Consider the following 72,089-nt stretch of genomic DNA (forward strand, 5'->3'; position numbering starts at 1 on the left):
GACAAAAGATGAGTGGTCTAAAGTACAACAAATGGAAACAGCAGAATCACCCACCTGCAGCTGAGGCAAACTGATAGACTACTGTGGTGGCAGGTGGCAAAGGCTGTTTGCTTAAGTTTTTCTCACTGTGGCTGGAAGAAGGACCAACCATGGGTCCAGTATGCTTTTCCATGGTCAAGCCAAAAATGGTACCCCTTTCCCAGGGAAGACAAGCAGCAAATGCCAGTTAAACTACCAATCCACCAAATTATTTGACAGTAAAAAGCACTTTCACTATGGTAGCCCCACAACAGAAAAATAAACAATTTCTCCACAGAAAAAAATGTTTTCAGTTAGTTTATTTCAACTAACAAAGAAACAACAACTCCATTTAAAATAACATTACAGTCTCAAGACAGTCTTTTAAATAACAACACTCCCACACTTAAAATACTTTTCCCGAAAAGTAAACAAATAAAATATTAGCAAAACTTAAGAAAATGGAAGATTTTTTCACCACAAAGGTAACTTATCTGCCCAGCAAAGAAAAACACAAGCTGAATGTTGATCCTCAATAGCCTCAGAGGAGTGTTCTCTTTGGTGGCAGTAAAGCTCTGAAGCTCTGAAGGGCTTTGCACCCAAACTCGTCTTTTAGTCAGCTCAGCTCAAGCTACTTGACAGTTTGGGCTCGTGGAAATTGCCCTAAAGCTTTGCAAGCTGGCAGGCTGTTATATCCCTGGTATGAAACAACTCGTATAACTAAGGCTACTGCAGCAGTGATCAATATGAAAATCATCCCATTATCTTCCTTGACAGCAAAAAAGTTCTTATTTAAAACCCTGCAGACATTGGTCAACACTCCAAATGGGCTAACCAGCTGAAACTGTCCAACAGTGCAAATCATTAGGAATACGGCTAGGCCCATGATTTGGACATCTGGAGAACAAAATATCCCACTTCTTAAACCCAAAAGAGAGAAGAGTTCATATAGCATCTCTCTTCCAACCCTTTAAACCAACTTCATATGTCTATCCCACTCTTCTTGGATGCAGGCCAGAGGTACATATAAGATTTGACTACACTTCCCCACAAATTGTGCAACTGCAACAGATGTTTGTTTACATTAGTGTGTATCTGTGTGTCTGTCTCAGGTGGGTGCATATCCCTATAACACTCAAGGCAAAATTGTAGGGTTGTCACCTTTTCAAATGCCCAAAGTGGGACATTTTTTGTAGAAATGTGAGATTTTGTAAGGCAAAACATACCCACGGCCAGTGCAAAGGGCAGACTTTACTTTTTGACCAAAATAAAAGTTTATTTTTGTAGCATTTGAGTTGCTCCTGCTATTTTACATAATATTTATGTGTTCCACATACAAAAAAACTGGTTTTATGCAACTATTAAACAAAACTTATGAAATATACTTTGTTATAAAAACCTCAGGACGTGCCATTTTTTGTTAGTTTTTTTCACAGGACACAATTGCCCAAACAGGGGTAGGTGGTAACCCTACAGAACTGAGGGTATCATTTAAGAGGTGAATCAGTCACAAAATTGAAGTACACAAAGGTGTTACTTCCGATTGCTTCAAGTGACCAACATCTTCTTTTCCCATCATCCCTACTAATCTCCTACCACTTCCAGTTCCTATTCAAATTACCATTGGTCTACACACTCTAAACAGACAGAGAAGGTAAAGAATAATACAAAAATGTTCTGGCAAAAGCCATTTATACACTGCTATTCTTCATGCTGTTTACCTTAGTTTCTAATATCTTCATTGGTAAACTCTTTTGTACATACCCTGTTACTGTCCATTTTCTCTCTCGGTAAAACATAATCTAATCATACAGATAAATTGTAAGCCCACGCTGAACCTGAAAAGCATCTGCATACCTGAGGAGTTCTTTGCCGAATACCACATAAATACGTAGCTGGATGGATGAATTCGCAGAGATAACATCTCTAATGTTAACCAAGCCTATTCCTGTTATTTCTATAGCTTTCTGTATACTCACCCCATTGCTTCCTTCAAAAAGGCATAATTTGACAAACAAACCTGTAAGTAGCTTGTAAAATTATCAAATGAGTAACACCCAGAATTACTTGCAGCAAGTTGTCTGTGTTGTAAATATAACACCGAATAGCCGATATCACTTACGTTCGCCACATGGATTTTTGATCAAATTCCTATCGAAGGGTTTCTTTAAACAAACACGTCTCCAATCAAAACGCACGGGAAAATTACCAATGTTGTTGACAATCCCAGCTCTCAGACACTTCAATTTCCACAACGCCTGGCTATCCACAATCTCTTTCCACCTGTGACATACCAGCCGGCAGTGCCGTAAGAGACTATCCTCAGGGACATAGCTCAGTACTAGGAAATGTAGGTCATCCGGAAGATCAGACAGCTGCATTGCACTTAATTACAATTTTTATGCCACAATTTCTAAAAACCGCCCCTAGAAGGTGAAGGTAAACAGGAAGTGTTAGTACGCAGCACGAACTACAACTTTGGCTTCTAATTATATACGGCTACCCGGGAGATGGTAAAGTTGAGTCTCAAATCGCGGAGTGGGTTTGGGCGTGGCTTCCATATGTATCATCATCATCTTCTTTCGGCTGTTCCCGTTAGGGGTCGCCCCGGCTTCCATGATATGTAACTATGTGATAATGTAACTATTATTTACAGTTTCCAACTTCCGTCTTATACTAACGCAATAACTTCTCCATCCCCCTCAACTGCTCAGATTTTTGCCCATATCTCGTAAAGCAAGAAACCCGGACAAAGCCATAAATAATGGGGGACAAAGGCCCAAAAAGAGGGGCAGTTTTTAAATATTGCTCTTAGAAAGTTGATATAATAACAGGGTTATTTTTAGCATGAATTTTCTGAAGGGTATGAAATCTGAAATTTAATGTCTGTTATTTTCTGACTTCAGTGACTTACCAGACAACCATAATTTTATTTGTGAAGCAGACCAAAATATGAGGCAAACACATGTACATTCTGCGAACATCTGGACAGTTAAGTATATTTTTGGTCTGTTCATCCTAAAATTGGTAATCTACAAGTGTAGTACCTTGCAGGATGCGCAGTGCAAAACCCGCCACAAACACGCCTCCAGCGTAGCTATGTCTTAGCCGGTATTTCTCAACGCCTTAGTTCAAGAAATCTGGACAAAGACTAAAATAATGAGGGGGGAGATGAAAGGCCCAAAAGTTGGGTCAGATTTGTATTGGCGTGCATTTTCTGGAAGCTGTGTAGTCTAAAATTCAACGGTATGTCGTTATTTAGTGACTTCAGTCTCCACCGATTGGCCAGAAAGATCGCAAATGTTATGAGGAACAGACCAAAAATACATAGCTCTCAACCTTCTAACTTCAAATTGAGGAACACTAGCCCTCATAATGTGGAACAAATGGGCAAAATGTGGAACACATACTAATAGCTTACTAACAACTTCAACTAGGAAGGTCATAGGATGGTTAAAATATGCTGGCTTTACTTATAAAGAACATCCTTTAATGAATTAATGATTCATTTCTATTTACCATGGATTTCACTTAAAAATCCTAACACTGAATGTGTGACAGTCTCTCAATGTGGAACACTGAGGGACTTTGAGGAATATGAACTTTTCAAGATCCCAAATAAGGCACGTTCCTCCAACTTCCTCGTAATGAGCTACGCTTGAGAGGTATGCAAAAATCTCTGGACAGTTGAGACTTACGTCACCCAATGAGACTGTGTGATATTCATACTCCCAAATTCAGTACATGCGCGGTGTGTATTTGTGTAGAGAAAACCTACCCCTGCATAAAATTTAACTGAACACGGGCTGTATGGGATGACTATAACAACGCGGAACCCTGTATAAAGAAACACCTACTCAACAGTTGGCTAAAAAGGGAAAAACAATGGTATACTTATCTGGGAATTAATCAGTTTATGTGTGAAGTCTCGAATGACTTTGGATTTTTTTCAAAAGTTGTGGATGAGAGAGGCATTGTACAAGCCTGGTTGCAGGAATGGCCTTACGTACAGGCGAACTATGCAATGACCTAAAGCACAATGATTATAGGGGCGCTTTTTCCTTATTTATTTTTTTATAGCAGTGTGCCTTTGTTCTAAAAGGGAATAAATAAAGGGCACCTTCAAAAAATGCAGCTGAACATTGACATTCAAGTCACTTTACTTTAGCTTAAACGTTGCGAGGTCATAAGAGTGAAGACCTTGCAACTTTGAAATATAGGTGCGAAGTGTGTGTGTATTTTAACCAGAATTGGAAGCAATGCCTATTGCTACCCAGGTCAAAAATCAAGGACATTCTGCAGAATTCTGAAAAGAGGAATGACTTGGTGTCGGTGCGATTACTGTAGTATTATGTTTACGACTCAAATATAATAATGCTGGCAGTTATCAGCCAATTCATACCTCTCAACTTCTTAGTGCAGTAAACCTGGATAAAGCTTGACAAAATACGGGACAAAGGCCCAAAAATAGGGACATATTTTAAATATTGCTCTTATCATACCTCTCAAGTGTACCTCATTACAAAGAACGTACATTTGGGGTCTTAAAAAGTTCAAGTTCGTCAAAGTTCCACATTGAATGACGCTGTCACACATTCAGTGTTAGGAATTTAAGTGAAATCCATGGTAAATAGAAATGAATCATATTAATTCATTAAAATATCTTCTTTATAAGTAAAACCATATTTTAACCATCCCATGGCCTTCCTAGTTGAAATTGTTAGTAAGCCATTAGTATGTGTTCCACATTATGAGGGTTAGTGTTCCTCATTTTGGAGATATAAGGTTGAGAGCTACGGCTCTTATAAACTTAGAAAGTTACAAGAGTAACATGGTTTGTATTAACATACATTCTTCTGAAGGATTTGAAGCCTGAAACTCAAGTGCATGTGTTATTTGATGACTTCAGTCCACAGATCATCCCAGTGATTTGCCAGAAAACTACAAATTTTATGAGAAACGGACCAAAAATATGAGGCGAAAATCTGGACAATTGAGAGGTATGCTACCAGATAGTTTTGGCAGTTTTTCTGGCTTTGTGATTTGTGTGGGGAGTTGGGATAAGGGGAATGGTGTGGAAAGGTAAGCATTGCAACTGTTTTTACATTAATGTTGTCAGTGATCAACTTGATATTTAGGACAATATTTCTGGCTTTGTGATTTGTGTGGGCTGCATGGACGAGGGGGATGGTTTTGTGAGAAGTTTTTTTTACTGTTTTTAAATTAATGCTGGCAGTGATCAATCAGATGTTTTGGGCAACATGTCTGGCTTTGTGATTTATGTGTGTGGTTGGGATGAGGGGGGTGGCGTACTTTGAATGTTATTACTGGTTTTAAAATAATGCTGGCAATGACTAACCAGATATTTTTATAAATATTTTTGACTTTGTGATTTATGTGGAGAATGGGATGATAAGTGTTGTTTCTGTTTTTACAATAATCCTGGCAATTGATCAATCAGATATTTTGGCAATATTAATCTGGCTTTGTGATTTTGTGGAACAACTTGAATTGGAATGCTTTAATGTATGGTAACTTGTTTGTATAGACTGTGGAGCTGAAGTAGCTATAAAATGTTGTGACTGTAGCTGCTGGGTGGGGGTGGGGTTGGCAAGATGAAAAGTTAGTGACCTACTTGTCATTTGGCCAGTTTAAATGGTCACTGTTTGGCATAGCAAGACTAGTGTGCATTCATGAGAAGTAAGATGAACTACTTAACTGGACACCTAATAAATACAACCAGAGAAGGCATAATTGCTGTGGCTGCCTTCTGTGGAAGAAAATTACTAGCAGCCTGCTGCTGTTTGCTTATTATTTTGGCTTTGCAGGGCTAATATGATTATGAGAAGCAATGTGCAATACTTTAATGCATGGCAACTGTTTGTTTGAAATAGTGGTGAAATACATTACACAGTCTTTTATCACAATCATAGGTTTGAATTGTGCATAGAAGTAGCTATAACTGCTTGGTGGGGTTCTCGGGAAGAAAGGTAATTGACCCTGTTATTACTTGATCAGTTTAACAGTCATCTCTCAAAAAATAAGAGATAAATGCATTACAAAATACCCAGACTTTCAGAATGTTTGGGGGACGGGGCCCCCACACACTAGGGCTGTATAATTGTTTTTTTACATGGACTTATTAACCACCTCTGCCAAGAACCTCACCTAGTCCAAAATCTACCATGCTCTTAGGTGTACGCAGAGGGTCTCTCTACTTGTTTTGGGGGGAGGGCTGGGACAATGTCACTATTTCTTTAACATTCCTCACAAACCTCAGAGATCACCATTTCTTGTGTTGGGTTGGGGCCAGTGTGGCCATTATTTGTTTAACTTTCCTCACAAACTTCATAAGGGTGCATAGAGGGTCACTGTATCTTGTATACGAGCATGGTACTGTCTCTAGAAGTAACAATTTGGAAATATTGTAATCATTTTTTTCTCATTTTCCTCACAGTCAAATACCTGATGCATATGCAGGTGGCTTTCATTCAGCAGAAAATAAATACGTGTTGTTTTATATATGTTTGTCAGCAAATATGTTATATTTGTTTTTTTCAGTTTTGCCCCAGTCTGACATCAGAAAGGTACACAGAAGGGGATTGTCTTTTGAGGGTAGGAGAGGTCTATAATTATGATAGTAGCAGCAGCAACTTGAAATATGCCTGTTGGCATTTATGCCTAAATTTTAATTCCCATTTAAAACCAGAGGCGGGATACACAGAAAATAACTACCTTTATTCAGGTGTGGATGGGAGGACAGGTACTATTTCTAAATATGATCTATGTATCCTCAAAGTATTTGCCATTTCAGTTCACTGTGAACTGGTATTTGGTCAGCTTTGAACATTAAAACTTGGATACAACTTATTACTTCCTTCAAATGAAAAAGTAGTACTGAATTTCCTTTCTGTATGCATGAATTTTGTTCAGGGTATCACTGAATCAAAATATTGGGGGAAAAAACTCTAAAATGCTGCTCAGAATATCTATTACCCCAAGGCTTCTAGGTGCCTAGCAATGTCGACCCCAGCTTAATTTTTTATTACAGGGGATTCTTTTGTCATTTAGGATGTATTGAAATGATGCAGTCAAAGCAAAGTTGAAGAGTAAGACTGAATTTCTTTCCAAAATCATGGTTGTTATTCAGGCCATTGTTGGATGAAAAGGTAGTTTAACAAAAACTCTAAAAATGCATCTCAGAGCATCTAGAAATGTCATGGCTTCTGGGAGCCTAGCAGTCCCCAAACCCCTGGCTTAATACAGTTAGTTTCACTGCAGGTATTACATTGTAGTCTTGGTCAGTTAGGATGTACATAAAGTAGGCTGGAAAAATAAAGTCAAAGAGTAAGACTAAATTTCTTTCTTTCTTTGATTATACTTTTTGTTCAGACAATCACTGGATCAAAAAGGTTGTCTAAAAAAAATTTAAAATGCACCTCAGAGCATATAAAACCCCCATGGCATCTGGAAACCTTCCAACCTTCAGCTTAATGCAGTTATTTTCTTCACAGTTTTCAGAGTGCAGTATTGCTTGGGTAGAACACGTTGAATGAACGAATAAACAAATGCAGGAAAAAAAATGAAAAGCAAGACAATCTATGAGAAAAAGGAAAAAAATCCAGTCCGCTGAGGTCGGGCAACACAGTAAATTTGAAACTTTATTCACCAAGTAAACTTATTTGGTGAATAAAGTTTTGAATTTACTGTATTGACCGACTTCAGTGGACTGGCTTTTTTCCTTTTTTATTAGGTTTTTAGTTGTTTTTTTGTGTGTTTATAAGAAAACTAAAGTAATCTGGATAGTGAATAGGCCAGGATGGGTTGGGTATTGTGGGGGATGGGGTGTCGCCATGGAGACTCTTCACCTAGGGTGCCACTTTACCTAAGGCTGGCCCTGCCTGCTTGAACTACTAGCGGGTAGTTGAAGGCAAGCAGCGCTTAGAGCAGCTATTCAGAATGAATTTTAAAAGAGGTTTTTGCATTGATTAGTGGGTTGTCCTTATATGCACATTCTGATTGGTTCTGTGAAAGGGAAAGATAAGAAAGTTGAAAAATAGGGAACTATAACATAAGGGATACAGGGAAGGAAGACAGTTAGAGTTATGCCGGAGGCGATGGGAATGGAGGAGTTCTATATTTGTGGTAGGGAAAGACCCCCTGATTTTTCAGTTTGTTATCATATAAGAGGGAAGTTGAGGAAGGAAGTATGGTAGAAGATGTTGGAGAGACAGTAGTGGAAGAAGGGAGGAATTGCAGCAATGCCCAGCCCAGTTCGAAGGACCCCTCAGATCTTTCAAATGCCTGATGGTCATGCAGTAGTAGACCCCAGTGATGTGAAGGCTGAGGCCTCTGGTGGCTCAATGGTCAGAGACAGATGGGGCAGTGAGTGTTGGCATCTGCTGAAGAAGGTCTTGCATGGGCTAAAGGTGACTCTCCGCTACATCATCGACCACGTCCCAAACCTCATGGACTTCCAGGCTGTGCCACATCAGGGTGTCTGCAGGAATGGATCCACTGCCTTGACGCTGTGAGGACATCCCTGGGCAGGCAGAGAGTGATGTAGCACTTTCCGTGACCTAGGAGGAAAGTGGTTGGGCTGCTCCTGAGATCTCTGGACCTTTGGAAAAGGGAACATAATTACATAGCGGGCTTTAAGCACCAGCGAATCCTGTGGTCACTGGGGGCCCCAAACCACAGTAAGTTATCTTCATATTTTGTAGCATGTCTGTCAAATCACCAAAAGCTAATAGAGCAATCTTGTGTACTTAATAAATCCGGTGGGTAATAACTGTTGTTTATATTTCCTTTAAAATTCCGAGATATCTCTGGTTATAGCAACAGTGTTTTATCAAGAAATAGACTTCACAGTTCCAGTAAATATTTTACCACTAACATAGTGTCCCTGGCTTAGTTGATAAGACATTTTCTCCACTAAAACAGCTTTAGGTACCTGCAATACCCATGGCTGCTGGAGGCCCCCGTAATCATCTTTGACTGTGTGGGGGGCCCACAAAAACTGTTGTTGGTTGGGGAAAAATGAGGAATTTCCTGATTACACTGTAACCTGATCAGGACTGTGATAAGATCCTGTTAGGATAAAGCTGATAATGACCATGCACAATGTATACACTAGAGTGTTCAGCAGACCACAGTGACACATCTCAGTGCAAACCTTGGATTTTAAGAGGAGCTGATGCTTCTGATCTACATGGATGGGTTTCTATAACTGTCAACTTCTTTAATGAAGAATTCAGAGCAGCAACAAAAATAGTAGCAGAATAAAGGCTCAAAATCAGGAAAACTTAAAATGTTACTCTGATTCACTTAAAAAGGTAACAGAATAACATGCATTTCTGGAAAATAAAACTATGATGCCTGGATTTATTGACTGTCTATAATCCTGAAAGATTTACCAGCAAATCAGACTTTTTATGAAACACAGAGCAAAATTATGAGCAAAATCAGGGAAGATCTTTGAAATCAGGGACGGTGACATGTATGCATTCCTCCTCAATCAGGTAAATAAAAGTGACTTACCCTTGCTGCTGTTTGACGACTGCTAAAGAGCAGTCACTGATCTTGTGTGGCAGTACCAGTTTTGCACAATATTTTCCTATTTGCTGAAATAAATACAAAACTTTTATTGCTATGGCTTATGCATGTGTGTGTGGACACATGCATTATTCTTCTGGGTATCGGTAAAAATGCAATTAACAAGTAATTATATTTCAAACGTAAGGTATAAAATATATCACTGAACATTCATACACTTAGATCTTCTAGAAGTCTGGTGGTCCCCCACCCCCCAGACAGTATAAATTAATATTGGGGGGGGGCTCCCTTAATCATCCTTGGCTGTGTGGGGGCCCCACAAAAGCTGTTCCTGGTTGGAGAAAATGAGAAAAAAATGTATCAATTTTCTCTGATTATGCTGTTTAACTTTAACAGGGCTGTGATAAGACCCTGTTAGGATAAAGATGATAATGGCTTCTGCTCTCAACCGTACCCATTCTAAAACCAGCCCTGCTCAGATATGTATTTGTGTGTGTGTTCAGAAAGCTGCTGTAGGTTATGTGTGTGTGTGTGTGTGTGGGGGGGGGTAGGGATTGTGCAGTTGTTACTACTTTAATTTTTATCACAGTCAAACCTTAGTGGTGTGCACAGAAGGTCATCATAGCTTGTGTTTGGGCTGAGGAAAGTGTAGTCAGTGTTTCTTTTACTTTTCTCGTAGACCTCAGAGGTATACAAAGAAGGTTACTATAGCTTGTGTAAGGGCAATGTACTGTCTAGGAACAACAAAGTAGAATACGTCACTGTAATAATTATTTTTTCTTTTTCCTCTCAGTCACACAACAGGCATGTATATGTGTCGCTGCCTTTGGTGGTTAGGGTTGAGGAGTGAGAAGACATGCTATGTATATGCATGTCAGCAGTCACTTGAAATACATGACTATGGCCATTTGAACCTCTGCTTTCATTCCAGTCTAATACCAGAGGGATACACAGGTAGTGACTGTCTTTTTTGGGGATTAGGGAGCCATGCAGTATTCCCAGACAGGATCAGTGTATCTACACAACAGTTGGCTTGTTAGTTTATTGTGAGCACTATTTTGTCACTTTTGAACATTAAGCCTTGGGAAAAACTTATTCTTCACTGAAACAAAAAAAATAAGACTGAAATTCTTTCTTACTCATGATTTTGGTTAGGTCACCATTGGATTAAAAGGTTGGGAAAATGCTCAAAAAATGCACCCCAGAGCATGTATAACCCATATGGCTTCTGGGGAGCACCGGCTTAATTGAGCTATTTCCTAAATGGTTATCACTGTGCTGTCTAGCTCAGAAAAGGTATGTTGAAAGAATGCAAAAAAAACTAAAGCTGAACAGCAACACTGAATTTCTTTCTTTAATCATAATTCCTGTTCAAGCCATTACTGGATGAAAAGGTTGTAAAAAAGATTAGAAAAAAACTTTAAAATGCACTTCAGAGCATATAGAAAGTTATGGCTTCTTGAAAAAGTTGACGAGTAAAGCAATGTGCATGGTATGCGGAGCCAGAGATGGGAGAACAGAGGGGAGGACTGGAGGATGTGGGGGTGGAGTGGGGTCTGAAACAGTAAGCTGTGCCTAGGGCACCATTTCAGCTAAGTGCAGACCTGTAGATAGTAATGTATAGATAGAGTTGTAATGTATCATTGTTACAACTAAATGCTAGTAACTTTAAATGTCCCTTTGTGAGATGGGCCAAAGTAGTGTGGCGCATAGTCCTGTTGTAATGTGCATACTACTCCTAAACGGCTGCAGCATGAGCTAAAAGGTTGCTTAGGAGGGTTGGCAGTTGCACTGTGATAGTTAGACTGGAAGTGCCTAGGGAGCCTTCAACTTGACATTTGCTGGAGCCCCCCAAAATCCTAACACTGGCCCTGCATAATTAGGAGAGAAAGGAAAAGAAGAAATGCAGAATAATATATAATTAAAATAAAAGAGAGGGAGGAGAAAAAGGCACAGAAAATTGAAACAGTAAATTCAGTCATAATCAGGTGTTTCATCATTACATACTTTATTAACTGTGCTTACTAAGTGTCTGATAAACCTTCGTTGAAGGTTGGGAGTCGAGCTGGCACCTCGGCACCGTAAAAATCTACTGCCAATCATTAGCGGACTGGAGTTCCGCTGTGGCAACCCTAAACCAGGAAAAGCCGAAAGAAGAACAACAACTAAGTGTCTGATAAACAGGTGTAAGATACGAAATGGTACTACATTTTACACTGATAAAATGTTATGCAATATGGTACTGATATGGATTGTTTTGTAAAGGTTATTGGTATTGTAGTATCTCTGCAAGTCTGCTTTGATTACTGCTTGGTATCTAAATGATTGCTTTAAAAAATTACAGACTGTTTTCGTTTTATTTGCAACAGAATGCTTTGTTTAATTGTACATACTGATTTTATAAGTGTGAATAATGTTTGCATACTCACTAGCACCCTCGGTTAGCCTATCAAGCCTAAATTGGACTTGATTTCTATTGTAACTGATCTTCTCTTCATCTACAGAAAGAAAAGTAGAGAGCTGTTTGGTTGTTTATCTGTCATATATGTGCATGCATAGGTATTTAAGACACTCTTCTTATTTTAAATCAGATATGATAAATTTAGTAAGCAGTGCAGTAAACCTTCATATGCTGCATACACATTGCCAACAAGGATGAGTGATTTATTTGCATTCAGTGACCATTTATACTTCGTATTACTATTTCTTCTTAGCTTTGTTTATTGAAAGTAAAAATGCTGTATGCCATGACTTCCTCTGCTTTGGTAGAAATCAGATTTTGTATTGTGTCCAGTTTGTCAACCTGTCTGGCTGGAGATGGGGTACAGCTTAAACTGCTGCATTGCTTTGTATTTTATTTTTACTGTTCTTTGCTGTATACCTTGCATAGAGTTACTGTGTTTTCCTGACTTAATATCAACAAACTAGTTGTAAGAAAGAGAGTTCATACTTTGTGTAGAAGCAATTTGAACAACTTTGCTTGTAATTTGTATGCAGTCATTCAATTGCTAATTTGATCCCCACCCCTACTTTATATAGTGTGTGGTGGCTAACTCTAGTCAGCCATCTTTTTTGTGCATATAAGTATTCTGGAAATAATGACTGTCTTACAAAAACTAGCACAGTAAGAAATGATTTGTGGCCTATACTGAACACTGCATTTTTAAAATCTTTATGCCTGTCATAGAAATAATCCTTTTAATAATAACTACTGCATATTTATAAGTATATGGATCTATATGCATATATACATAAGTGTGTGTATGCATGTTTGTAGGTATATTTCTCATATATATATATATATATATAGAGAGATAGCACGTTCATGTATGTAAACATATAAACTTGTATATCTGTTTGCGCAGATATACCCCAGGGATTACTTCAGTGTCACTGCTTGACAGAGGCACAGCAAAATAATAGGCATAGTTTTATTCAAACTAAAGGGGTGGTGAAAGCCAAATAACTATGGGCTAGGCTTATAAATGCCCTTGGGCAGATAGCCTAGTATGAACCTATGAACCTATGAACATACATACTTATGTATTTTGTATACATGCATTTCTAGTTTTAGATGCCTGCATTTATGTAACATACTTTCACTTTGTTGTCCTATAATTATTTACAGACCTATGTAAATGAAGAGGAGAAAGAAAAGTAAAAATACTTATTGTAAAGCTCTGGCCTTCTCTTCTGAACTTGAAGTATCTACTGTACCTAATAGGCCAGCTGGACATCCCTTCTCCTCTGAAGGTCTTCATTCCTGCAGCCCAGAGCAGGGTATCCCTTGCTATTTTTCCATTCAGTGAAGGCCACTGCATCTTTAAGCTTCTGTGGGTATGACTCCTGCAAGAGGTAGACCATGAACTTAGTCTCCTTGCCTTAACAACTTTGAGCTTGACCCTGTGCCTTTATGCGTGCTGTCATTTTTAGAAGTGTAAGAACAAAAGTGTGGACTGTCAGTGCATGACAAAGGATCCAAGAGTATGATCCACTCTCTCTGAGATGTGACATCACCATACCTAAGCCATGCAACTATATAAGGGTATTACTCATGGAAGTGAAAACTGTGTCAGGTGTGGTTCACATTTTGTATTGAAGCAGTTAAACAGAGTTCTATTTTTTTAATACATCTATATACCTTATTTTGGTATGAAAAGGTAAGTCAGTGATCAGAACATTAGTTCACCATGTGTTTATGTCTGTATTTTTTAAACAGAAGAATGTTCTGACCTGAATTCCACAATGTCATTGTGATGATCCATTGCTAAGTTATTGCAACATGACTTTAAAAGTAGTGCTTGTGCTATTGCTTTTATCATTACTGTTTTGTAATTGCATTGCAATTAATAACATGTTTAAATTATGTTTATGGCTTTAGTCAAAGTGAGTGTTGGGAAGTGGTAAGATGTAGCATGGTGTGATAGGTGCATTTGGATTAGGCTTCAGTGCAGTCCAACCTAAATGTTTACTCAATGCAGATATATATCTAAATGCTCTCACATAATTATATTACATGAAGGCATTCTATGTACTGCTGCTCATTGCTATGGTCAACCCAACTCACCCACAACCACCTGAAGTTATTCAATGCCTCTGAGACCAGCTACACCAACATGTAAGATGGTGATGCATAGACATCAGCTTGGCTGAGCTTTATTTGCATAAGAAGTGTGTAAATGGGTCAGAATTACAGCCACCATATTTAAATGTGCGCACACAAACTCAGCAGCAATTTCTGTGGGAAAGCAGAACATTTTTAAAGTAAGCTAACAAATACTTAACTACTGGAAAACTATGCAAATGCAGTTCAGTGGACAATTTACTCTGAAGATGGGCTTAGGCGCAACCTGTGCAAATTGCCTTGATGCCTAAAGGTAATGACTGTGAATACCAACCTAAGTAATAAAGAATGGAAACCAGAGGAGTCAAAGCCTATCATGCCCCACAGTGATTTGAGTAGGTCTGTAACGAGTATATTAAGTAGGGGGTGTCTACGAACATAATCTGGCACCAGTCCTGAGTAATTCCTAGTATAGGATCATGGGGAGTACAAGCTTGCTCTGACAATATAATTGCCAAATGGGGTCAACTAGTGGCAAAACGAGTGACTGTACTTTCAAAAGTTTCCAGAGATTTGTTCTGAATTCCACCTACAGGAATAGTTTACTTATGTGCAAATTCACCAGATTTGAACTGCACATGTAGCTTCTGTTTAAAAAATTGAAAGAATGATACACTGGGCTTAGTGGTGAAAATTAAAAAAAAAAGGACAGGTGAGCATGATCTATAAAGATATGTAGGAAACAAGAGCCAAGGCAGTTAAACACCTAGAAGGGAGATTCAGATGCAAGAAAAAAATTTCCTGACTGAAAAGAAGTGGACCATAGCCTGGAATGCTCTTCTGAGATTAGAGAGAGGGTTGTGATATAAAGACTAACAAATGCATGTACTACATAGATGGTATCTTAATCTTACCCTGTGTAAGCAGTTTAGATGAGAGTCTAAGCAGAATGATAGTTGCTGGAAATGCAATGCTCATGGGGCAGACAATCTCGTCATGTTTTGAAGCTGTCCTTTTGTTAGGACATACTGTAAATACTTCTACAATTAGACAGACATTTAAATTATACTGCCTTTCTTATGGAAAAATCAGTCTTTGGGAATCTAAATGATTCCTATAGAAATAGTGTCTTCACAATTCAAGCATGCCATTACAGTCCCTCTTCCAAAGATTCCCTCACCTACATGTCCCCAACACTACAGATCCATCTCCATTCTTTACCTAGTCACTAAAATTTTCAAAAAAGGTCAGCCATAAATAATGGAGTATATTACTATGTGTGAATTACTTACCCTCAGCACAGATTCAGTGATGTTAATAATACATTTACTGCTCTTTATTCTATAACTAATTACATCTGCACAATAATGGAGGAAGGACAGCTGTGTGCTGGCATATTCATTAAGATTAAAAGGGGCATTTGAATGAGTTAATACTACCACCTCTTAAACTTCAAAACATACATTTTAGACAAGTGTTATTAACTAACTTTCAAACTCTCAAACCACACCTTCACTATACATAACAGTGATAAACCTTCCACTACTGAACCATTCTTCTCAGGCTTCTTTACTGCGTTCAGTATGGTTCTCACTGTTTACCAACATCACCTACTCCGTTTCCCCCAACTTTCTTTATACTAATGATAGTTTTCTGTATCACATATTCCCTACCCTGAAAGAAACTGAAGTGAATCTACAAACAGACTTTAATCTGCAACTATTTCATTGCTAGCAAACCAAAACTGAACTCTAACAAAACATCAGTAAGGCTTTTCTGAATTACTTGAGGAATGAAGGACATTTTAGTCAATTATGTTAATAGTGTAAATGTCCTTTATTACTTGAGGAATGGAGGGTATTTACGCTATTAACATAACTGACTAATATGTCATTACCTTAATTTCCACCTTCATTCCTTACTTCTCTCCACACACTGACTACTTGCAAGCAACAAAAAGCATGTTACTCAGTTTCTAACCCTGTCACCCCAGGTGCTAGGTTGGCCGTAGCTAAAGGAGTATTAATCCCAAGGTCAGAGTATGGTCTTTCCCAATTGCCTTGAACTCAGCATACAACACAAACCTGTTACATACTCTGTAAGTAAAATAGGTTGCTTAATTAAAGTGATTTATCACTGTTCTTAACTTTGTGGTTGTTTTGTTGTTGTAAAACCTCCTCCTGTGTTTTTTTCAATAATCATTTAAATTGTAAATCTATGTGGAATGCCTTCTGACCTTTGATGTCATGTCAGGCATCAGTTCCGTGCATGAAAGCAGTTTTGAGGACTGCAGTGTCTTTTTTTTTCCCTATTGAAAGTATCAAGGTCCAAGTTATTGATTTAATTCTTGATATTGGAATTCTAAATTCTTACAAAGATTATCCTTATTTGAGTTCAACAAGAATTCCAGATGACAACATTGTTTATGTTGATGAGGTTCTGTACCATTGTGAAATCCTGCTCTAAAATGACTATTTGGACAATAATATTGTATCTTATCCTGTACTATTATGTCTGCTTGGCCACATAAACTATACCATACTTTTCTGAACTTTACATTGTTACAACCAGTGTACTGCTATAAAATACTATGGGTCTTTAACTTTTAGTATAAACACACATTCTGATCTACCTTTGAATGACTTTTCATATCATCGCATTGCATGTATTATGATTCGACTACGTCTGTATGCGGACTATATGTATGTATCTTGTCAGTGTTTTTTTTTCTCACTATTGTATGTTCAAGCTGTCATTGTTTTCTTTTCTCCATTATTGTACATTTAACAATTCACTCTAAATATGTATTTATTACTTTCTCTCTGTATCTAATGGAACTTTTTTCCCCAGTCCTCTGCTGAGAAGGGGGTTTCCATCCAGATACACATTCCCAGTCAACAAAAGTAATGTATTAAAATAAAATAAATGTGGGGAATCACAAGTAGTATGGATTTTGCTAGAATATAACGAATTTCTTTTGCTGCTGATTACTAAATTAAATATATGTGGGTCTAGGTCATAAGATCGACAGCTCATATGACTGAAACTCATTTGGTCGACAGCTCATTTGGCTGACAAAAAGTATTCAAGGCAAAAACCTGGGATTTGCCCCCCTTTCCACTGTTGTGCGACTGTGGAGTTGTTATATATAGTTGGGGGGGTGTGGGGGGCGAAGCCCCCCACCTATACTTTTTGTCAGCCAAATGAGCTGTCGATGAAATGAGTTTCAGTCATATGAGCTATCGATCTTATGACCTAGATCCATATATATATATATATAGTTTTCCTAAACTGTAACTTTACTTTCATTTTGTGATCGCACTTCAGTGGTGCGTTTTTCTTAATGTTTTTAGTAGCCGTATGTGTATGGATATAATGTTTTTGTTTTGAATGAAGGGAGAAAGTTAGTGAAGGATATGTATCTGAAAATTAGCTATAAATATGAAATTAGGAATGAGGACTGTAAAGATCCTCACAGATGCTATTTTATACTTTAACACACACACAGACTTTCAGTTGCTCTTGGAAAAAGGGTGACTCAGTGCATTTTTTCAGTTCTGTATATAAAGCAAATAGTTTTATTTATGTTTATTTATTTATGAAAAAAATAGTACAGAACTACAGTATAGGTTATGTAGTGCAGATTGAGTGAACAAAGGCTTATTTTTGAAACTGAAGGGTGATCTAGGATGAAATGATAGTGCTGGGAGTAGGTCACGGAGATAAACTGTGATGTGTACATTGGAGTCATGAACTGTAGTAAGCAGGAGGCTGCCAGCAGTGTAGCATACAGATACAACCTATTTCACCATTACACAAACTTTACGGTAACTCATTGAAAAGTAGTGCCATGTAAAATAGTAAAACACCTAGGGCAATATTGATTAGATTACAAAACTGTATGTGAATTCATTTACAGTGTTTTATATTTTAACAGTTGAAGCCCAGAAAAAAAAATAAGAGCAAGTCTCTGGAAAAAGGCCTGCACTTCTGCTGAAAACCATTTATTTACATTAAGAGGGTTCTGCACTCTGGTGGGAGCAAAGGACTGATTCAACCCATCCGAGTTGGGAACTGCTGGTGGAAGGCTTATTGTGTATTTGTCTAACTGACTGAGGTCTTAACTATGTAAAAGTCTTTCATCTTGCTGGTGTCTCTGTATTTGGGAAAATTTCTCAGGGTTTGTGAACTTAACTTCTGCAGTATCAGTAATACTTGGAATTATGCCTTTTGTTGTAAAGCATTTGTTACTGCACTTGAGATCAAAACCAGTTCAACATTAAGACTGTTTTTCTACATTCTGGTGGAAGCAGAGGGATGCTTCAACTCATCTGAGCTGGGAACTGCTGGTGGAAGGCTTATTATGTGTTTATATGCTGGACTGAGGGCTTAACTGTGTAAATGTCTTTCAGCCTGCTGGTATAAAAGCCCTACATTTTTGTGTGACTCTGCTAATTTTTCAGAGCTTCCCTGTGCCTGGCTTGGACACCTAGGACTACAAGACTTTGGGTTGCATGTAAAACCACCTGTGGACCTACAAAGCTGTTTTTTTTGCACTTGCTCTGCCTCAGTGCTATTTAACAGTTCTGTGCAGCATTTATTGATTTGGTTGAATTTGTCACATTTTCAGTCTGCAGTTGTTAAAAAAAACATATGTTCATTATCATTCTGCTGTTAGGTCATTTCAAAAGTATTCTGATATTCTTAACCTCCTTGGATACTGCAAACTCTGTTCTGAGTTTGCCAAAGTTCTTATGAGTTTGCCAACATATTTCTCTAAGTTTTGCAAAGTTTTTGTATGTTTGTAGAAGGTCTCCTATGTTTTTTATATTTTCTGTATTTGGGAGCTTTTCTCAGGGTTTGTTAATTTATTTTCAAGGATTCCTGATGTTGCAGGAGTTCTGCCTTTTGTTATAAAGCATTTGTTACTGAACTTGAGCCCAAAACCGGTATGTTTTACCTTTTAAATGAGTTTTATTCTGCCTCTGGTGGGAGCTGAGGGCTGATTCAATCCATCTGAGTTGGGAACTGCTCATAGAAGGCTCATTGTGAGTTTATCTGATTGGCCTAAGGGCTTAACTGTGTAAAGTCTTTCATCCTACTGGTATAAAAGCCTTGTGTTTGTGCATCATTCAAACACGGTTACCAGTGCCTTCTATGTAAGCAAACTTCCATGGCCAACTAACCATAAGTGCAACTCCCTATTATATCCTTGCTAGCTACAAATCCCCTAATGTGAGTCTGGAAAACCACACGTACTACCTAAACTTACTAGAATCTCTTAACATTCAGCCTAATACCACATTTGTGAGTAATTTCAACTACCCCTCCATAATCTGGGAGACATACAGTCCATAATTCACTTGTTCAGTGCAAACACTCTGGAGCAAATAGTTAACTTCCCAGTTAGAGGTACGAGTATCATAGACCTAGTAGTCACGAACATGGGGAGATGCTGCTTCCTCCTATACATTAATTCCTCCCTGGTAAGATCTGACCACAAAATGATCTAATTTAATATTAAAACTAGTGTAGCACCCCTCACCCATCAGAATCCAAACCTGTTAAGAACGTTGCTGAGGCCAATTACCTCAAACTAAAGAACAGCTTACTAAACTTCCAAGCCCATCCTAACCCAGATGACACTGAGGCCTACTCTGAGCTGTACACAAAACCACCGTAAAGCCATATTCATAGCCTGATAGAAGACGCTGTACCTGTCCGAGTCAAACCTATGACTACTTGCAAAAGTAAACTACCCTGGTGGACCCCTAGCTTAAATTGGCTATTCAACAAAAGGAAAAAAAAATCCTCTCCAAAGCCAAGAAGGAGCAGACAAAACAGTGCAAAAAAGACACTCGCCAGTCTAAACAAACAAACTTTAGAGTTGGTTAAATCTGCCAAAGCAAACTATGAGGCAAATATAGCCTCCTAGGTGACAGATTACCATAAAGCTGTTTGTAACCTCGGGGAAACAACTATGAGGCAAAGATCGCCTCCCAGGTGAAGGATAACCATAAGGCTTTTTTTAGTTTTGTGTGTAACCTCAGAGGAAATGCTCAGCAATGTGCCAAGTTAATAATATCAAACCTTATGGCAGACAAGTTCAGTTCAAACATCTCCTCCTCTCCCATCACCTCCTACCACTCCTAAAAATACCTGCAACCTTTCCAATACTGGTCATTATGAGGGATCAGGTCCTTACTGTGCTCACTAAAGCCAAAAACATGTGGGTCCTGACATTTCAGAATGCTTCTTAAATAGCTTAAAGCAGAATCTTTCAGTGCCACTAGAAACCCTGTTTATCCACAGCCTCCAGACAGGCTTTGTCCCAGAGAAATGGAGGACTGCAACAGTCTTCCCTCTGCAGAAGGGGGGGCCCATCAACTGACCCAGGGAACTACAGACCCATAAGCTTGACCGTCTTATCTGCAAAGCTATGGAGAGAATTATCATAAACCTGATAAATAACAACATAGAAAAGCTTCAAACACTGGACCAGTCCCAATTTCGCTTTGTCAAAGGGAGGTCTTGCCTTCTCAATCTGGTGGACTTCTTCAAGAAAGTTACCAGGGCCATGGATGAGGGGAAAATGATACACACCACTTATCTAGTATTTGCCAAAGTTTTTAACACCCCCACCCCCACTCGGCAGTCATAGATAAACTTGGCACAAACCCCTCCATTGTCAGATAGCAAACTGGCTCACTGACAGGGTACATTGTCCAGATAGGTGAATCCACTTCTGATAAACCTGTTATTAGCGATGTCCCACAGTGCTCAGTGTTGGGACCCCTCCTGTTTGGTATATACATCTCTGAGGTGAAGGCCAATGTTGGGGGCCTCAGGCTCACCGAGTTTTCTGCAGACTTTAAGCTGGGAGCAATCATTGAATCCCCAAATGATGCTGACATCCTACAAACAGGCCTAAAAATGTCAAAAGACTGGTGCCAGAACAATGTTCTGAGACTAAATGCTGAAAATGCATAATTTTTTTTTAATTTATTTATTTATTTATCATTTGTTGACCGGGAAAGTCCGACTAGGTTCCACAGAGCCTGTTTTCAGCGGAGGCCCGGGGAGAAATGCTCCAGATGCATGTCTTTGATGTCATAGACGGTCATACCCTTCGGCAAATCTGATATCACTGCAAATTATAATATTGATAGCACACTCCTAAAAGTAGACCCAGTGGTGAAACACAGATAGATGGTAACCTAAACTTTGACTACCATGCAGTTATGGTAATGAGTTAAGGAAAAAACGAAGAGTTAAAGTTGTCCCAAATTTATCGATGGAAGAAAATAATTTGTTAGAAGAATTAAGAGGCAATAAACTTATGAAAGTCATGAAACCTGACAAGGGGGGTGGGAATTTGTTAATGGGCAACATTTTATACGTAGCTATGATGATGGAAGTGTTAAATGATGATAGGAAATATATGGGAGTCTCTAAGAATTAAATTATCAGCTATCTTAGGGTTTATTTTTGCATTAAAGGACTTACATAAAGATGGAATGATAGATTTAAATTCACTTAATTAGTTATAGAAAAATCAATAATACTATCCTTTTTTGGAATTCCCAAAGTGCATAAAAATATGATGGACCCCCCCCCCCTTTAAACCAATAGTTGCAGCGAATGATTCAAATACTTTCCCTTGGCTAAGTATTTAGATATGAAGTTAAGAAAGATATGGGTTCAACAGAATTATATTTTAAAAGACTCATGGGATTTTTTAAGGAGTATTAATAAGGACCTTTATAAGGAAGATTTGATATTTGTGACTATAGACATTTAGGCTTTATTTAGTGTGATTCCTCATGAGATTGGTCTTGAATGGTTTGAGGAGGCACTAATAAGGAAGGGACAATTACCAAATGATGAATTCAAGATATGTTTAGAATTTATGGAATTGGTTTAGAATAATAATTTTCTGTTCTTTGAATGAGAATTTTATAAGCAGATAAGTGGGGTGGCGATGGGCGCTTGTTGTACCCCCACTTATGCTAATATAGTACTATCAACATGGGAGGAAAAATACATTTTTAACTCTAGGTATGTGGAAAAGTAGAACTTTTAAGATACCTGTATTTTTGGACAGGAACACAAGAGGAGCTTGATGACTTTTTAGGTTATAGTAATAATACTACTGAATTCCTAAGGTTTACCCACCATATGTCCACTGATAAGATGAACTATTTAGATGTTGCTATCTATTTAGAGCTTTTAAATCAACGGTTTATAGAAAAGACACCTTTTCGAATTCTTATTTATACTTTACTAGCACCCATCCCTTTAAACAAAAAAAAGAACATTGTTAGAGGACAATTCATTTGCGGCTCCAGGATGACTTCTCTGGATGAGGACTTCCTGGAGGAATGTGAGAAGATCGGGAACATGTTCTTGGAAAGGAACTATCCAAGAAACCTAATAAGGGAGATTATGGAAGAGATAAAAAAAAAAAAGAAAGGGTAATTAGGATTAGGGGTGGTGAATCCCACTAGGAATGAATCAAAGGAAGTGAATGAGGATGAAGAAGGGGGAGTTTGATACTTATAAAGGGGCATTTGTGATCAATTTTACTAGTGATACTTAACTTAGCAAGAATTGGGAAAAGTTTTCATATTTTTCTGGGTTAGAAAAAATTTTTAGGAACCCCCTAAAATTTGTGTTTAGAAAAGGGTATAATGTCAAGGAAATACTATAAATTGATAGACTCCAGGATAAGGAGAATAGTAAATGAATGGACACTTATAAATGTGGAGCTTGTTCACTGTGTCCATATATAAATAATAGGGAAACTGTATTTTTGAAAGCAAGAGATAAGAGTCTTGGAATCTAGATGCTTTGCTAATAGTGAAAGTATGGGGAGGTGATACATTTGGCTTCATGTAAAAAAAATGCGATGCTTTCTATTTGGGGAAGACGACATGGAAACTGAAAAGAGTTTATGAACATTTACATGATGCCCAGAGCAAGGATGTAAGGAATGCCCTGTATAAACATACTGTGGTTTGTGCACAGGCCTCTTTTTCAAAATTTGTACTAGAAAAGATTTGAACAAGATGCTAGGGGAGAATCATGGGAAACTAGGACTGAGTTCAGGGAAGTATACTGGCAGCTTATTTTGGAGGCCAATATGTACCCTGGACTGAATGAGGCAGTTTCACTAGCCCCAGTCTTAAGTTAAAATTTTTTTGAAAAAGAAAGAATTAATACATGGAGTTAATGTAGTTAGGTATTAGATCAGTTGGGTAGGCATAAGGGTTTGCTGACATAGTTTCCTTTGCACACTTGAATATTTGTTAGTTTAGTATGTTAAGTGGATCACTTTAATATTTTAGAGGTTAGTATTATATATTTGAGTATTTTTATTGTAGTGTACTTTTATGAGAAGCCACAAGATGGCAGTATAGGATTCTATTGGGTGTTAAGGAAGGAGGGGTATGTATTCATTTAAATATGAAGTTTTAAACATATTTTAGTTTTTATATGTTAAATGAGTTTTAATGATTTGATGGTATTTCACTTGTTCTACAATGGTTAGGATGTTTTAAAAGAATAAGGATTATGTACAAAGAATTATGTATTTTTTTATGACTTTTTGATTAATGAATGTATCTAATTGAATATTTTTTATGGGTATTTAAGGATTCAGAAGGGATGGATGGGATATCTGATGAAGTTGTGGTGTACGAGGAAAATGCTGTGTTTGTTTTAAATGCATTAATAAAGTGTCTATTTTACAGTTTTCGGCTCTCCAGTATAATTTATGCTTTAATAGTAAAGTCTCTGGGCTGGTCCTTATTGCTTCCAAGTGCTGTTTGTGTTTTTTATGGTAATGAGGAAATCCTTCTGTGTGGCATAACTTATAAGTAAAGGCATGGTGTCAAGATCAAAGGAAGTCATAGTGCCATTGTACTCGGTCATCATCTGCCCATAATCAAGTACATTGCTCCCTTCTGCATGTACCTAACCAGGCACTTGCATTAGTTGGAGCGGCTCCAGAGCTTTCTCACTAAAAAAAAAGGCACATATCTTATGCAGACAGACTAAATGACCTACAGTAGACTCCCTTTTATCCGGTCTCGCTGGGACCGGACCTTAGGATGGATAAACAAATGGCTGATTAATCAGAAAAAAAGCATACAAAATAGCATTTATAGGTTATAAATCAGCTAGAATAACAGGATTTGTGTTCGTATGCATTTTTATAAAGTATATGAAGTCTAAAACTCAAATGTTTGTCATTATTTAGCCTAAAGGAGGCAGAAGTGCTGTTCTTCTCTGTTGTCTTTTGCTAGGGCTATGGCAGAAATTTGATGGGTAGTTGGAGAGGCTGGATAAGAGGGAGTCTACTGTATTCCTTTACTACATCTTATATTTATTGAGAGGTGACTTATGCCTGGCCTACAAAGCATTCTGTGATCCAGCTGTGATGAAAATGTTACATATTCACAGGAAAAATTATATGATGGTTGCACGTTCCATGGACCTGAACCTTATTTATGACTCTAATAGAACTTGCTGGAGGGATAGATTCGTATCACAAAGGATATCTTGTTTATGGAATAAACTTCCCATCTTCATAAAACAAAGCCTGTCCCTCACCCTCATCAAAAAGAATTTGGATAAATAGATGAGAAACCACAAATTCACTCCCAGAGTACTGCCCATGTCCCTTATGGACAGAAGCAGTCTGTAAAATGACTCAGGGCTCCAAAACCCAAAGACCCACTACTCTGATAATTCCCCAGATATGGGATAGGATAAGTAACATGTAATATTATCATATGCTAGGTATTATTGGCTAGACTTGTAAAGGCTCTTATGCCATTAGCCTAATAATTACCTATAAACCTATGTTTCAATATTTCCAGCTCCACTCAACCACTGTTAACAAGACATCATGCTGGATGGTGGAGTTTCAGAAAACTCAAGTTTCAGAATTCCAAAGTTGTGTCTTGACAGCTTCAGCTAGAAAATAAATTATTCCACCAAAGAAAAAACGCACAACAGTTTTATGCACTGGTATCATGCTAAAGTGTGTCTGTGTTTGTGAAAACCCAGTTGGGGACATTGTGCACTATTCTGGACATTTGGGAGGTATGCACAGCACAACTAACATATCTTGGCTTAGATGCACAGTCACCACTATGATAAGTGGCACTGCTACTGCAACACCTGCAAAACAAAAGCAGAGCTCTCAAATACACTTTAACAAATCACTTTTAACATATTTCCACCATATCCCTCAACTGTCCAGATTTTTGCAAAATAAACATATTTTGCCTCATATTTTTGATCTGTTCCTTAGAAAATGTTGCTTTTCTGGCAAATCATTAAGGATTGAAGTCTGAAACTAATGACAGGGAGTCGAGTTTCAGATTTCATACCCTGCAGAAAATTCATGGAAATACAAGACCTGTTACTCTATTAACATTCTAAGTTTGTAAGAGCAATATTTAAAAATGTTCCCTATTTTTGGGCATTTGTCCCCCCAATATGTATGGCTTTTTCCAAATTTCTTGCTTTAAAACGTTGAAAGGTATGATTTCCACACTGAGAACAACAGTGTGTACTTCTGAAAAGGCAGGTTGGCTCCCACTGACTGCTAAAGCCACACCTCTACTACCTGTCTTTACATTCAACCTGATCAGTTGTGTTTATTGCCTTTCCTGTCTGTCTGTCTTTAATAGAATGACATTCATTTATATGCTGTAGGTACTTAAGCAATTTCGTGAACCTTGTGTAATCCATTTTTCCCTTAAGTTCCTTAGGTATATTGTTCCAGTTTGCTAGAACTAGATAATAAAAACTCTCTTCACCAAATGATTTTTTAAGATATGACTCTATGTAATGGTTCTCTGTCAGAGTTGTAAATAATGTCATAAGTGGAAGTGGCCACTAATTTAGAGGGCAAAGATGACTATGTGAGGATGCTGTTCATAGACTTCAGCTATGCATTTAATACTTTGGGACCATTGCAGCTGATAAAAAAAAAAAATGGCATATTTAGGAATCAGTAAACATCTCTGTAACTGGATTCTGCACTTCCTATTGAGAGGCCACAGAGGATGTGTTCAGGTAAGAACACATCAAAGTGCATCACGATTAACACCGGGGTTCCACAGGGATGTGTTCTCAGCCCACTGTTATTCACCATCCTGACCCATGACTACTATGCTAAGCACAAGTCCAACCATATCATTAAGGTTGCTGATGAAAGGGCGTACAGACAGGAGGTGGCATTTCTGATCAGTTGGTGTGAGGGGAACACCTTGACCTGAATGTAAGCAAGACCAAAGAGATTATCATCAACTTCAGGAAAAGAACAAACCACCCAGTGCTCAGGATCAATGGTGAGAGGGTTAAGAGTGTGAAATTCCTGGGTGTATACATATCAAAGGATCTCTCATGGTAAGGAAACACCAGCCAACTGGTCAAGACAGTGCATCAATGCCTCCACTTTTTAAGAAGGCTGAAAAAAAGCTAAGCTTCCTCTTCATATTCTCTCCACCTTCTATATAGGTGCACAAGAGAGCATCCTCACCTGCAACGTCACAGTGTGGTTTGGAAGCTGCACAGTAACAGAAAAGAAGGTGCTACAAAGAGCGGAGGGTTGCATAGAAGGTAACAGGTTCCAGTCTTCCATCTATACAACATCTTTATTCTGCAAGAAGCATCCGAAAGGCCACCAAAATAATAAAGGACAGCACACATCATGTGCATGGACTGTTTAACCAGCTGGCATTGGCAGGAGATATCGCAGCATCCACTGCAGGACTACAAGATTCAGTAACAGTTTCTACCCTAAAGTGATAAGACTTCTGAACGCGGGCACTAGTCCTAGGGGTCTGGACTCAAGTCATTTTTTATTTGTGCAGTATATACTTACATATATTCCAAGTAAGTGCAATATTTATTTATTATATCCATGGTCAGTATTATTTAACTCACTCAGGTGCAATATTAGACAAATAACTTAAGCATTTCAATGTGCAGTGTATTTTGTATTACTTTAAATAGGGTAGTTAATTTAACTCCGGGGAGGGTATTCTTTTCATTTATGAGTCTTGGTAAATGTCTCTGCTCTTTTTTGGATGTATTGGGGTAGTAATGTATTTGTTAGTTATGTTTGTTTCTCTACTTGTATGTGTTGTTTCACTTTCCTTTGTAATCTCAAGAATTGAGCTGATGCACAAAATGTCGTTTAGGCTACGTGTGTAGTTCTAAATGACAATAAAGTTTACTTTGACTTTGACTAAAACTACATCCAAAAACAAACATAGGAGGTCAACAAAGGCTAAGTCATATTCACTCCACTTTTAACAAAAAGCTCCTCGCCATTTCAGTGCCCTGTAGATTGGATATAACTGTAAATAATGATTAGACATCCATGGTAACTAATAATACCCCCTCTAGATCTGCAGATGGTTTCACATATTCAAAAAAATCCGACAGAAATTGTTTAGTGTCCTCCCTGAGAACATACACGTACTTATCTAGAATTGGCCTAAGAAATTTCTCTATACCACTTGTAACACCTGTAATTTCTGTTGCTTTATAGAATGTGGAGGGGTGTTCAGACACCCAGATACAGGTAGAGTTCAAGTTCAAAGTGGAGGTTGATTGTAACAGCAAAAATGTGGTCTATTTAGCCTGCTTTGTGGCATGCCCACATTTTTATGTTGGACAAGACCAACAGGAGGTTATGTGAGAGGATACGTGGCCATAGTTATTGTACAAAGAGGAAATTAGAATGTAGTGCCTTAACCAAACATACTTTGTATGCAGGTGATTCTTATACCTTTCGGTTTCAGGTAATAGATGTGGTTCATGACCACCTGCAGGGAGGTGATTTGATCAGTCATACAGAGACTTTGGAGTCCTGATGGATTGTTAGACTTATGGCACATAAAGGGTTTGGGTTGAATGAATTTGTGCCATTTAAACCAGTCCTGCAATGTAGGAGACTAAGGAGGTGAGCATAGTATGGTGATGATAGTGTTACATCTTAAGTGGGTTAAGTAGGTCTAGCTTTAGCTAATTAGGGCATTAGATAGTTAAATCTGAACATATTGATGGTTGTTCATTTGTGTATGTTAGATGATAATTTTCTTTGTAGTAACATCTGCCAGTCTTAAGGTCGAGTTTATATTCTTTGATTTTAGTAGTTTAAGTGAGATATTGTGAAGTCAACAGTAGATGGCAATGTGGATAGTTTATTTAAGGCCAGGCATAAGAGAGCAGCAGTGTTTGTTAGTTTGGCCTGCAACTGATGACAGTGTTGTGTTGTTCTTGTGGAGTCTGCTCTTGTAGTGAAGCTAGGGGTGTAGGATCAAATCATCCTTCACATGAAATGTATCCTGAATGTAAGTTCCGTGGACAGTTAATAGATTTAAACTGCTGTTATACAATTTATTACTATTAGCAGCCATAGGGTATGGGTTAGTTTGATGCATTATTGTGTCATTTTTTATGTGACTTTTACTGTTAGGTAGTAGACCTTAGCTGTTTAACATTTTTGAGTTATCTTTGCAGCTCAGGTCATGCTTCAGCTTAGGGATGAACTAGCATTATATAGTGGAATGCCTCACTATGTTCACACAGTACATCTTATAATCTATGTTTTACAGGGAGTCCTTTGAGTTGAAGGGAACTCCATTGGAATGCTGTAAAACTTAATGATGTTTATAATGTTCAGAATGATGACTTATGTTTTGATGGGGTAAGTTTATTTTCACTTATTTTTAGACTGAAGGGATTCATTCTACCATTTTAACATTCGATATAATGTACAGTGTTACAATTGCCTATGAATTAACAGATGTAAGGATTTCTGTATAGAAAGGACATGACATAGTTGTTTGCGAAGGTTTTTAAATATGCATTTGTGACTAAGTTATTGACCCTTGCATCCAATTTGAGACTTTATTTCAACATTTATTTGAGTTATTTTTGTCGGTTGCTGCTACTGTCTCTTTAAATACTTAGTTACATTGTCAATTGGAAGTATCCTATTGGCTGGTCAATTTTTGAATTTTTATTTAAGTACTGTTTTGGATGGGGAATAGTTTTTAAGTCTGAAGAAGCGAATGGGATTTGTGAATGCGCTTACTCAAATGAAGTATATTAAGTTTTATTGGCCATGCTTTGGTGCAGTTTTCTTTTTTGGTATTGGCACATTTATTTGGCACCTTATGTCCATTAGGGCTGGTGAGTTTGTTTGTATGATCAACAATAAAACATGAACAAATGCGAATAAAACTTAGGAATATTTCAGAAGACCAAAATTAATACTAAAAACAGAGCTGATATCCAGGAACAAAGTTCAAGCTATAAACCAATTTGCTCTTCCTGTCCTAGCTTACAGTTTTGGAGTGACTGACTGACCCCAAAAGGTGTTGGATCTGTTGGACAGGAAAACAAAAAGGATGCTTCATGCTTATCAAAGGATTTATAAAAATCAGGTTGTATAACAAGATTAAATATTCCCAGTTCTGAAGGAGGTATGGGCCTCCTCAAAATTGATTACATGTATAGATTGGCAGTCATAGGACTGAGATTAATGAGATTAACTTAGCATACCATAAGATTGATTTGGTTTTACAGGACATGCTGAATGACAATTTTATAAACCAGGACACTTTTAAGTATCTCAGTGTGGACAGACCCCGTATCCCTGCTATTTTCGGGATACCCAAGGTACATAAAAGTGTAGAGGATCCACCCCTGAGACCCATTGTGGCAGCCAATGGCTCTAAAACCCATCCGTTGGCCAAATTTTCGGATATAAAATTAAAAGATATTTGGGTTAGGGCCAATGGTATACTTAAGGACTCCTGGAAATTTTTGAGAAGCATTAATAGTAACATGTATTCAGATTCCTTAATATTTGTAACCCTTGATATTCAGGATTTATTTAATGTGATTCCACATTCTACAGGGTCAGAATGGTTCCAGAATGCCATTCACCAACATGGAAAACTTGACCACAATACTTTTCTGGTTTATACAGAGTTGATGGATTTGGTATTGAAACACAACTTTATATTTTTTGAGGGTGAGTTGTTTAAACAGATCCAGGGAGTGGCCATGGGGGCAAGTTGTGCCCCTACTTATGCCAACATTGTGCTCATGGTTTGGGAAGAGAATTTTGTGTTCCAGTCTGAATATGCACAATATTGGGTATATTACAAACGTTACCCGGATGATATTTGCATTTTTTGGAAAGGTAGTATGGAAAAGTTAACAGAATTCATAGACTATCTAAACCATACCACTAATTTTTTGAAATTTACTTCCCATATTACACATGACTATATGAACTTTCTGGACGTCACTATTAAAAAAGACGTCCTAGGGCAGCAGTTTACCTCTAATGTATATAGAAAGGAAACCTTTTCTAACTCGTATCTATATTTCACTAGTTCTCATCCATTTAAACAGAAGAGAAGTATTATCAAGGGACAATTTGTCCATAGTTGTAGGATGACCTCTTTGGACTTGGACTTCGAAGACGAAAGTCAGAGAGTCAAAGAAATGTTTATATCTAGGAAGTATCCTAACTATTTAATTGATGAGGTTTTGGAGGAAGTAAAGAATGTGAGAAAGGATAGGTTTGCCCCTATTTTGGGAACAGGAGATACCAGTGTGATAGTACCAATAAATGTGCAGAATACCACACAACAACCAGGGGTGACGTTACCAGGGATGAAATCAAGAAACCTTGGGGGTAACTATGTGATGTTTTATAATCAGAATACCTCTAGGGTTAAAAACATTATTATACTCAACACTGGAGCAGGTTTAAGTGTTATTCAGAGTTGGATGTTTTGTTGACCAACACCCTAGGATTTACATATAAAAAAGGCAGGAACCTCAAGGATTTGCTGGAGTATAATGGTTCTATTGTTTCATGTAAGAAATTGGGAACCTACAAATGTGGGGCATGTGCCCAATGCCCATATATACTTAGACAGGATTCTGTATACATCCTGTCAAGAGACCATCAGATTCAGAGTAGTAGTTTTTCCAATTGTAATAGTGAAGGCTTGATTTATTTGGCCCTATATAAAACCTGTGGTGCATTTTACATTGGAAAAACTACTCGTAAACTCAAAAGGAGGATTTATGAGCATTTATATGCTATTAGAGTAGAAGATATTAAAAATGCCTTGTTTAAACATACACTGACATGTTCCCAAGCAAAATTGGGCTTCTTTGTTGTAGAGAAGGTGCAATGTGATGTGAGGGGGGGGGGCGTGGGAAAATAGGATAGAGGTGAGAGAAATATTTTGGCAGTTGTTACTGGAAGCCAATAAATTCCCAGGGCTGAATGAATACATATCCATTGCTCCTATTTTAAAAATGAGAGCTGCAAAACTATAAATAATGTTTTGCAAGTTCTTTTTGTTGGTTTTTGATTCAAGTTTATTTATCTGTCCAACACATTGTGATGGTTTTAGTATTTATATATTTATTTTAAAGTTCTTTAAAAAAAAAAAAATGTGCATGTTTTTATCTACTTTCATCTGTATTTGTGGAAAGTTGGTAGGTTGTCATGAATATTTTAGTTACAGGTTTTAATTGGTGTCAATTAAACAATTGTTTTAACTACTAATTAGATTCTTTCATTTTACATCTGAGGAAGTCTGGTGGACTAAAACGCTTTGTATTGTGTGGCGTTTATGTGATTAAACCTGCTGCTGCTTACACCTACAGGCTCGTGTTTTATTATTACCTTCTGCCTCTTTGGGTGCCTGTTGTGGTTTTATCAGTCATAGGACTGCATACATATCTGCTGACCACACAAGACCCAAATGTAGTGAAAGTTTCAAAACATGAGAAGAATAAGTCCAAGATGACTTCCCTGCTTTGTTTAGCAGAAGCATATTGTTGTCAAGCGTGAATAGAAATCAAACCAGAAGTAGATAAAAATCAGGCAGCAACTGAATGTGCCATAAAAGAAAAGAAAGAATATAAGGTGAAGAATCAGTTCAGATGGCAAGAAATGTGGAAAATGCATAAATATACTTGCAAGTACAGAAAACTCTTGGAACAACCTCACGTTGATCAGGACTGAACGCAGGAATGGTTAAGGGGAGAGGTGAATTTAAACCAAAAGATGAAAGATTAATATCTTTTGGCCCAAGAAACAGTTGCACATCTTGTTCCTGGTTGTGATATACTAATGACAGAAGGACTGTATACTGAAAGGCATAAAAATTGTGGCAAGACTGTTGCATTCAGGATTATGTAAACATTATAATATTGAAGTAGCTGAAAAAATTGGAAACATAAGCCACAAAACATAGAAAATGATGAAGATTATATCAGATGGGATCACCCATTACCAACAGTTCAAAAATAGATGTGAGAAAACCAGATATGCTAGTCCACGAAAAGAAGGCAAATGTAGCATTGATCACTGAAACTGCTACAACCAGTGACTACAGTGTCTTAGATGCAGAAAGACACAAAGTCATAAAATATCAGGATTTGCAGGCAGAAATGAGGGCAATGTGGAAGAAGGACAGAGCAGTTCCTATAGTAGTAGGAGCAATGGATCTTATAAAAAATAATTTACAATTGTACTTAGATATGTTGCCAATACACATAACTCCATATGAATTGCAGAAGGAGTCAACTACTGGGCATATTGTGGGTGTTTCGAAGAGCACTTCTGGCTAACATCAAAGACTGAAATAAGAAGTTATGTACCTACCATAACGTTCCATGTTAGTTGTCTTCTCTCGCCTTCTTTCTTGCTTGATGGGTTCGGAGCCGATCCCTCGGCTCCGACTCGGCACTTGCTAAGCTCGAGAGTCACTTTTACCAGCTCGAGGCAGCCCCATATCCCATGATGCAAGGCGGTAAGTACCCAGATCTCGTTTGATGACAAAGGGCAATAGCACCAAGCAAAAAAAAAAAAAAAAAAAAAAAATACTTCCCAAGGGAAGAAAGAAAACTTACAGATGGAAGAAGGACCAGGTCTGAATGGTCTTCAGCATAATAATTTCTTATAACAAGGTCTGTCCAGGCCAGGGGGAAGGAGGGAGGGTCAAGAAAGAAGGCGAGAAGACAACTAACATGGAACGTTATGGTAGGTACATAACTTCTTAATGTTAAGTTGTCAATCTCGCCTTCATTCTTGCTTGATGGGACCGTCCTAGCACCTCTATCCTGGGTGGCTCAATGGAACAGACTCTTGAGGACTGTAGAGCCAAAACTGGCTCTGTCCCTGGAGGCCAAGTCCAATTTGTAATGGGAAACAAAAGTGTGAGGCGTGCCCCAAGTGGCGCTGCACAAATAGTGTCTAAAGGAAGTCTAGCTTGAAAGGCTGTAGAAGTAGCTAAGCTCCTAGTTGAATGTGCTTTAGGTTTTGAGCACAGCTGTTTTCCCCTGAGCAGATAAATTTCAGAGATGACCGAAGAAAGCCATCTGGACAAAGTCACTTTAGAAACAGGAAGGCCTTTTTTATTATCCGCATAGGAAACAAAAAGTTGATCAGATTTTCTAAATTTTTTTGTTCTGTCCAAATAATATCTAAGTTGACGGTGGACATCAAGATAATGTAGCTTTTGTTCAGCTCTGTCTGAATAGTTTGGGAAAAATACAGGGAGATCAATGGATTGATTCAAATTGTTCTTTGAAGCTACCTTAGGCAAAAAGGTTGGGTTAGTTCTCAAAGATACTCTGTCTTTGTGAAAAACCAAATAGGGGGGTCGAACCGATAGAGCATGAAGTTCAGACACCCTCCCGGCCGATGTAATAGCCACTAGGAATAAAGTTTTCCAAGAAAGAAATTTCAGGGAACAAGAAACAGCTGGCTCGAAGGGGGGAAGAATCAAGGATGTCAGCACTAAATTTAGATCCCACTGAGGAGGAGGATTCCTGATTGGAGGCTTTAGTAGGAAAATTCCTTTCAAGAAGGCCCGGCAGAGGCTCTCAAAACGGTAGCTTTCTGGATAACCTGAGGGATCAGAGGAAATGGAGGGAAGGCATAAAGAAGTCCCTGGGGCCAATCCTGGGTCAGAGCGTCTCTGGGGGGGATGGCCTGATAGAGGGAAGAGGCAGAAGAAGTCTGGACATTTGCTGTTTTGGGGAGTAGCAAAAAGATCGCAACATGGACGACCCCATTCCAGAAAAATCTCTTCCGCTACAGATTGCTTGAGAGACCACTCGTGAGGCATGAGAATAGCTCTGCTCAATCTGTCCGCTACAATGTTGGTTTTCCCAGGGATATGCGTTGCTACCAGAAACCGATGAGAGGAGATCGCCCATTGCCATAGTCTGAGCGCTTCTCGACACAAGGGGTAGGACTTGGTTCCGCCCTGTTTGTTGATATACCAAACTACAGACATGTTGTCTGTGTGGACTGCAATTGTCCCTACGGGAAGAAAGTCGTTGAGGGCTTGCAACGCGTTAAAAGCACTGCTCTCATCTCCAGGACATTTATGTGCAGATGGTACTCGAACGGCTGCCACGTCCCATGAACCATCCTGCCCTGATAATGACCCCCCCACCCGATCAGGGAGGCATCCGTGGTGACAGTGGCTATCGGGGATGGGGGTACAAAGTACCTGCCTTGGTGAACCTGAGGAGATGTGATCCACCAAGCAAGATGATCTTTGCAAGTCTGTGTCACCAGAATCTGGTGACGCATTGGAAGTTGTTGGTATGACCACTGTGTGAACAGCATCCACTGAAGAAGGCGCATGTAAAATCGAGCCAGGGGAAGAAGAGTAATGGCGCAGCCATGAGGCCTAATACCTTTAGAACCATTCTGGCCTGTACTTTCTTGTTGGCCAGAATGATCCTGACATGACTCTGAATGTCTGAAACTCTTTGATCTGTAAGGGTAGCTGACATCCGAACAGTGTTTAAGTTTGCCTATGAAGGTAATAGACTGGCAGGCGATAAGGATGACTTTTGAAGTTGATCGAGATGCCCAAATGAGAACAAAGATTTATTGTGTAATCCCTGGCTTGTATAAGCTGATGCCTGGTGGTGGCTGACAGGAGCCAGTCGTCGAGATACGGAAACACCTGGAATCCTTGGCGTCTCAGGTGAGCCGTGACCACTGCCATGCATTTGGTGAACACTCTGGGGCTGTAGTGAGACCAAAGGGCAGGGCTCTGAACTGGAAATGACTGAACCCCAGCCGAAAGCGGAGAAATCTCCTGGAGCGACTGTGAATTTTGATGTGATAGTACGCATCCTGAAGATCTATTGAGCACATCCAGTTGTCCTTCTGTAAGAAGGGCAGAATTGACTGAAGAGTGACCATTGAATCTTGTCTTCCTCACAGACTTGTTGAGTCTGCTGAGATCCAATATTGGTCTCCAGTCTCCCGTCTTTTTGGGGACCAAAAAGAACCTTGAGTAGATTCCGGGCTCTGAATGGTCTGTTGTAACTGGCTGAATGGCTCTTTTTTGCAGTAGTTTTGAGACTTCTAACTCTGCAATTTCCCTTAGACCGGTGGTACATCTGGAAGGGAATTTGAGGGAAAGGACTTTCCTCGAAAGGAATTATGTAACCCTTGGATATGATCGACTGTACCCATCTGTCTTGAGTGAGGGAATGCCAGGCTTCTGCGTACAGTGATAATCTTCCCCGACTGCCTCCAAGGAGGGACAGCCGGGCAACATCTCAGGGATGCTGAAAGGGCTTGTCAGAGAGAGGCTCTCTGTTTCCCTGGTTTTTTGGACCCCCTCTGCCTCTAGAGCGGCGTCTGTTGTTGTTACCCCCTCTGCCTCTAGGGTTAAACTGACCACGTGAATCGCGTGACTCCTTGGGATTTATGAACCACATTTTTCCACCTTCCTGTCCTTTGGGGTAAGGACTAGAAGGGGTGGAAAAGCGGACTCCTACAGCAGAAAGAGTCTTGCCGTCCTGCTCGCACCTGGTCAAAGTTTCCTTCACCTGAGGGCCAAACAAAGCTGACCCATCAAAGGGAGAATTTGTGAAGGACGCCTTGAAGGGATCTGCAAAGTCACATAGCCGCATCCAGGCTTGGCGTCTAAGAGCCACACCTGTACCTGTGGCTCTACTGCTCCATCAGCAGCATATGATATTAGCCGCATGGAGGAGTTTGCAATGGAATTAAGGGTTCCTAGCTGCGAAGCAATTTTTCTTGAGCTCCTGCAGCTGTAGGATCCTGTACTACTTCACCCAGCTCCTTAAGGATATCCCTCTGGAGTCTGGTGAAGTGACATAGGTAATTCAGCGAGCATAGCAAAGGTTGCTGAGGAAAACATCCGCTTACATACCTATCCATGGTCCTAGAGTCCTTATTAGGAGGATGGACGGCACGGAAGGATCTGCAAGTTCCTTCTTGGTGGCAGCAGCCACCACCATGGCATCAGCGGGACACCCTTAGTGAGGAATTGCTTGTCACACGGCGCAGTGATAAATTTTGAAGGCCTCCTAGGGACTGGCTCTACAGAGTCAGGAGCTGCCCACGCCTTTCGGGCAATAACCTGCATAAGGGGGTCGAAAGGCGGAGACACCCAGGAGGTGGAGGGCCGAGATCCAAACGCCTCTAGGTATACTGACTCATCCTCAGAGGGATTGTTGGTGGGCCAGTTTCCCCTCTCTTTAAGGAGTTCTAGGATGTCTGAGAAGGAGACATCCTCAGAGGGGGATCTAGGGGATCCCTCTGACTCATCAAAGTCAGTATCTGAAGTGATAGACTCGGGGGAGTCTACATGTTTCCTCTTACAAGTCCTCTTTCTAGGAGGATCTCCCGAAACATCAGGAGAATCCTCGGAAGAGGGGGAAATTCCCAATGGGGAAACCTGAGGCGGAGGATCTCTGGGTCCTGTAGCAAGAGAAGTGGCAGAGATGTCAACAGGCACTATAGAGGGAGGAGCTAAGGGAACAGACTGCTGACTGATACCAGTGGCCAGCACACTCTTCATCACCTCGAATGCTCCCCTCCCAGGCAGGTCCGAGAGAACCCGTTCCGAAGAACTAGGAACTCCAGGGACCACCGACAGGGAAGTCTCGAGGCAGATGTCGGAGCCGAGCTCACCAAGGCCGAGGCTCCAAGGGGAAGAGCGGGTTCGGACAAGGGTCCGATGCCACTCACCCCCTCGGAGGAGACCATGGAAGCCCGACCACCAAATCCCTCTAAGGAAGGTCTCGAAGAGGAGATAAGAGTAGAGGCTGAAGGAACAGAAGGGGGTATCTGTCCTCCAGCCGTAGCAGTAACCATTCCCGAAGACTCCAACTCCAAGCTCTGGGGTAGAGTTGAAGGAGGAACTGTAACGGGGTGTGGACCAATAGTCGTCTGTTGAGACGGACTATGTAACATTTGGGCCAGTGCCTGTGACTTAAGTAATCTACTGACCACTCTCTCTAAGTCATGGTCAGAAAGCCTGGATGACTTTGAAGATCGGCTCTGATGGCTCCGTTCCGAAAGGAGAGGTGAAGCCGGAGCCGAAAGTATCGGCTCCAAGGAAGGAGACCTCGACCTCTTCCTGGAAGGAGCCATCGGAACCGATGAAACTATAGACCCTGTCGGAGCCGACAACTTATCGGAGCCGACAGGACGCCTCGATGCATCGGCTCCAGCCGGAGCCGATACAGCCACAAAAGTAACGGTGTCTGAGCCGATCGGAGCCGACACCGATGCCTGTGCCACATGGTGGTCGGAACTGATCGGAGCCGACACCGAAGTGGTCGATGCAGAATCGGCACCGATAGCCATCGGTGCCGAAGGCTTAGTTAAGCCAGAATCGGCTCCAGCCGGAGCCGATCTCGACTCAGAACGAGTCGGAGCCGAGGCCGCAGGCTTTGACACAGAAGCCTGGGCCTTGGAAGATTTGGCAGATTTAGATGGAGCCGACTTAGCCGGAGAGCCCTCCGGCTTAAGAAGGCCCCTAAGTATCAGCTTGTTTCTTCTTTCCTGCAGGACTCTCTGGCTGAAGGAATGACAAATAGCACAGGAGTCCTGCAGGTGAAGAGGCCCCAGGCAATACAGGCAAGAAGTGTGACCGTCTGTCAGAGACATCTTCTGACAGCACGAGTCACACTTCTTAAAGCCTGAGACCCTCTCTTTTGACATGGTGAAGAACAACACACACACACACCAGTCAAAGAGTTAAATTAAATTAAATATACCAAAAAGGTATAAATAGACAAAAACACACACACACCCTAACGGGGGGGGGGATGGGATGGGTAAAGTTTGACTAAAAAATAACAAGAGACAGGGAACTTTCTGTCAGAAAATCTTTTAGAATTAACTTAAAACTAAAATTAAAGGGTTTTTAGAAAAAAAGGGGCTAAAATATCAAGTATTTAAATCACTTACCAGGAGCTGGTAAAAGGAGGACCTCCTAAGCGAAGCGGCAAACGAGATCTGGATACTTACCGCCTTGCATCATGGGATATGGGGCTGCCTCGAGCTGGTAAAAGTGACTCTCGAGCTTAGCAAGTGCCGAGTCGGAGCCGAGGGATCGGCTCCGAACCCATCAAGCAAGAATGAAGGCGAGATTGACAACTTAACATCTACTAATTTTATGAATTTTATCATACTTTGTCTTAGGAATGGGGTCCATTCCCGTCATGGTATTAGAAACCCAAAGGACTTGGAAAAATTTAAAAGCCTGAAACTCTTGCTAGTGGTTAACTCTTATGGTATTTCATGTCTTGCAGAAATGAACATAAGAACACTTATTATTGTATCATTGTTTGACTTGGATCTGTTAGTTGTTTAACATCAAGAATTTAGAATTATAGTCAACACACAGAAAAAAATGCAGAATTTTCAGCTGAAAGAAATGTACACCAACCTATGACAAAGACAAAAAGTCCCTTCTCCTGTTTTTTTTTTCCTGTATAGTTACGAGACTTCACTATTTCTGACCAGTTCTGTCTGCTCTTTTTTTTTTGCATTTGTTCATCCCAGACATGATTCATGAATTATACTAAGCATATCTTCACTTAGCTGTGAATTAATTATTACTCTGTCTCATAGTTTCATGGGTTATTGGTTAGGTAGTTCAGTTGTAACCTAGTCACTGCAATTCCTGCCATTTACTATGCCTTTCCTCAAGGATTTGTGAGGATGACCAGGGATATAGTTGTGCTTACCGATTCCATCACCCAGGTTTTGTTTGAAGAGGGTGATGAAAGTGCTTTGTTTATGAAGGAAGTGGCTATCCAGAAGGAAATGAATTCTTTGAGTGAGGTATCTATCACGCCAGCAGGTTTAGTTTATGCTATGTAAAAGGTTAAAGGTCTTTAGTATGGTGTTTATGGAGTTGCTGGTTTTGCAAATAGGAAAGAAAGGAGGTCACTCAAGACAGAGTCATTTGAGGCCTTGTAGGCCAGGTAAATGTCACTTTTAAGGAGATTGTATGAGACAGAAATGAGCTGTAAGGTATTCTATGTAGGTAATAGGATCCTTGATTTTCTTTTTGAAAAACTGTTTGGATCTTTTGCCTGGATAGGTAAATGCCAAAGGGAGCATTATACTCAATTATGGTCTAATAAGAGAGAGGTATGATAACATTTTTGGACGTAGAGGAAATACCCTTAGTAATCTCCTGGTCCTAACAGAAAGTTTTCCTAACAGCTGTGTCTACATGGTGGTCTAAACAGACTTTTAACAGATTTGCTTAGGTTTATGACAACTGTGACTGTTGGGGGGGGGGGGTCTACTAACTGGAGCAAAGGTATTCCTATTTGCCAATGGGTATGATACTACACTTTTTTGGCATTTAGTTTGAGACCATGGTTGCAGCACTATTTATTTGTGCATGTTAGTCCATCTTGTAGAATCTCAGACCCCTCAGGGGAGCTGATGATGGCTCAAAACTTACAGTCATCAGCAAACCTAGTCAGCCAAATGCCTCTGACATCATCATGGATGTCAGATAAGTATCAAACAGGAGCATCCCTAGTATTGAACATTTGTGAACACCACTGGTAAACAGCATTTTCAAGAAGAGCATGTCCTCAGTCTTGATTTACTGATTTTTGTCTGTGAAACAGTTTCCTACATACATCAGGTAATGTAAGGGTTTACATTTAATTTGAAAAGTTTACACATGATGTCTCAGTGGGGAATGGTGTCAAAAGCTTTAGCTAGATCAAAGTAAGCTGACAGGTTCTGCACACAAACCCACACTCATTTGGGTCAAGGGACTTTAGGCTTCCAAGATCCATGTTTATGAGTTACACAATGAGGTGTTTCATTATGTTACAGAAAATTGAGGCTTATGGGTATATAGTTAGCAGAATCAGTAATGAGTCCTCCCTACTATATCAGAATGACCAACATGGTTTCCCAAGCCTGAGGCACAAAATCAGAGGCTAAAGTTTTACCATAATTATAGTTATGATATTTCTGACAGTCAAACACTAGCAAACACTTTATTTTCTACTTGAGAGCAGTGATGTTGAGAATCTACCAGAAGACCTTGACTGAGGGATCACATGCAACTGGTCTACCTTTGTACAATAAGAGTACACCACGTTCCTTCTGGACTGCATCAACATAGGCTCAGTATATTAAAGTAGGGTCCCCCCTCCACGTAGTTTCCAGTTGCTTAAATTATTAGTCTGTCATGGAAAAAGCTCAACAAGAACTCTTCTCAGAGCAGGAATAAGAAATCATTATAAAATATTCACCGTGGAAACACACAAGTACTTCAGATAAATCATGCAGAAACTTGGCAGAAATCTTTGTAAGACATTCACCTTGCAAATAACAGAAACCTTCAGATAAATCAAATTATTTTTGAAAAATGTCATCAGTACTCTGCAATGCAAGTCATTCTCATTGCAAATACATTCTTGTATTCTGTACCTGCAGTTAAGTACTAATCGGTGCTTTTGAGTTATTATTACTATTATTATTATTATGTGTTTTAGCATTTAAATTGTGAATTTGGTATCAGATTGATTCTGTGCTGCATATATTGAATTACTACTCAAATGAACATGATGGATATCTCTGCAAACAGTCTTGATGACTAAATGACTTGCATGCTTTCTTGATGCTAGCAAATTTGAAGCTCTGACTTGTCACAATGCTACTAGTACTCTTTTTTTTTTTCTTCATAAAACTGTTATTTTACGACTGTACAGTATGAGCTGTTTCATTTATACCAATAACTTCACAGGCATTACTTCCTAAAATATTAAGTTGCTTTTAAATATTAACATGCACTTCTTGGTACATACACCCAGTCTAGCCAAATTGATCTATAAGCTTTTATCTACTCTCAGAATAATATAAAACTAAGCATGGAGAGTTGAACAATTTGCAGATATGGTTCAGCGATATCTTTGCATATTCAGACACAAAACTGCACTGTTACAGACATGTCTCTATTCATCAGTTTTTATGCCTAGTAATTAACTATGCCATGGCTTGCAACTTGAGTCATCTCTCTCATTTGTACATCATTATGAGAATCGTTCCTTATTTTGAGTCAAGTTCTGTGTCCCATGCTTTTCTGCATTGAAAGAGCCTGACATACATTCATTGAGACAAACTGTTCAACAAGTATCCGTGGTAAATAATACTGATTCATATTAATTCATCAAAATAACTTTTTTGAGTACAAAGAAAATCTTATTAACTATCCTGGGAACTTCCTAGTTGAGGTTATTAGTAAGTGCTCCACATTTCCCATTTGTTCCCCACACAGAGAGGTAGCATTTAACATTTTGAAGGTGGAAGGTTAATAGCTATAACTGAACTACAATCACATTATCACTTTAGTAGTTTCCATAGCAGTCTTTCATGTATTAACAGGATTCACAGCATTTCTGTTCATTAATTTGTCCACAATATCTTACTGTAACACATTGTTACTTTTTACACACTTATGCGAAATTGCCACAAATTCCATAATGCCTTCAAACCCTATTTAAAGTTTTGCTGCCTGCTTTCTCATTTCTGAACACACAGTACTTAACACTACTAGAATGTGACTTTTGACTGCTTGTTGGTTACAGGGTATCATCTTAACTGTGGCAGGCAGTAACATTTTCAGACTTAATTTTATTATTTTAGAAGACTTGTACTTTGTCTTGCTCCGTTTCTCACTCACAGCATGTATGTTATATATTTCTAACTTTTCAGTCATACCTTTGAACTGAATGTTATTTCACTTGGTCAATGTATGTTTTCACTTTTCCCACTGCTTTCCTTAACAGTCTGCCACTGGGTGATTATTTCTGATCCCAGACACAATTATTTGTCTGATTATAAAATAATAAATTACAAAATCCTCAGCATTTTGCACTGCATTTAAGATAACTCACATATTCATGTATGGATTCTTGGATATCTTGATTTCTGAAGAATATAGCCCTAATAAGTGATTAATATATAGATCACAGTAAGCTTTACGTTTATCTTTCAAGTACAAAAAACATTTAACTGTCTTTCTCTGAAATTAAAAGTACTTTCTAACTTGCAACATGATAGAATATTATACATTAAATGTTTTCTGGTTTGTCAGCAAGGTCAGGATAAACTAAAGATCAAAACACTGAATCCAACTGGGTTAGGCTAGACAGAATTTACATTTCATAGGAACATGTGCATTTACATGAAGGTCTTGATACTCACCCAATAACTATTTCAGAACATGCACCAATAATAGCTAAAATAAACTCACAGGATAATGAAATAAAAATGAGACATTGGCACTTTCCCATCTATCTGTTGAAAAGACAGGAATTTAAGGAATGGGTAGTGGAGATTATTCAGGAGCTGTTGGAGAGGAAAGAAATTTCTTGTGAAATTATAGCTAGGGAATGGGATAAAATTAAGGTGGGGTTTAAAGATTGGGTGGAAATAAATGAAAGGGAGCTATGGTTAAGAAGTAACAAGAATTATTTAAATGGACAAATGTCAAATGTTAAAGTATTGCAGAAAAGGGGGAATCTCACAGAACAAGAAGAGGATCAAATGCAGAATGCTATACAGAAAATAAGGGGTGACCTCGATAATATGAACAAGCTTAGAAAGATTGCTGTTAAGCAACAGGTTTTTTTGATAACACTAGCACAAAAACTTTTAGCACAACTCAGGCAACAGAAAGTAGAAAGGGCTGTTGCTAGACTTAGGGAGCCTATAACAAGGAAGGTATCGAGATCTTGTAGCTGTATTAGAAATATTATTACAAGGCAGAGAAATATGAAAATGAAGAAAAGATACAAATAGAAATCTTTATGGAAGAATTAAATGCACCAAGGTTAGATGTAGATAAGGCTTAATTACGAGGAGGAGATGAGATAAAAATTGCGATGTATAACCAATCTACAGGAAAATCCCCAGGAATAGATGGTATTCCTGTGGAAGTTTGGAAGCTAGGAGGAAAAAATTTATAAAAATCTGGAAGGTTTTGATTAACAGTATCTTAAGAGGAGGAGAAATACCACTGTCCTGGAAGAAAGCAGTGGTAGCTGTAATACCTAAAGAGGATAAAGATCCATCAGATCCAGCTTCATACAGGCCCATTTCAATACTAAACTACGATTATAAAGTGTTCATGTCTATAATGGCTAAAAGAACAACAAATGTAATGTCAAAACTGATAGATATGGATCAGTGTGGATGGGAGGTAAATGTTTCACAACATTAACAGAACACTGATGATCCAGAGGGAGGCAGAATGTAAGAAAATACTATTGTTGTTGATGGGTCTTGATACAGAGAAAGTGTTTGACAGAGAAAACTGGGGCTTTAAGAGAAAAACAATGGAAGCATTTGTATTTCCTGAAAAATTATAAGGTTGATTAGGAGGATATATGAGGGATCCGAGGCAAAAATTAAAGTCAGTGGCTTCCTCTCTGATAATTTCTGCTTGAGCAGAGGAACTAGGCAGGGGTCTCCTCTTTCCCCTTTATTATTTGCATTATATTTAGAGCCACTCACAAAGAAAATAAGGAACTCAGAAATTCAAGAATATAATTGGTATGACAGTCAAGAAAAGCTGGCTTTATTTGCAGATTATATTATTTTATACTTGACAAAACTAGAAAAAGACATTACAGTGTTGTGGAACATTTTAATGTGGTTCATACTTTAATTAAGCTAAAACAAGGGCAGTAGCGGTAGATTATGTACCCACAAATGAACTGGTTTAGGAATAACTATATTTAAGGAGACATGATAAAATGAAGTATTTAGGAGTATGGGTTAAAAATGATTCTAGTGTAGCAGCTAAGGTTTTGTAGGGAGAGACTAAACAAAAGCTAATACAAAAACTGAGAAAATAGAAGCTTTGTTATATGGATATAGATAGTAAGATAGAAGCAGTTAAATATTTTTGGTCCCTTTAGTCTTATACACAGGTCAGGCATATTTTTATGAACCAGAGGATAAGTTGTGGGTAGCAATTTATAAAGAGCTGAAAGACTTTAACTGGGAGGTGAAGACAGCAAGAGTCAAGTGGGAATAAGCTGATTCTTCCAGTAGAATAGGACATATTGGGATTACAGCAAAAAGAGTGTGAAACTTGAATTTTAATATAGTGGCAGCACCAATATATATACACACACACACACAAACACCCCTAACTAATTAATACTCAATTATTGTACAATTACCATATTCCAAGTTACAAGTGGTTGTTTTTGGTGCTGGCCTCTCCTTTTTGAATTTGAGTTGTGTTTTTTGGCTGTTTGCATCAGCCGTACTTGTGAGATTCTCTCTGTAGGCAGATTGTATCCAATTTGAATGGGTATTTCAGGGCTACAGTGTTAAGACTCCTATACATAACACGAGCAGAAAACTATAATTCAAAATGGAAAGGGATGATGATGAAATGGGAAGCTCAAGAAACAAGGAGAGAATGGGATTTTGGATGCAGGCCTTTAAGGAGAATAACAATAATCGTACAGAATATTATATCCATAAAGTAGTAGAAAATAATCTAAGAACTAAACCAACACAGGAATGAAAAAGGAGATTCTGCCAATAGGGATGACTGCACTTAGGGATACAGACAACAGGCACAAGGGGGCTGAAATTTATTGAAGTAAACTGGCAAAGGAACCAAGGTATTGGGAGCAAATAACTAGAGAAGGAAAGATGCTAAGAATTTATTTGGACTGCAGGTTAGAGATTGCCTTCCCTATCAGGGATTGATATCAGAGTATAGGCAAAGCGAAAGAAATAGGGGAGTTCTAAAAGAAAGACCAGTACTGGTAGAGTTTTTAATAGCATCTAGAACAGAAGCTGACATTAAAAAAGGAATAATTAGTACAGCATATAAAATATTGCATGATAACTTTAAGAGTCAAATAGAGGAGGTTAGAAAGGACTGGAAAGATAGATTATATAAGGAATTCACAAAGAAACAATGGGAGGATATATGTATGCCTCTCAAATATGCAACAAAATCTAGAAGATTTAGGATTTTTGCATGGAAATGTTTACATAAATATTTTTATACTCCAAGTAGACTCCAGAGAATTTTTCCTCAGGCAGACAGCACATGTTGGAGGTGTAAAGGGGAAGAAAGAGGTAACTGGGAACACATTTTCTGTGAGTGAGGTGAGTTGGCAGACTTTAAGGATTCCTTGTGGGATGCACTGTCAGAGTTGCTGGGTGGGCAGATTGGTGTGATGAGGGGGATGATTTTTCTGAGCTGTGGTACTGAATCGGAATTGCCTAGACATGGTAAGGCCTTGCTGCATCTAATAATCATGGCTGCCAAAAAAGCAATTACTAGAAAATGGAAATCAAAATCTGAATCAGCTACAGTGGAAGTAGTGAATATACAGTGGATATAAAGTTTACACACCCCAAAAAATGAGACCACAATTAATAATTTCAAAACTTTTCCCACCTTTAATGTGACCTATAACCTGTACAATTCAATTGAAAAACAAACAAATCTGTTAGGGGGAAAAATAAAAAAATGTACAATAAGCTGGTTGCATAAGTGTGCACACCCTTAAACTAATACTTTGTTAAAGCAACTTTTGATTTAATTACAACATTCAGTCTTCTTGGGTACACACCTTCCATCAATTAAATAGAGTATGATTAACCCCAAATAAAGTTAAGCTATCTAGTAGGATTTTCCTGATACTTACTCAGTTGCCTGCTACAGCAAAAGCCATGGTTCCCAGAGAGCATCAAAGGGATCTCGTTGAATGGTATCAGTGAGGAGAAGGGTACAAAAAAATTTCCACACCATTGGATATACCATGGAACATAGTGAAGACAGTCATCAAAAAGTGAAGAAAATATGGGACAACAGTGACATTGCAAAGAACTGGACGTCCTTCCAAAATTGATGAAAAGACAAGATGAAAACTCGTCAGGGAGGCTGCCAAGAGACCTACAACAACACTAAAGGAGCTGCAGGAATTTCTGGCAAGTACTCATTGTGCACTATTTGTGACAACAATCCCTGGGCTATGGGGGAGGGTTGCAAGACGGAAGCTTTTTCTTACACAGAAAAATATCCAGGCCCAGCTTAAATTTGCAAAACAATACATTGTCTCCCAAAAGTATGTTGGAAAATGTGTTATGGTCTGATGAGACAAAGGTTGAACTTTTTTTCCATAATTCCAAAAGATACGTTTGGTGCAAAAACAACAATTCACATCACCAAAAGAACATCATCCCCATGGTGAAGCATGATGGTGGCAGTATCATGCTTTGGGGTTGCTTTTCTTCAGCTGGAACTGGGGCTTTAGTCAAGGTGGAGGGAATTATGAAGAGTTCCAAATACCAGTCACTTTTGGCCCAAAACCTTCAGGTGTCTGCTAGAAAGATGAAGAGGAAGTCTGAAGTAGTTTACTTCGTTTGATCTTCAACCTGTGGGTCTCCAGATCCGCATCGGGTCTGACATGGCCACATTTTCCAGCTATGGCTCAGAGCTCCATGCTCCTCCCCTTACCCATAATGCCCCCTGTCTTCCTTCTCCCCTCACATCTCATTTGCCGCCTGAGAGTGAACAAGCATGGTCGAAGCTCCAGCATGTTTTTTCAGTATTTGTAAGCTTGTATTTTGTCTATTTCAGCTTCCTCTTGACTTTTCCTTTCTCTTGAACTTTTCTGTACCTCCCCGGGGTTCTTCGTTTAGTTAGAAAGAAAAAAAAAATAGTAGGCTTTCTTTTCCTTTCCTTTCCCGTTCTCATTCTCTTTCTCACGTGAGACTGTGTGTGTGTGTGTGTGTGTGTGTGTGTGTGTGTGTGTGTGTGTGTCTGGGCCGGCTGAAGGGATGGCAAATGCACTGAAGCCCGGTTTCAGAAAGTGCACAGGGTGTGGCCAGAAGCTTTCCCCAGCAGATGGCCACACTGCATGGTCTGCTTGGGGGCTGAACACCTCCAGTCCCCCTGTTCTATTTGCGCTGGGTTTAACCCCAGGGCGCTTAAGGACAGGTGGGACAAATTGATCCTTAAGGGCCTGTTGCCCTCTTCTGATGGGACTGTGATCCCCTCTCTTCCCCTGCAGGGAAAGCAGCGGCTGCTGCTCCGTCTTCTTCTTCCCTGGCGTCTGGGACTCACACTCCCGCCACGAGGTCCGGGGAAGGGGATCAGGTTAAAAAGGACCGGCCTCGCAAACAATCCCCTGACTGCTTGTTGCAGGCCAGCCTGCTGCCGAAAGTGAAGCCTGTATCCAGGCCTGTGACTCCTAGGCTCAGGTCCCCTAGGTTTTCACCTGAGCCCAAGAAACAACAGAGCTGGTCTCCCCCCACTGGCACTCTCGTCCGATTTCAGTGGGGTCCTCCTGCTCCACTTGGAGCCTGTCAGAAGTGGAGATGGGCAAGATGATGCAAAGGTTTATCCAGACTCAGATACAGATGGGGGTCTTGCTGGGGCCTTCTCTGTCCAGAGTTGGTCCCTTCCAACCTTTGTTCCATCCTATTACTCCTTCTCTGATCCAACCAGCGGTTTCGGAGTCATTGGATCTGAGGATGATCGGAGTCAAGGGGTCGGCGTAGATAGTACCCTGTACGTCGCCACTGGCTGGTTCCTTGAGTTTGTCGGATTCGATGGGATCAGATCCGAGCTCTCGGATCTGCAGCCTCGGGGTCAGATCCAAGGGGGTGTTGTCTGCTTTGAGCCTGTTGGAGAGGAGCATCCCTTTCGACTTCTTGGCTCCAGCAGGTTCGGCTCCAACTCCCTTGTCGGGGCAAGGGGGAGCGGCTTCCTTTTCTGCCCAGGAGGCATGTTCCCCCTCTGCTTTTGATGTGATGGAGAGGGGTCTCACAAGGTCGAGACCTCAGACCATCTCTTCCTCTGAATCCGTCCAGACCCCCCTGTCTCTGAGTGTGGTTCTGGCCATCTTGCCCTCTCAGGGACAGCCCATGCCCATAATGTCCCAGATAGTTCCGCCTTCGGAGCAGACCATTTGCGAGGCCTCCCCAGACAGTACCCCTGAGGAAGCTCCCCGCAAACATAGGTGTAAAAGGAGGCACTTGAACTCTCTACCAGAGTCGCTCATGGAAGACACAGACTTGGATGAAGGGGAAGGCTCCCCAAGGTCACCCCTCGAGGATGTCTCCTTTAGGCACATCATGGAGCTTTTTCACCAGGGGGGGTGGTCTGCCCCAAAGCCAACCTCGAATGAGTCAGTGTTTCTGGAGACATTTGGCACAGGCCCATCTACCTGTTGGGTGTTACCTCCTGCCGATCCACTTGTGGAACTAATAACATCTAGGGCTTAGAAGGAGCTGGACACCATAGAGCCAACCCCTAAGCATCTGGATAAGGTTCGAAGTCCCCCCTCGGACAAGCTTCATTGGCACAAGGGGTCCCCTGTAGATGCTATGATGGTGGCGGCGGCCACCAAAAAGGAGCTCACTCAGGAGAGCTCCACGGTCCACCCTCCTGACCTAGAGTTGAGAGCGTTGGATCACTTTGGGAAGTGAGTTTATGCTTCAGTGAACTTCTCTGTAAGGGCGCTGAACTATATGGCATACGTTATCTGACTCCAGAGAGATCTTGGTTAAGGAAATCATGGAGTTGACCCCAGGGTCCATGGCGGCAGAGAACAGGAAGATGTTTGTACGAATGGAAACCCTAAAAGCAGTAGCCAACATGTCCATGCGTTTGCTCTCCCATGCCATGAAAGGAGCCGCATGGACTGCGAGGACAGGCATTGCCATCAGGCGTCATGCCTGGCTCTGCTTATGTCAATTCATGGAGCCCTTCAAGGCATCTTTTACCAATGCCCCTTACGACGGTTCCTCCCTATTCAGGAAGACTGTCAGAGAGACTTTGTTCCAGCGCAAGAAGTACGCTTCTCCCCACCTCAAAGGTCCTTTTCCAGGAACCAGTGAAGCCCAAGGAAGATGTGGTTCTGCAAGTCTCAGGCATTTTCCCAGGATGCTCAGGACTCTCCTTTCCCCAGAGGCAGAGGGGGCTTTGACAGACACCACCCTAAAGGCAGAGGGGGTCCTAAGAATTTCGGGTCCCGAGAACCCTACTCAGATCAACCCAGGCTGCAGCCCTGAGGGGTTGCCCGACTGTCATCTCTGGAGGCAGTTGGGGGTCGTTTGTCACTACACCCTTTAGCATGGGCATCCATAACAACAGATCAATGGGTGTTGCGCATCATATCCATAGGATATTCCATTCCAGAAGCCTCCTCCATCCAACAAAGCCCTCCTGGGCATCCCACCCGCACAGCAGGAGGAGGCAGCAGTACAAATAGATTCACTGCTAAGGAAAAGAGTCATCCAACTGGTCCCCCTAGACCAGTCCAGCTCTGGAGTTTATTCCAGATTCTTTTTAGTGCCCAAAAAGGTGGGGGACCTCAGACCAATCTTGAATCTGTCCAAATTGAATCTGCCTTTAACCAAGACAAAATTCTGGATGGTCACAATTCAGTCTATCCTGCCCTATCTGCAGGCCAGAGCCTGGATGTGCTGGATCAATCTCCAGGACGCGTATTATCACATCAAGATGGACAGGCACTCCCATAGGTTCCTTCACTTCTGGCTGGGAGCCAATCATTATCAATTTCAAGCCCTTCCCTTTGGTCTCACCACAGCCCCCCCGGGTGTTCACCAAGGTAATGGTGGTAGTAGCGGCTCACCTGAGGCTTCAGGGTATTCAGGTCTTTCCGTACCTGGACGATTGACTCTTTACTGCCCCTTCAGAGCATCTACTTTGTCAGGCCAGGGATTCCTTCCTTCGGCTAGCCAACAAGTTGGGCATCACAATCAACATGAACAAATCTGCTCTACTCCCGGTTCAGGTTTTGGATTTCATCGGGCACGGCTGGACACATTATAAACAAGGGTGCTCTTTATGTTAGACAGGATACACAGTCTGAGGTTACATGTCTTGCACCTTCTTCAGACCCATTTAATGACAGCCGAGGCAGTGTTAAGAACACTGGGGTCTATGGCAGCCATGATCAATAATTTTCCAATGGCGAGCCTTCATATGAGAGTGTTGCAGTGGACGCCTGTGGTTCAGTGGTCCCTGTTAGATTTAACCTTGTCCATTCTGGTGAGAATCTCAAGAGTGTGCAGGGACTCCCTTTGGTGGTAGATTCAGTCCCCAGATCCCCTCAAGGGATGCCTGTTCCAACCTGCCTTTCCCAAGACCACGTTGACCACGGACGCCTCCCTACTCGGGTGGGGGGTGCATTTCCCAGGATGGACAGTCCAAGGTACGTGGTCCCCTTCCGAGACCTATCTGCACATCAGTGTTCTAGAGATAAGAGCAGTTCTCCTTGCACTGCAGGCCCTTCATGCTCATCTTCCTCTAGGAACAATTGCACTTCAGACGGACAATATGTCAGTGGTGTGGTATATCAACAGACAAGGGGGAACCAGATCTTATCCCTTGTGTTAAGAAACCATGAGAGTGTGGGAATGGGCGATCTCCACCAGCCATTTTCTGGTGGTAACACACATTCCGGGATGGTCCAACATTCTAGTGGACAGGCTCAGCAGATGTATCCTGATGACTTATGAGTGGTCTCTGAATCCTTCAGTAGCAGAACAGATTTTTCTAGAGTGGGGTCATCCTTGCCGTGATCTCTTAGCATCTCCTTCCAACACGAAATGCAGTGAGTTTTTCGCTCTGAACTCCCTGCGAGGGGAAACTCCCCAGACACATTCTCATTCATGCTTGGCTTCTCGGTCTTCTTTATGCATATCCTCCTCTTCCCCTGATGTCGAAGTTTCTGCGAAAAGCCCAAAGGCTGGGAAGCACTGTGATCCTCATCACCCCATTCTGGCCTCGACAGGTTTGGTTTCCCTTACTCAGGTCTCATCTAGTTCCACCATGGACTTTGGACCCAGTTCCGGATCTTCTCTGTCATCCCTCGGGGATCGCACACCCAGACCTGGACAGTCTGAAGCTCACTACTTGGCTGCTCTAGTTCCCATGATTATTAGGACTCCCAGTTTGTCATCCCCTGTTAAGTCTATTCTGGTAGTGGCTCACAAGTCTTCTACCAGAAAAGTGTATCGTAGTAAATGGAAACATTTCTCAATATGGGCCACTTAGCAGTCCCTGGACCCTATTACCACACCTCTTTCTCCATTGCGTACATTGGCTTCCTCTAAACTTTGTAAGACCCTTCTTAAAGGTGCTTTTCTTCTTAGACCTCCGGTAATGGATCCTATCCCACCTTGGGACCTTACCTTACTGTTGCAAGCATTGTTTTTTTCCCCCACTTGAGCCTGCGGCTTCAGTGGATTTGCAATTTCTGACCTGGAAAACTGCCTTCTTGGTCGCCATCACTTCCGCCAGAAGGGTGTCAGAGCTTCAGGCTCTTTCAGTTAAAATGCCCTACATGGTTTTTCATAAAGATAGGGTGTCGCTACGCACTAACCTGTCTTTCCTCCCTAAGGTAGCTTCGGAAGCCAATATTAATCAGACCATTAACTTGCCAGTCTTTTTTCCTAACTACCAGAACAAACCAGAACAAAGGGGAATGTAGGTTACATTTATTGGATGTGCATAGACAGTTGAGATTTTACTTACACATGACTAAACCCTTCCGCAAATCTGATCAGCTTTTTGTGTCTTATGCCAAACCTTTCTTCAGTAAACCAGTTTTGAAAAAGTGACAGTTGCACGCTGGATTTCACAATGCATTGGCCGAGCCTATTTGGAGAGAGGTCTGTTTCTGCCAGGGAAAGTGAAAGCTCATTCAACCTGATATATGGCTATGTCAGTGGCCTTTTGGTCCAGGGTATCTTTGGATGATATTTATTCAGCTGCCACTTGGGCCTCATTTCATACCTTTATTTTGCATTATAAATTAGACATTGTCTCTAGGAGTAGAGCATCCTTTGGCTCTGTGGTGCTCCGGAACATCCTTCCATGAGGGCCACCCAAGAGTTTGGTAGCTGGGGACTCTGTCCCACAGGTTGAAAATCAAATGAAGTAAACTACTTCAGATAAAGAAGTTATGTTCTCACCATAACATTCCATCTTAGTAGTTATACTTCATTTGTCTTCAACCACCCCCCCTTCCCCCTAACCTTATCATTCAGATTATGATATGTTTTCTTATCAGATGGTTATTGTTGAGATCCTTGGTTCTGTCCAGGCTAAGGGTGTTTCCTATTACTTATCCTGGTGATAAGGTGTCATTGGGTCAGATGTGTGATACATGTTAGGCAGCAAACTCAATCTGAGGGGAGAAGGGAGACAGGGGGCATTATGGGTAAGGGGTGGAGCATGGACCTCGGAGGCATAGCTGGAAAATGCGGCCATGTCAGATCCGATGCAGATCCAAAGACCCACAGGTTGAAGACAAATGAAGTATAACTACTCAGATGGAATGTTATGGTGAGTACATAACTTCTTTTTTTACTTTTCAACGCGACAGTGACCCCAAGCATACATCCAAATCAATGAAAGAATGGCTTCACCAGAAGAAAATTAAAGTTTTGGAATGGCCCAGCCAGAGCCCAGACCTAAATACAATAGAAAATCTGTGGGGTGACCTGAAGAGGCTGTGCCCAAGAGATACCCTTGCAATCTGACAGATTTGGAGCGCTTTTGCAAGGAAGAGTAGGTAAATATTGCCAAGTCAAGATGTGCCATGCTGATAGACTCCTACCCAAGAAGACTGAATGCTGTAATTAAATCAAAAGGTGCTTCAAGAAAGTATTAGTTTAAGGGTGTGCACACTTATGCAACCAGCTTATTGTACGTTTTTTATTTTTTATATTTTATCCCCAAACAGATTTGTTTGTTTTTCAATTGAATTATACAGGTTATAGGGTACATTAAAGGCGGGAAAGGTTTTGAAATGATTTATTGTGGTCATTTTTTTATATTACAAAAACCTGGCATTTTAACAGGTGTGTGTAAACTTTTTTATATCCACTGTAGTAACAGAGATAAAACAACTGGAATTGAGATCTTTAGAAAAGGGTAGGAGCTAACTACATTGGTAAAATGGGAATTGTGGGAACAGTACATACAAGGGAGACGTTCAAAAGGTGGCAGGACTTAAATGAGCTATGTAATGTTTGAGTGAGAAATATTGGGTAGATTATAAGTGATGTATAATGTCTGCAATTGGGAGTGTGTTAGCATGGTTTGTGATGCAAAATGTTTGCAACTAGGATTGTGTTGGTGTGGTTTGTTTTCATTTATATAAATGGATGATTGCCTATGTAGTATATGATGGTTTAATAAAGATGTTTCTTGTTTTAAAAAAAGGCATTAATTGAATAATTTATGTAATATCGCTTAGGATATATAGCAATATATATGAAGTATAAAAAGAAGTTATGTACTCACCATAACGTTCCATGTGAGTTCTTCATCTCGCCTTCATTCTGTACTGATGGGTTCAGAGCCGATCCTCAGCTCCGACTCGGCCAACTGCAAAAGCTCAAGGTCTTCAACCAGCTCGAGGTCAGCTCCCTATCCCATGATGCACCCCGATCTTCCCTCAGATCTTGTTTGCTGTCTGACTACTGTAGTATAAATATGCCACTCAGAGAGTTGGATAAGAGACAAAGCACCCTATACGGACCTCAAGTAGACTGGATGGGGGCTGGAGGGTGAGACGTAAAAATGAAGGTGAGATGAACAACTCACATGGAACGTTATGGTGAGTACATAACTTCTTTATGTGAAGTTGTTCTATCTCGCTGTTCATTCTTTACTGATGGGTAGCGTCCCAAGCACCATATTCTTGGGTGATTCACGGGAGAATATTCCTCAGAACTGTGGAACCAAAGGAGGTCTTGTTCCTGGAGGCCTTGTCTACTTTGTAATGAGTGATAAAGGTGTGAGATGTTGACCAGGTAGCTGCTGCACAAATAGAGTCTAATGGTAACCTTGCAGAAAAGGCTAATGAGGTTGAAATAGCTCTAGTAGTGTGGGCCCTTACTTTTTGTTGCAAGGGGGCATTTTGTGAATTATAAATGAAGGAAATGCAATCTGACAGCCATCTTGACAAGGTTACTTTTGTCAGTGGGGCACCCTTTGACTCTGAAAAGGAAACAAAGAGTCGATCCGTTGACTTGAATTGTTTTGTTCTGTCTAGGCAAAATCAGAGTTGTCTATGAACATCAAGTTTGTGCAGCATGTATTCCATCCTATTTGTGTATTGGGGAAAGAAAACTGGCAACTCAATAGATTGGTTAAGATTTATCTCTGAACAAACTTTTGGTAAGAAGGATGGATTAGTTCTGAGCGAAACTATATCATTATGGAAAATCAGATAAGGAGGTTTGATGGTTAAGGCTTGCAGCTCAGAAATCCTCCGAGCAGAAGTAATGCCTATCAGAAAAATAGTCTTCCATGAAAGGAATTTCAAAGAACAGGGCAAGGCTGGTTTGAAAGGAGGTAGTATGATTCTGGACAGAACAAAATTTAAATTCCATGGCATGACTGGAGCTCTGACTGGTGGCCTCAAATGAATGGCACCTTTAGGAAAGGCTTTAGGAAGTTGATGCGACATGACATTGGACTCTTGGAAACCAAGATGAAAGTTTGAAATCACTGCTAATTGAACTCTAATGGTAGCTGCAGCCGTTCCTTCATTGAAAAGTTTAGTTAGAAATTCCAATATAGATGGGTCGGAGCTAGATAAGGATCAACATAATTCTGAGAGGCCCATAAAGAAAATCTCTTCCATTTGCTAAGATATAACTTTCTGGTAGATGATTTATGAGATAATGTTATAATATGTTGGGCCTCAGTTGAGGGGTTGTAAATCCTGGCTATTGTGGGAATTGGAGCAGCCAACCTGTCAGTTTGAGGGAATGAAGGGAAGGATGAAGAGCCCCCGATGAATGGGTCAACAGATCTGGAACTGGGTCCAGGATCCAGGGTTCTTCCAAAAGATGAGGCTGGAAGAAGGGAAACCAGATTTGCCGACGCCAGTAAGGGGTTATTAGTATCATGGTCCTTCTCAGTAGTTTTGCATTCTGTAATACCTTGGGAATCAGAGGGAAGGGGAAAATGCATAAAGGAGACCCGGGGCCAAGTGTGCACCAGTGCATCCCTTGGGGCTTCCCCCAGCTGGGGAATTAGGGTAAAGTAGCTCCTGCATTTCGTGTTTGTTGGGGTTGCAAAAAGATCGCAGCAAGGCTGGCCCCACCTGCGGAAAATCCTTTCTGCTACCTGTTGCTTTAGGGACCACTCGTGAGGCAGTAAGATTGCCCTGCTCAGCTTGTCTGCTATCACATTGGATTTCCCTGGGATGTGCATTGCTAACAGCACTGGGAGGAGATTGCTCACTGCCATACTCTCATGGCCTCTCGACACAGGGGGTAAGATTTGGTTCCTCCTTGTTTGTTGATGTACCAGACCACTGACATGTTGTCTGTCTGAATTGCAATTGTTTCCAGACGTAGACAGTCTTGAAAGGACTGCACCGCTAGAAGTACCTCTCCCATCTCCAGGACATTTATATGCAGATGAGCCTCGTGTTTCTTCCACATGCCTTGGGCTGTTCTTCCCTGAAAATGCCCCACCCAATCAAGGAAGCGTCCGTGGTCACTGTGGCTATGGGATTGGGTAGAACAAATGGACGTCCCTGAGATACATGTTGAGATGTCAGCCACCATTGAAGGTCCTTCTTGCACGCATTCATTATGACAATTTGATGTGACATTGAAAGTTCCTGAAAAGACATTCGAGCAAGGGGAATGACAATGATTGTTGCCGCCATCGATCCTAGTAATTTGAGTACCATTGAGACTGGGGGCTTTTTTTCTCAGAAGCAGGTCTGATACTTGTTCTCGTAAGAGAGAAATTCTTTCTGGAGGCAGACTTAATGTCATTGAAACTGTGTCTAGTTTTGCTCCTATGAAGATGGTCTGTTGCTATGACGATAAGGCAGATTTTTCTGAGTTGATGGTAATCCCCAATTGATTGCATAGGTGTAAGGTTGTGTCCCCCACATGAAGAAGGTGATGCTTGGTGGTGGCTATGAGGAGCCAGTAGTCTAGATATGCAAACACCTGGAATCCCAACCATCTCAGATGAGCGGAGACTACTGCCATACATTTGGTGAACACTCTGGGGTCTGTAGTGAGACCAAACGGCAGAGCACGAAATTGATAATGGCTGGCTCCCAGCCAGAAGTGTAGATGATCCCTGGATGGTGTGTCCATCTTTATGTGGTAGTACGCATCCTGAAGATCTATAGAGCACATCCGATTGTCTTTCCCCAGAAATGGAAGTATCGACTGAAGCGTGACCATCCAGAACTTCATCTTTTTAACTAACTTGTTTAGTCTGCTTAGGTCTAGAATAGATCTCCAGTCCCCTGTTTCCTTGAGAACTAAAAAGAACCTTTAGTAAGTTCTGGATCCTCTCTGGTCTGCTGGGACTGGCTGGATGACACTTTTTGTCCAGCAACTTTTGGACCTCTAAGGCTGCTTGGTCCCTGTGACTGGGTGAAACGTCTGGGATTTTCTTTATTAGAGGGGGTGGAGTGTCAAAGGGAATAGTGTATTCTCTGGATATTTTGCTTTGTACTCAGCTGTCTTTTGTTATTTTTAGCCAGGCGTCTACGTACCAAGATAGGCATCCCCGACTGCCTCCAGAGATGAACAGTCGGGCCTCCTCTCAGGAGCGCTGATAGGGCTTGCCAAAGAACTGCTCGATGTCGCCCTGGTTCTGCAGACCCCCCCCCCCCTGACGCGTGGGCGATGTCTTCCATTATTACCCCTTCCTCTGCCTCTAGAGGGGGTGTCATCATGAGTGTTTTGGAAAGATCCTCGAGACTTACGGAACCATATCTTTCCACCTCCCCCCTTTGGGGTAAGGTCTGTTCAGGGTAGAAAAACATACTCCAATGGCAGACAAGGTCTTTCCATCTTTTTAACTCCTAGTAAGAGTTTCCTTTACCTTAGGTCCGAAAAGTGATGAAACATCAAAGGGGGTGTTTATGAATGAAGACTTAAAGGGTTCCACAAAGGAACATAAGCACATCCAGGAATGTCTCCTGAGAGTGATTCCTGTATCCACTGCCCTGCTCATACCATCAGCTGCATAAGACAACAGGCGCATGGAAGAGTTCCCCATCGAATTAAGAGTGGAGAGCTGGGAAGTTACCTTGTCTGAAACTCCCACAGCTACTGAACCCTGTAGGGTGTCTCCTAGCTCATTCAGGAGATCTCTTTGTAACCTAGTAAAATGTGTGAGGTAGTTCAGCGATTGAAGAACGAAGGCCGCTGAACTGAACATATGCTTCCAGTATCTGTCCATAATCCTAGATTCCCTTGTAGGAGGATGAACAGATGAAGATGTTTCTGATAATTCCTTCTTGGTGGCTGCTGCCACCACCATAGCATCAACAGGTACTCCTTTAGTAAGGTAAAGTCTGTCTTGGGGGCTAGTAATAAATTTGTTAGGCCTCATGGGGACAGGCTCCATGGTGTCTGGGGACTCCCACGCCCTTCTAGTGAGTAATTACAGTAACTCATCGAAGGGTGGAGACACCCAAGAGGTGGAAGGTTGAGACCCAAAAGCCTTCAGGAGAACTGACTCATCATCAGAATGGTTAAGGGATTTCCAGCCACTCCTCTGTTTAAGAATCTATAAGATATCTGCAAAGGAGATATCTTCTGAGGGGGGACCGTGGGAACGCTTCTGACTCATCCAAGTCAGTATCCAAAGTGACTGACTCCTGTGGGGAGTCCAAATGCTTCCTCTTGCAGAGTCTCTTCCTAAGCACTTCTTCAGTGGGGGCTTCTGGAGAGGTCTCGGAAGAACATGGCTCACCCAATGGACCTTCCTGAGGATCAGGATCTCTATGCTTCAATGGAGCATGTGATGAAGAGGCAGACATCGGTGCTTTCAGGGAGGGAGCTGCTCAAACTGATGTTGTGGTAGTCTGGGTGGACAAAGCCCTCCTCATAGCTTTGAAGGTCCCTCGGTCCCGATGAGAAGAACCGATGCAAATAGTCTGCGCCAGTACAGAGGGCTCCAAGCCAGAGGTCGGGGCCAAACTCACTCAAGCCAAAGCCCCAAGAGGTAAAGTCGGCACCAAGTCTGTCCTACTGTCCTCCCCAGACCCGACCGGTGAGTGTCAGCCCCGAGATTCCTCAGTCGGCGCTGAAGGAATCAGGGCAGTTCGGGCTGGAAAACCTATAGAATGTGTTGGACCCGAAGGGTCCATAATCATAATTTCTGCATTCTCCAGCTCCGAAACATCCAGTGGAGGAGGAACAGAAGGTGTAGGAGGAACTAAGTTTAGCTCCAAATGGGTTGGTGTGATAAAATTTTTGCTAGCATCAGTATCTGTAGGAGCTTCTTCACCACACGGTCCACATCCAAATCAGACAGTCTACTAGAGGCCCATGAGGAATGTGACGAAGCCACAGACTGCAGTGTAGGGGACTTTAAGGTAGGAGATACCAGCTCCAAGGTCGGGGACTGTCTCCTAACCGTAAAGACAGTCGGTTCTGAAGGCTGTGAAACCGATGACGCTTTACTAGAAGCTGACTTTGATGTAGATAGAGATTTTGTCGGTTCCATCTTCTTGAGTGTCTGACTTATCAAACGATTCTTGAAAGGAGGATTTAAGCAGACCTTTGTCCATTAACTTTCTCTTTCTTTCATGCAACACTCTTGAGCTGAAGGAGTGGCATATAGAACAGCTTTCTTGCAGGTGAACCTCACCTAAGCAGTAAACACATTCAGTATGTCCATCAGTTATGGACATCTTTTGCCCACATCTAGGGCATTTTTTGAAGCCAGACTTGGCTTCTTCTTTCTCCTGCTGAGACATCTTCAACAACCCAATAACAGCAATGAAGATTCACACAACAAACTGTTCAAGCCTTGTAAAAAGAAAGGCTTTAAAAGGTAAGTTCACACTGAAATTATTTATACGCCCTGTGTAAAAAGAAGGGCTACAATTGCACTATAACACACACACACAGTATACTAACACTAATAATCAAGGAGAAAAAAAGGCCTAAAAACACAGCCACTAACTTTACTATGAAAGAAGTAAAGTTAACTATACGCCTTATAAAAAGAAGGGCTAAATAACAAACTCCGATCGGATAAAGAAAGAAAGACTCTGTGCCCTGTGAAAAAAAGGGCTATAAACTATAAAACACACTATACTGTGCTAGAAGTTATAAAATAACTATACACCCTATAAAAAGGAAGGGCTAAACAACACACTCTTATCTAAGGAAATTAAGAGAAAGGGCCTAAAAACACGGCCACGAATTTCTCTGTGATTAAGCTAATTTAAGAGAGATAGGGAGAAGAGAAGGCCTAACAAAAAACGGCCTTAAAGACTAACAATCTAATCTAAATATTCAAAGATCTAACTACAAGAACCAGCTACACACTCCAACTACTACATAAATGGCGAAATGGTTAAATTTTAGCTAAAATAACAGCTATAATATGAAAAGAAGAAAGTTATTCACTGGCCAGAGCTGGTGAATGTTCGATCAAGTTGCAGTGGCAAATGAGATCTGGGAAGATCAGGGTGCATCATGGGATAGGGAGTTGGCATTGAGCTGGTTGAAGACCTTGAACTTTTGCAGTTGGCCTCGGTTCCGGAACCCATCAGTAAAGAATAAACAGCGAGATAGAACTTCACATTGTTTGTTATGTTAATATAGTTTGATTTCTTTTATATGAATGTAAATTTGCCTGTGTCACAAGTGATAATTCAGTAAAAAGCACTGAATCCACAGCTTTCTGTTTAGATATAAAGCTGTTGATAGTTGTAGGGAAGTCATTTAAAGCCCAAATTAAAAAAAAAAAAAAATGAAGAACACTCTGATGGACCACTGGTACAAAAGTAAAATATGTTTAAAATAAAAAGAAAAATGTAACTGTAAATAAATATTTTTTCAGTAAGTGTTTGAGAAAATGTGGAAACAAACTTTAAACAAGTTTCCTTTGAATTTTAAAGAGTTTTACATGGCTCCAAAAATATGCACATGAGAGATGGCATGGAGACAGTCTACTACAGATCAGAACAAAAGTACAGCCTATCTGGCAAGCAGAGTAAAATAATGCTGTCAAAAATAGTTTATGATTTCACATTGTTATAGCATGCACTGCATTCTGTAACTGTGTTGTATTTGTAACTCACAGAAAGACCAAAAAGAAGAGGCATCCACATGGAGGTATCTTGACACCATCACAGTTTATGATAGACTGCACGGACTTAGCAATGTCACAAAAGACACAGATCCCAATATAATAAGTTTCCTTAAAGAAGTTAGCTGTTAATTAGTATGACTTCATAATTTCCACCAGGACAAGCTGTATAGAAAATGGATGAATGGTCATTCTTTTCCTTCAGATGAGTGCAAGTGACAATATTGATTAACTATAATAATGCATTCCTAGTGGGTTTGCCAGTTCAGTGCATGTCTTTAACAATTTCATAGATTCCTAGATTGCTACTAGGCTAACAGTTGCGGGGGGGCACTTTCTAAGCCTAGCCAAGTTTTCCTAAAAGAATAATAATGTCCTGTATCCAAATAGGACATTGAGGGCCAGGAATTTATAAGCTTCCTCTGTCCATAAGGGGCTTGTGTGCCAGGCCTGATGTAAATTTTCTATTCCCATTTCAATGGTCTTGGTTGCATTTAAAATGGGTAATAGATGAACTCAGCTACACATGGATGGGAAGCGTGTTTCACAGGAGGGGCAGTCTCTGGGACACATATCGCTCTCTTTGGCATGTTCTATTTAAGTGACATACAAAATTCAGGTCCCAAGACTTTGTATTTTTGGTACTGTTTGACTTACAAATATGCAGGAGATTCATAAGTGTGGTGTTTGCAGATGTTACGTAAGCCAGGCATAGATCACCTATCAGCAATCTATAGGAAACTGAGTTGAAGGAAAGGGCTTTAAGGCACTCTGCATAAGGTAGGTTTGTTATGCTTTGTATTCTGTTTGTAAGGAAACTCTGATGTCACTGTAGTTACTGCATATGCCTGGTCAGGTACATACTGAAGAGAGCATTGTAGTCTATGATTAGTCTGATAAGGGCAGACTATAGTAGGATAATGACCTCTTTGGACCTAGATGTCATGCCCTTATAAACTGAGCAACCTGTGGCCATATGGTGGTCGAAGGTAAGACTACCCTCTACATGCATACCCAGATCCCTGACCTTTGGGTCGATCTTAGGGGTGTATTATTAACATGGTAACTATTTCAAGATGGTTAGTTTTAACACCATGGCTTTGGCACCATTTGTTAGACATAGGTCGTCTTGAAGAATGTTATCTGTAGGGGAGTTGATGATAAACACAAGCTTACAATGATCTACAAACTTAGACAGCCATAAACCTTAATTGTTTGCTTCCACTTCAGAGAAATAGATGCTAAAAAGGAGCGGATGTTATCAGGGCCCTTCAGTGCAGTGTTTTTGGCCTTGGAAAGTGCATTGATGACCTGTTCCATTGTAATGATTGGGGGGATTGTGGTATGTGGTATTTCCTTTTGACTATCAAAGGGAGAGTGGGGGGAATAATTTGAGCTGAACCTGTCAGCCGTAAGGTTGGCAATGGCAATGGCCTCTGGTTCAGTGTGGGTGATGTCATTCACAATAAGTTCTCTGCATTGTTGCATATTTCCTTTGTGGTTATGGACATAGCTGTAGAAAGTTTTGTGGCTGTCCTTTGCTTGAGAAGCTATTTTTTTATTCAAATGTAGCCTTTCAATTTGGCTATCCAAAGAGAGTAAAATGCTAATGCAGGATAGGAAAAAAGCATAGAAAAAAATGGCAAAAATATAAAATGCCTCAATATCTTAAAAAATTTAAAATGATTCAGAATTGTACTAAAAACAAATAAATGAAGACAAAAACTGTATTGTAATAACTTTCAGAATAATACTAAACATAACCCTAAAAATTTTTAGACATCCATTACAGAAATCTTACATCCCAGCCAAAAATTCAGCCCAAACCCCTCTCCTGATAACTCAACACTCGAAACTGCAATACAGTTCAACTCTTATTTTATAGATGGTATAACATCTCTAACCAAAGATTCCTCAGCATCTAATCCCAACCATGCCTAACAGCCACATATCACCACATCCACTTTCACCTTCAAGCCTATGCCCACATCCTATATAAAAGTACTCTTAAACTTAAACCATGGTCTTCTTCAGCTAATGACCTTCCAAGTGAGTACCTATAAATAGCAGCTGAAAGCATTGTCTATCCTGTCTCAATCATTATAAATCAGTCCAGGAATCCCATGTACCCTCCCTCTGGAAAAAGTCACACATTAACCCTCTGCACAAATAAGATAATTCAACAGACATGAATAACTTCAGACCTATAACAACCTTATCTCCCCTCACCAAAATACTTGAAAAATTAAGTCTTCAATACAGTTTGTTAGAGCAAACTTCTACTTCAAATTCCCTGTCTAGGTCTCTCTCAGCCTGCCCTTCTGTGGTTCAAAAGCTACCTGTCCAATAGGTATCAGTCGGTAAAATAGCACTCCATGCTCTGTCCTTACTTCCCAGGCACCACTGGTATACCACAAGGCTCTATCCTTGGTCCCCTCCTCTTTAACATTTTCACCAACACCCTCTATACATCCATGCAACAGGCTACCCAAATACAATATGCAGATGATTCCACTCTCATTTGCACATCTGACAACATGGTACACCTCCAAGAAATTACTCAGGAAGCTTTAATAGCCACTGAAACATGGCTTTGTAACTCACAACTCATGCTCAACCCAAAAAGACCAAACTACTACTTTTTCTCCAAACCCTCTCTCATGAAAAAATAAAATTTTAAGTCCTTTCTCTTGATAATACAACCATTGAAGTCACTTCTCATAGGAAATTATTAGGGGTGATAGTGGTTGATAAGCTTTCATTTGACCTGCACTTACAAAATTGCATAAGAAAAACTCATCAAAAACAAGGGGAGCTTTACAGAGCCAAAACCTTTCTCATCAACGCAACTAAAACTACACTTGCCACTACTTATCTCTTCCCCACACCTCTTCATGGTGCTCCCAGCCTTACTAACCTGAACGCTTCACAAAAATTAAATCTTCAGCAATGCTATAACAAAGTTGCTAAATTTGCAGCAAATACCCCTTTCAGAATCCACCGCTATATAGCACTAAAAAACCTAAATTGGTTAGAACTGCCTCATCAACTAACATATACACAGCTGCTTACCACCTTTAAAATTATCCAGCATCTATCTGCCTGTCCAGCACTAAAAAACATTCTACACAAATATGTTCCTAGTTGGTCACTGCAATCCAGTGACCAAAAACTCCTGCCTGTCTATAAACCTATCACATCTGTTGGGCATTGTCTGTACTTGTACAGAGTTCCTAAGGCCTGGAACTCCTTACCTGTATCCATCAGGTCAGTACCCTCCTTCCCATCTTTCAAAACCACTCTGAAAGACTTCCTAGCTAAAATCTGGCTCTGTTCTGGCCCCAAACCAGGATAAACTATATCCCTAAATGTGAACAAGTAGCCTTTCATTCCTTATACCTCCTTGCTCTCTTTTCACTTACTTCCGTCAAATTTTCTCCCTTGGATTTCTGTCTAAATATATCATAAGCCTGTTTTTCACTCACTTCATATTGCAATTCATGTTTGTATTAGACTAACGTACCTTTAATTTCTCTACAAACTGTCTAAAATTTCTGTAAATATTAAATGATTGTCATATAACTTGTATTGATTCTTAACTGATGTTTTTATATTGTCATTAATTTGTTATAATTAAACTGTAGATGTTTTTGTTGTATTTTTGAAGACTGTAAAATTGTTCATAAAATGTTTTGTAATAACTGGAGCTGTAAAATAATTGTTCTTAAAATGTTTTGTAATAATTGGAGCTTTTCTCCCTTGGCCTCTGCTGAAAATGGGCTTCTATCAGTTCAGATTTTCCCAGTAATCAGATGTCAGTCAATAAATAAATAACCCTCTTAGCTGCTTGTTTAGATTGATTGGGGGACTTTTAGCATGTTGGGCTTTGTTACTCCAATGCTTGGTCAATGTTTTTTTTTCTTTTGTTGTATAACCAATTGATATGATTCCACCAGGGTGGCTTTTCTTTTGAGTTCATCTTATTCTTAATGCAAGTGGGCACAGCTTGTTCTATACAACTATCAATATGGCTGTACATGGATTTTGTAAATAGCTTGGCATATCCTATGGTGTTTACTGGGTTTGAGGGTGCTTGGAATTCAGCCCAGGTGGCATTTAGTAGAAAGAGGTTAGACTTCGAATAGTTCCTAAAGGTTTTTGGTTTCGTTAGGTCCCCGGATTTAATTTTTATTTCAAGCAATACTCCCTTATGGTCAGATCTGACAAGTGAGGACATTACATTAGGTGAGGAACATCACTCCTCCAGCTTATGGCTTTATCGATACTAAAACTGTGACCTTAGTTTCATAGTTTAGGATGTTTGTGTATCAGTCAATAAGGCCATTCATAAAACATTTTCCTGATGAGTAGAATAGGCTAAATCACCAATTCATATATCCAAAGATTTTGAATACATTAAGACCTTGTAATTCCAAATGGCATTTATGCATCGACTTACTAAGCTAGCAAGGCAATACAATCAGAAAACTTTACCATGGAACCTAGGATTTTCATTCAGTATTCCCTTCTACAAATGCTGGGTAGTAAATAAATCATTTCCAGGTGTCAGTTCTGAATATTCTCCAGTATGCAAGGAAAGCCTGCACATTTCCACTAACACAAAGAATGAATTTTTTTATCAGTATATGGCCTGTTCGGGGCATGCAACGGAGAGCTTTAAAAGAGGACAGAGAAGGTGTGCAGCATGGTATTTTTTCTATCTACAAATGGCATTTCTAGATTATTTGTGCATTTTAACTGACATATGTAAGGTGTACCATTGCATCCGATTAGGTCCTGCCTTGCTTCCTCTTCACTTACAGAGAACTTTCTGAGTGGGGATTCTGGACCATAAAAATTGGGAGTTTACAATCCAGAATGCATTAGGGAAATACATAATTCATGGCATATTTACTTAGAGACATCCTTTCAAATGTTCAGGACTATTATAAAAATGTTTTTGTGTGTATCGTGCAACTCTGACATAGTAACCAGCCACAAGGAAGACAAGGTTTTATAAAAGCTAAAAGGTATGTTTGCTGTTATGAAATTTCATTCATTTTGTGATACCTACTTTATCCTGTTTAAGTCAGTGGGGGAGCAGGTTCGTGTCCTAGAAGGCAACAGAGAACAGAAAAATAATCCTCCTTTTTTTTTTGTCTGTTCCTTCAGTGGCGGCTGGTGACTTCAAATTAAAGGGGGGCTGCAGGAGACAGCTGAATGGGTGGGGCCAATGTGAAGGGGTGTGACCAACTAGAAAGGGGTGGAGCTATGCTCAAAACCACAACAACTGGAGCTTTAAATAAGCTGCCCTGGGTGCCAAACCGTCATTACGAGAGTCCAATCAAGACAAAATGAAGTGTAGAAAAAAAATATTTCAACATATTGGCTACATGACAACTTACTTAATATCTAGATGGAAACACAAAGGTTGTGAGGCATGAAAAAATAAATTGCGTTTTAAATACATTACTGGAATGCCAGTCAAATTCAAGTATAAAATAAAACAAGCAGCACTCAGCTCAAACCACTTCTCCTTGCACTGCAGTTCTAATTATAATTTATATTCAGCTTTATAAAATTACCAAGTAACATGCTGAAAGTAGCAATATCTGTGATACCCCCACTTGTAAAATGTTTCTTATCCAAAAAAGACCTGCTGCCTGAAAACAACTATCTACTTGGTTCATGGGGAACACATGATCAAAGTAAAAAAATGAACAGCAAACAAGAAACAAGCTCAAGATAAATTGCTTAAAGGATTACTGCACAAGTTATGGATCACACATGATAGATTGGCATTCTGTTTAGTTTATGGGTAAAGCCTGCAAAGATAACTGCAAGTCTCCAACAAATGTAATGAGCTTCTGAAAATACTGTAATCCTGTCCTTTACTTCAAATACTGTCATATGCATTTCAATACCTAAGGCATATACGTTATCTAGTTATGTAAATATTCTCTGCATGGCAACAATGAAAAGGCTTTCAATGTTGGTAATTCTTTAACAGTATGCTTATTAAAGCTTACTTGCATCTTACAATCTCCGACAAGCTTACCTGATGGTCAATAAAGCATTGCTACTTTAATACAGAGCAACAGGGCACTGCAACAGCATGCATTTTCTGAATAATAAGAAATATAAATCAACAGTATAAAAATATGACAGAAAACCAGAACATTATGCAAAATCAAGGACAGATGAAAAACCACGGTCGTACTTGTGGTCTACCTTGGATGGGGGGAATACTCTGCACACTTACACTGCATAACTGCTCCTTGCCTTGCCATGACACATCCAGAGCCACTACAATGGGGAGTGGGATGCAACAAGTAGGTCACAGTTTGAAATGTCTCTGGCCGACAGTGATGGCTCGGACACTCATATCTCTCAACCTCAGAGCAAGAAATCTGGACAAAGCCATACATAGAAGTGGGACACAGGCCCAAAAATAAAAACAATGTTTAAATATTGCTCTTATAAACTTAGAAAGATAATAGAATAGTAGTAGGTCTTGCATTAGTATGAATTTTTGAAGGTATGAAATCTGAAACTCAAATGTCTGCCATTATTTTCTAACTTCAGTCTTTAATGGTTTTCCATTAATTTGCCAGAAAACCACAATTTTATGAAAAACAGACCAAAAATGTTATGCAAAAATATAAAATTGCCACACAATACAGCTGGGAACCTATCAAAGAAAGGACACCTTTTTAAAATTAGTACTTAACTTGAGCAGCTGACAAAATAAGATCATCTATATGCATTTCTGAAATAAAAGTAATCTATAACTCTGATCATTACAGTTATTTATAATTGTAAACCCTTCACGTTTTCTTCCAAAATTGCCATTTTGCAGAGGGATTATTAGGGGGAGAGCAACATTTTGAGCCAAAATTGGGGACAGTTGAGAGGTATGGATATTCCTAATTCTATAAAGTGATTTATTTGCACATACCTCTCAACCTCTTAATGCAGGAAATCTGGACAAGGCCAAATATATTGGGGGAACATGCAAACAGTACTAAAAATTGCTCTTGTATAAACTTAAGACAGTTGATAGAATAACAGGTCTTGCTTTAGCATGTATTTTTCTGAAGGTTATGATGACTGAAACTCAATGTCTGTCATTATTTAGTGACTTCATTCCTAAATGATTTGGCAGAAAACCACAAATTTTATGAGGAACAAACCAAAAATAAGAAGCAAAAATCTATTCATTCTGCAAAATTCTGGACAGTTGAGAGGTATAGTTCAGCCAGGGCTGTCTGAGTTTGCTGCCCTTCCCCCCTCACAAAGTCATGGTCAAATGGAGCGTCCCCCCTGCAGCCATTCCAATGTCCCATTCCTTGGTTATTTCACCCCATTTGCCATAAACACTGTAATGTGCATACTGCTTTACTTCTGCGATGATATGGATTTCATTTGAAAGTTTTATTTTATATTTTACAGCATAAACCCTAATATATATCTGCTAAACAAAGCAATGCAGTCTCACAATGAAAATAGACTTAGCATTAAAACTTCTCTACCCTTGAAACTCACATTCATTGAAACCCACATTTAAAGAAAATACATTTTGCCAGTGGCAGATAAAGATTAATTTTGGGCTGTTTTCAAATCATAGGCCCCTTGAACATGAAACATACACATGCTCTTTCATACACCTTCCTGACTGTATTAAATTATATTCCTTGTACAATACAGTACAGTTGAACTGCCCAATTCAGAAAATTTCCATCATAAAAGTCTACTCAAACTTAAACAGTCCACCAGTATCAGTAAATATGCACGATCTCTGAAGAAGTAAAAGTCATCTAAATAATTCCACATTAAAGAAATCTGTTAACTAATGAAGAGGTTACTGCAAGCAAACAACTTTATATGTCATTATTTCATCTACAAATAAAGTGCCTGTTGCCCTTGAGGAATAAATTACTTATGTTGCATTAAAAAAATTATAATGCTAGTAATATCGCAATAGGGAATGGATGGCAAACAGATGACAGGTTCACGGTTACTAGGTATCTTCGCCAAAGAGGACTGCAGCATCCATCCCCATTTACAACAGAGTATAGTACAGCAATGGATCTACCGACTGTGGGAGTAGAACCCACAGCCTTCTGCATCAAAAGCAAGTACACTACCTGTTGTGCTATTTACAATATAAGCAGACTCTGCATAAGCAGCACTAAACTTTTGTTCCCCTGCAGCTCTCAGCTCCTTGTAAAATCTACTCGACACGCAGCTGTATCTCTGAACTTTGCAGCAGAAGAAATCTGGACAAACCCAAAATTTATTTGGGGGGGGAGGCAAAAGCCCAAAAACCAGGGACACATTTTAAACATTCTCACCACAAATTCCAAAAACTTGTTCCAAGAGCAATAAAGGTCGTCCTCCCACACAAAACCAGGAAAATAGATGGAATCCACCAGCAATATTGTTAATAAGTTTATTTATTTCACACCACACAAATAAATAAAATCTAAGCGCTTTCGTCTCCCTTCGGAGACTTCTTCAGAGATAATATAAGAGCTACAAAGCACATCAATTTATATCAATCCAATAATGGGCTGGCCGATGAATTAATTAATACACACATTTCCTTTTTTGCCTTCTAAAAGTAATATACACACTGTTTTATATTGTGTGTAAGTTAACAGTTTTCTATTCGGGAAACAGTGAATACAGCCATTAGAATCAAAAACCTGTAAAACGGCTGTATGGATGATAAAATAAAAATATTAAAAATATTAAAATATATTAAAAACCCATTACCAATATATCTAGGGGTGGATAAATAAATAAAATGTAAAATACATTTAATAAGACATGTTATATTATACAAAAAAGAATAAAGAAAGAAAACAACATATCATGTCAAGGACTACAGAACTAAAAACGAAATAATAAGAAATAATACTGCCAACTCTTCCAAAAATTAAATATATATATGTATGTATATATATATATATATATATATATATATATACATAAATATATACATCAATAAAATAAATACATACATATATAGAATATAGAATACATAAAAAATATATGTAAATAAACAAAATCTTTGTAAAACTTTTGTATTAATACAATAATTTAATAAAATGTAATATATCCACTTTTGTTAAAAAAAAAAAAATATATATATATATATATATATATATATATATATATATATATGTATGTATCTTTATTTAAAAGTAATAAATATTTTCAACTTTTAACAGCCCTCTTAGGGTCAGCAGCAACATTTTTTAAAACGGGAGAAATGGATATATGGTCATTAAGACCTTTCCCTCCACTTGCGTCCAAACGCAATTGCCACATCATTTCCTTATACTCCAATTTTGTTTCCCAATCACCGCCTCTGTCCGGATGTCCAACTTCTTCTAATACCCAGAATTTAAAATTAGCTTCTTTACAGTTCTGCCTATAGAACGCATTATTTACATTTTGCTTATTGATGTCCCTTACATGTTCATATATCCTAGATCTTAAGTGTCTCTCAGTTTTTCCCACATAGTATTTCGAACATGCCTTACAAAAGGCCAAATAAACCACACCCTGAGTGTAGCAGCTACTATAGTTTTTAGCTTTCAAAGTACCCCCTAAGCTGGGTAATGCCAAATCCTTTTGTTCTGCAATGAAGGAACACTGGGCACACCGTCCACATTTAAAAGTTCCACATTTTCTATTTGCACCTACAGTTGTATTAATTTTATTGGTCTTATAATATTCCAGAATGTTCTTAACATTCCTATTCCTCCTATAACTATATTTTATATTCTTCTGAAAAGTATTTGTTTTACCATACATTTCACCAAACATCCCCCAGGTCTCATCTATACATTTTCTCAACCATCCCATTCCTTTATGATAAGTTAATGTAAGAAAGGGTAAACCATCATTTATGTTGGTATTCTTACTAATCCCCTGTCCATTTATTTGTATATCATTAGTTTCAGAAATAATATTTTCTTCCAATATATCCGATGAGCCCCTCTTTTTTATAGCTAGAAGTGGAACATATCTATTTTCATTTCTACCTTTAAGAACATACTCTGTTATATTTTCAATAATTTTTAATGGATAACCTCTCTCCTGAAACATCTGTTCTACATTTATAATTTCTTTGATAAAGTCACTATCACTTGAGATCATTCTTGCCATTCTAATCATTTGCCCTTTGACAATATTCTTTTTTAAGAACTGAGGGTGATCACTATCATAATGAAGATAGGCATTAGAAAAATGTTTTTTATGGTAAATATTGGATTTATAGCACCCATTATAATAATCTTTTTCTAAGTGAACATCTAAAAAATGGATAATATCCTTCCCAATTTTAAAGGTAAATTCTAGAAAGTTAGTGGTATGACTTATATACCTTATACATTCATCTATTGTATTCTCTGGTCCATCCCATACAATAAGAATATCATCCAAAAACCTGAAATATTTTATAATATGGTTTTTGTGTATGGAAGAAAAAATGAAGTTCAACTCCCAATACAACATAACAATGTTAGCGTATATTGGTGCACAAGCCGACCCCATGGCAACACCTTCTTTTTGATGGTAATATTCCCCCTGGAAGTATAAGTAATTATATTTCAAAACAAGTTCCATGTTTTCAAGAATAACTCTATATTCATCGCTTGTGAGGCCATCCATTCCTGTTATAATCTCCTCAAACCATTTTATCCCCTCATCCTGAGGTATAACTGAAAATAAATCTTTAACATCGACTGTTAGGAATATATATTCATCATCATATGGACAATTCGCTATTTTCTTTAAAAAATCCCATGAATCTATAAGGATGTGATCAAAATTTTTAAGAATATGTTTAAGTTTGTAGTCAACATATATAGCCAAAGGTTGGGTTTTTGAGCCCTGGGAAGACACAATTGGCCACATAGGGGGTTCTACAATTGATTTATGTACCTTTGGAATTCCAAAAATAATAGGTATTACTGGTTTAGGAACCTTTAAAAAATTGTACAAATCTCTATTAATCAAACCCTGAAGGAAATTGTCCTCCATTATAAGATCAATTTTCTTGTAGGAAATATTGATCTCATTCTTTGATACAATCTCATATTGGTTCTCCTTATCTAAAATGTCCAGCATTTTCCTATTATATTCCCATTTATCCATCAGTACAACCCCCCCACCCTTGTCTGGCTTCATCACCCTAACCTTGTCGTTTCCACTAAATTCCTTTAGTATTTTATATTCAGTAGATGTTAGATTACTTGTCATTCCCATGTCTATGTTTTTTCCATTTTTGTTATATAAATACCTAATATTCTTCATAACACATTTTTCAAAATTAAGTAATTCTTTCTGAAGCAGTGGATTGTAAGTACTAGATCTTTTCAATTTCGTTGTGCCGCCCACTGTTATCTTCATATTTT

This window comes from Protopterus annectens, chromosome 1.part0, assembly GCF_019279795.1.
Source record: "Protopterus annectens isolate FY-2018-M chromosome 1.part0, PAN1.0, whole genome shotgun sequence".
In the NCBI taxonomy this organism is placed as follows: Eukaryota; Metazoa; Chordata; order Ceratodontiformes; family Protopteridae; genus Protopterus; species Protopterus annectens.